Here is a 72,089-nt window from a genome sequence, read left to right as displayed (position 1 = left end):
GTTTCATTAACAGTAGTTATGGTTTCTTCTGAAAGTAGTTATGACTTTGTTTCATTGACAGTAGCTATGACTTTGTTTCATTGACAGTGGTTATGATTTTGTTTCATTAACAGTAGTTATGGTTTCTTCTGACAGTAGTTATGACTTTGTTTCATTGACAGTAGCTATGACTTTGTTTCATTGACAGTAGTTATGACTTTGTTTCATTGAAAGTAGCTATGTCTTTGTTTCATTGACAGTAGTTATGACTTTGTTTCATTGACAGTAGCTATGACTTTGTTTCATTGACAGTAGCTATGACTTTGTTTCATTGACAGTAGTTATGGTTTCTTCTGACAGTAGTTATGACTTTGTTTCGTTGACAGTAGTTATGGTTTGTTCTGACAATAGTTATGACTTTGTTTCGTTGACAGTAGTTATGGTTTGTTCTGACAGTAGTTATGACTTTGTTTCATTGACAGTAGTTATGGTTTCTTCTGACAGTAGTTATGACTTTGTTTCATTGATAGTAGTTATGACTTTGTTTCATTGACAGTAGTTATGACTTTGTTTCATTGACAGTAGTTATGGTTTCTTCTGACAGTAGTTATGACTTTGTTTCATTGACAGTAGTTATGGTTTTCCTCTGACAGTAGTTATGACTTTGTTTCATTGACAGTAGTTATGGTTTCTTCTGACAGTAGTTATGACTGTTTCATTGACAGTAGTTATGGTTTCTTCTGACAGTAGTTATGACTTTGTTTCATTGACAGTAGTTGTGACTTTGTTTCATTGACAGTAGCTATGACTTTGTTTCATTGACAGTAGTTATGACTTTGTTTCATTGAAAGTAGCTATGTCTTTGTTTCATTGACAGTAGTTATGACTTTGTTTCATTGACAGTAGCTATGACTTTGTTTCATTGACAGTAGTTATGGTTTCTTCTGACAGTGATTATGATTTTCTTTCATTGACAGTAGTTATAGTTTCTTCTGACAGTAGTTATGACTTTGTTTCGTTGACAGTAGTTATGGTTTGTTCTGACAGTAGTTATGACTTTGTTTCATTGACAGTAGTTATGGTTTCTTCTGACAGTAGTTATGACTTTGTTTCATTGATAGTAGTTATGACTTTGTTTCATTGACAGTAGTTATGACTTTGTTTCATTGACAGTAGTTATGGTTTCTTCTGACAGTAGTTATGACTTTGTTTCATTGACAGTAGTTATGGTTTCTTCTGACAGTAGTTATGATTTTGTTTCATTGACAGTAGTTATGGTTTCTTCTGACAGTAGTTATGACTGTTTCATTGACAGTAGTTATGGTTTCTTCTGACAGTAGTTATGACTTTGTTTCATTGACAGTAGTTATGGGGGTTTTTCTGACAGTAGTTATGACTTTGTTTCATTGACAGTGGTTATGATTTTGTTTCATTGACAGTAGTTATGGTTTCTTCTGACAGTAGTTATGACTTTGTTTCATTGACAGTAGCTATGACTTTGTTTCATTGACAGTAGTTATGACTTTGTTTCATTGAAAGTAGCTATGTCTTTGTTTCATTGACAGTAGTTATGACTTTGTTTCATTGACAGTAGCTATGACTTTGTTTCATTGACAGTAGTTATGGTTTCTTCTGACAGTGGTTATGATTTTGTTTCATTAACAGTAGTTATAGTTTCTTCTGACAGTAGTTATGACTTTGTTTCGTTGACAGTAGTTATGGTTTGTTCTGACAGTAGTTATGACTTTGTTTCATTGACAGTAGTTATGGTTTCTTCTGACAGTAGTTATGACTTTGTTTCATTGATAGTAGTTATGACTTTGTTTCATTGACAGTAGTTATGACTTTGTTTCATTGACAGTAGTTATGGTTTTCCTCTGACAGTAGTTATGACTTTGTTTCATTGACAGTAGTTATGGTTTCTTCTGACAGTAGTTATGACTGTTTCATTGACAGTAGTTATGGTTTCTTCTGACAGTAGTTATGAGTTTGTTTCATTGACAGTAGTTGTGACTTTGTTTCATTGACAGTAGCTATGACTTTGTTTCATTGACAGTAGTTATGACTTTGTTTCATTGACAGTAGTTATGGTTTCTTCTGACAGTAGTTATGACTTTGTTTCATTGATAGTAGTTATGACTTTGTTTCGTTGACAGTAGTTATGGTTTGTTCTGACAGTAGTTATGACTTTGTTTCATTGACAGTAGTTATGGTTTCTTCTGACAGTAGTTATGACTTTGTTTCATTGACAGTAGTTATGACTTTGTTTCATTGACAGTAGTTATGGTTTCTTCTGACAGTAGTTATGACTTTGTTCCATTGACAGTAGTTATGACTTTGTTAAATTGACAGTAGTTATGGTTTCTTCTGACAGTAGTTATGACTTTGTTTCGTTGACAGTAGTTATGGTTTGTTCTGACAGTAGTTATGACTTTGTTTCATTGACAGTAGTTATGGTTTCTTCTGACAGTAGTTATGACTTTCTTTCATTGATAGTAGTTATGACTTTGTTTCATTGACAGTAGTTATGACTTTGTTTCATTGACAGTAGTTATGGTTTCTTCTGACAGTAGTTATGACTTTGTTTCATTGACAGTAGTTATGGTTTCTTCTGACAGTAGTTATGACTGTTTCATTGACAGTAGTTATAGTTTCTTCTGACAGTAGTTATGACTTTGTTTCATTGACAGTAGCTATGACTTTGTTTCATTGACAGTAGTTATGACTTTGTTTCATTGAAAGTAGCTATGTCTTTGTTTCATTGACAGTAGTTATGACTTTGTTTCATTGACAGTAGCTATGACTTTGTTTCATTGACAGTAGTTATGGTTTCTTCTGACAGTGGTTATGATTTTGTTTCATTGACAGTAGTTATAGTTTCTTCTGACAGTAGTTATGACTTTGTTTCGTTGACAGTAGTTATGGTTTGTTCTGACAGTAGTTATGACTTTGTTTCATTGACAGTAGTTATGACTTTGTTTCATTGACAGTAGTTATGACTTTGTTTCATTGACAGTAGTTATGGTTTCTTCTGACAGTAGTTATGACTTTGTTTCATTCACAGTAGTTATGGTTTCTTCTGACAGTAGTTATGACTTTGTTTCATTGGCAGTAGTTATGGTTTCTTCTGACAGTAGTTATGACTTTGTTTCATTGACAGTAGTTATGGTTTCTTCTGACAGTAGTTATGACTTTGTTTCGTTGACAGTAGTTATGGTTTCTTCTGACAGTGGTTATGATTTTGTTTCATTGACAGTAGTTATAGTTTCTTCTGACAGTAGTTATGACTTTGTTTCGTTGACAGTAGTTATGGTTTGTTCTGACAGTAGTTATGACTTTGTTTCGTTGACAGTAGTTATGGTTTGTTCTGACAGTAGTTATGACTTTGTTTCATTGACAGTAGTTATGGTTTCTTCTGACAGTAGTTATGACTTTGTTTCATTGACAGTAGTTATGACTTTGTTTCATTGACAGTAGTTATGACTTTGTTTCATTGACAGTAGTTATGGTTTCTTCTGACAGTAGTTATGACTTTGTTTCATTGACAGTAGTTATGGTTTCTTCTGACAGTAGTTATGACTGTTTCATTGACAGTAGTTATGGTTTCTTCTGACAGTAGTTATGACTTTGTTTCATTGACAGTAGTTATGGGTTTTATTCTGACAGTAGTTATGACTTTGTTTCATTGACAGTCGTTATGATTTTGTTTCATTGACAGTAGTTATGGTTTCTTCTGACAGTAGTTATGACTTTGTTTCATTGACAGTAGTTATGGTTTCTTCTGACAGTAGTTATGACTTTGTTTCATTGACAGTAGCTATGACTTTGTTTCATTGACAGTAGTTATGACTTTATTTCATTGAAAGTAGCTATGTCTTTGTTTCATTGACAGTAGTTATGACTTTGTTTCATTGACAGTAGCTATGACTTTGTTTCATTGACAGTAGTTATGGGTTTTTTTCTGACAGTAGTTATGACTTTGTTTCATTGACAGTGGTTATGATTTTGTTTCATTGACAGTAGTTATGGTTTCTTCTGACAGTAGTTATGACTTTGTTTCATTGACAGTAGTTATGGTTTCTTCTGACAGTAGTTATGACTTTGTTTCATTGACAGTAGTTATGACTTTGTTTCTGACAGTAGTTATGACTTTGTTTCATTGACAGTAGTTATGGTTTCTTCTGACAGTACTTTGTTTCATTGACAGTAGCTATGACTTTGTTTCATTGACAGTAGTTATGACTTTGTTTCATTGACAGTAGTTATGTCTTTGTTTCATTGACAGTAGTTATGACTTTGTTTCATTGACAGTAGCTATGACTTTGTTTCATTGACAGTAGTTATAGTTTCTTCTGACAGTAGTTATGACTTTGTTTCATTGACAGTAGTTATGGTTTCTCTGACAGTAGTTATGACTTTGTTTCATTGACAGTAGTTATGGTTTCTTCTGACAGTAGTTATGACTTTGTTTCATTGACAGTAGTTATGGTTTCTTCTGACAGTAGTTATGACTTTGTTTCATTGACAGTAGTTATGGTTTCTTCTGACAGTGGTTATGATTTTGTTTCATTGACAGTAGTTATAGTTTCTTCTGACAGTAGTTATGACTTTGTTTCATTGACAGTAGTTATGGTTTGTTCTGACAGTAGTTATGACTTTGTTTCATTGACAGTAGTTATGAGTGACAGTAGTTATGACTTTGTTTCATTGACAGTAGTTATGGTTTCTTCTGACAGTAGTTATGACTTTGTTTCATTGACAGTAGTTATGGTTTCTTCTGACAGTAGTTATGACTTTGTTTCATTGACAGTAGTTATGGTTTCTTCTGACAGTAGTTATGACTTTGTTTCATTGACAGTAGTTATGGTTTCTTCTGACAGTAGTTATGACTTTGTTTCATTGACAGTAGTTATGGTTTCTTCTGACAGTAGTTATGACTTTGTTTCATTGACAGTAGTTATGGTTTGTTTCTGACAGTAGTTATGGTTTCTTCTGACAGTAGTTATGACTTTGTTTCATTGACAGTAGTATGACTTTGTTTCATTGACAGTAGTTATGACTTTGTTTCATTGACAGTAGTTATGGTTTGTTTCTGACAGTAGTTATGGTTTGTTTCATTGACAGTAGTTATGACTTTGTTTCATTGACAGTAGTTATGACTTTGTTTCTGACAGTAGTTATGACTTTGTTTCATTGACAGTAGTTATGTCTTTGTTTCATTGACAGTAGTTATGACTTTGTTTCATTGACAGTAGCTATGACTTTGTTTCATTGATAGTAGTTATGACTTTGTTTCGTTGACAGTAGTTATGGTTTGTTCTGACAGTAGTTATGACTTTGTTTCATTGACAGTAGTTATGGTTTCTTCTGACAGTAGTTATGACTTTGTTTCAATGACAGTAGTTATGACTTTGTTTCATTGACAGTAGTTATGGTTTCTTCTGACAGTAGTTATGACTTTGTTCCATTGACAGTAGTTATGACTTTGTTAAATTGACAGTAGTTATGGTTTCTTCTGACAGTAGTTATGACTTTGTTTCATTGACAGTAGTTATGGTTTCTTCTGACAGTAGTTATGACTTTGTTTCATTGACAGTAGTTATGGTTTCTTCTGACAGTAGTTATGACTTTGTTTCATTGACAGTAGTTATGACTTTGTTTCATTGACAGTAGTTATGACTTTGTTTCATTGACAGTAGTTATGGTTTCTTCTGACAGTAGTTATGACTTTGTTTCATTGACAGTAGTTATGGTTTCTTCTGACAGTAGTTATGACTGTTTCATTGACAGTAGTTATGGTTTCTTCTGACAGTAGTTATGACTTTGTTTCATTGACAGTAGCTATGACTTTGTTTCATTGACAGTAGTTATGACTTTGTTTCATTGAAAGTAGCTATGTCTTTGTTTCATTGACAGTAGTTATGACTTTGTTTCATTGACAGTAGCTATGACTTTGTTTCATTGACAGTAGTTTGGTTTCTTCTGACAGTGGTTATGATTTTGTTTCATTGACAGTAGTTATAGTTTCTTCTGACAGTAGTTATGACTTTGTTTCATTGACAGTAGTTATGACTTTGTTCTGACAGTAGTTATGACTTTGTTTCATTGACAGTAGTTATGACAGTAGTTAGTTTGTTTCATTGACAGTAGTTTATGACTTTGTTTCATTGACAGTAGTTATGAGTTTGTTTCGTTGACAGTAGTTATGGTTTGTTCTGACAGTAGTTATGACTTTGTTTCATTGACAGTAGTTATGGTTTCTTCTGACAGTAGTTATGACTTTGTTTCATTGACAGTAGTTATGACTTTGTTTCATTGACAGTAGTTATGGTTTCTTCTGACAGTAGTTATGACTTTGTTTCATTGACAGTAGTTATGACTTTGTTAAATTGACAGTAGTTATGGTTTCTTCTGACAGTAGTTATGACTTTGTTTCGTTGACAGTAGTTATGGTTTGTTCTGACAGTAGTTATGACTTTGTTTCATTGGCAGTAGTTATGGTTTCTTCTGACAGTAGTTATGACTTTGTTTCATTGACAGTAGTTATGACTTTGTTTCATTGACAGTAGTTATGACTTTGTTTCATTGACAGTAGTTATGGTTTCTTCTGACAGTAGTTATGACTTTGTTTCATTGACAGTAGTTATGGTTTCTTCTGACAGTAGTTATGACTTTGTTTCATTGACAGTAGTTATAGTTTCTTCTGACAGTAGTTATGACTTTGTTTCATTGACAGTAGCTATGACTTTGTTTCATTGACAGTAGTTATGACTTTGTTTCATTGAAAGTAGCTATGTCTTTGTTTCATTGACAGTAGTTATGACTTTGTTTCATTGACAGTAGTTATGACTTTGTTTCATTGACAGTAGTTATGGTTTCTTCTGACAGTGGTTATGATTTTGTTTCATTGACAGTAGTTATAGTTTCTTCTGACAGTAGTTATGACTTTGTTTCGTTGACAGTAGTTATGGTTTGTTCTGACAGTAGTTATGACTTTGTTTCATTGACAGTAGTTATGGTTTGTTCTGACAGTAGTTATGACTTTGTTTCATTGACAGTAGTTATGACTTTGTTTCATTGACAGTAGTTATGACTTTGTTTCATTGACAGTAGTTATGGTTTCTTCTGACAGTAGTTATGACTTTGTTTCATTGACAGTAGTTATGTTTCTTTTAGTTTCTGTTTCATTGACAGTAGTTATGGTTTCTTCTGACAGTAGTTATGACTTTGTTTCATTGACAGTAGTTATGGTTTCTTCTGACAGTAGTTATGACTTTGTTTCATTGACAGTAGTTATGGTTTCTTCTGACAGTAGTTATGACTTTGTTTCGTTGACAGTAGTTATGGTTTGTTCTGACAGTAGTTATGACTTTGTTTCATTGACAGTAGTTATGGTTTCTTCTGACAGTAGTTATGACTTTGTTTCATTGACAGTAGTTATGACTTTGTTTCATTGACAGTAGTTATGACTTTGTTTCATTGACAGTAGTTATGGTTTCTTCTGACAGTAGTTATGACTTTGTTTCATTGACAGTAGTTATGGTTTCTTCTGACAGTAGTTATGACTTTGTTTCATTGACAGTAGTTATGGTTTCTTCTGACAGTAGTTATGACTTTGTTTCATTGACAGTAGTTATGACTTTGTTTCATTGACAGTAGTTATGACTTTGTTTCATTGACAGTAGTTATGGTTTCTTCTGACAGTAGTTATGACTTTGTTTCATTGACAGTAGTTATGGTTTCTTCTGACAGTAGTTATGACTTTGTTTCATTGACAGTAGTTATGACTTTGTTTCTGACAGTAGTTATGACTTTGTTTCATTGACAGTAGTTATGACTTTGTTTCATTGACAGTAGTTATGACTTTGTTTCATTGACAGTAGTTATGACTTTGTTTCATTGACAGTAGTAGTTATGATGACTTTGTTTCATTGACAGTAGTTATGACTTTGTTTCATTGACAGTAGTTATGGTTTCTTCTGACAGTAGTTATGACTTTGTTTCATTGACAGTAGTTATGGTTTCTTCTGACAGTAGTTATGACTTTGTTTCATTGACAGTAGTGACAGTAGTTATGACTTTGTTGACAGTAGTTATGGTTTCTTCTGACAGTAGTTATGACTTTGTTTCATTGACAGTAGTTATCATTGACAGTAGTTATGACTTTGTTTCATTGACAGTAGTTATGACTTTGTTTCATTGACAGTAGTTATGGTTTGTTTCTGACAGTAGTTATGACTTTGTTTCATTGACAGTAGTTATGGTTTCTTCTGACAGTAGTTATGACTTTGTTTCATTGACAGTAGTTATGGTTTCTTCTGACAGTAGTTATGACTTTGTTTCATTGACAGTAGTTATGGTTTCTTCTGACAGTAGTTATGACTTTGTTTCATTGACAGTAGTTATAGTTTCTTCTGACAGTAGTTATGACTTTGTTTCATTGACAGTAGTTATGGTTTCTTCTGACAGTAGTTATGACTTTGTTTCATTGACAGTAGTTATGGTTTGTTTCTGACAGTAGTTATGACTTTGTTTCATTGACAGTAGTTATGACTTTGTTTCTGACAGTAGTTATGACTTTGTTTCATTGACAGTAGTTATGACTTTGTTTCATTGACAGTAGTTATGACTTTGTTTCATTGACAGTAGTTATGGTTTCTTCTGACAGTAGTTATGACTTTGTTTCATTGACAGTAGTTATGGTTTCTTCTGACAGTAGTTATGACTTTGTTTCATTGACAGTAGTTATGGTTTCTTCTGACAGTAGTTATGACTTTGTTTCATTGACAGTAGTTATGGGTTTTTTCTGACAGTAGTTATGACTTTGTTTCATTGACAGTGGTTATGATTTTGTTTCATTGACAGTAGTTATGGTTTCTTCTGACAGTAGTTATGACTTTGTTTCATTGACAGTAGTTATGACTTTGTTTCATTGACAGTAGTTATGACTTTGTTTCATTGACAGTAGTTATGTCTTTGTTTCATTGACAGTAGTTATGACTTTGTTTCATTGACAGTAGCTATGACTTTGTTTCATTGACAGTAGTTATGACTTTGTTTCATTGAAAGTAGCTATGTCTTTGTTTCATTGACAGTAGTTATGACTTTGTTTCATTGACAGTAGCTATGACTTTGTTTCATTGATAGTAGTTATGACTTTGTTTCGTTGACAGTAGTTATGGTTTGTTCTGACAGTAGTTATGACTTTGTTTCATTGACAGTAGTTATGGTTTCTTCTGACAGTAGTTATGACTTTGTTTCATTGACAGTAGTTATGACTTTGTTTCATTGACAGTAGTTAGTGACAGTAGTTATGACTTTGTTCCATTGACAGTAGTTATGACTTTGTTTAAATTGACAGTAGTTATGGTTTCTTCTGACAGTAGTTATATCTTTGTTTCGTTGACAGTAGTTATGGTTTGTTCTGACAGTAGTTATGACTTTGTTTCATTGACAGTAGTTATGGTTTCTTCTGACAGTAGTTATGACTTTGTTTCATTGACAGTAGTTATGACTTTGTTTCATTGACAGTAGTTATGACTTTGTTTCATTGACAGTAGTTATGGTTTCTTCTGACAGTAGTTATGACTTTGTTTCATTGACAGTAGTTATGGTTTCTTCTGACAGTAGTTATGACTGTTTCATTGACAGTAGTTATAGTTTCTTCTGACAGTAGTTATGACTTTGTTTCATTGACAGTAGCTATGACTTTGTTTCATTGACAGTAGTTATGACTTTGTTTCATTGAAAGTAGCTATGTCTTTGTTTCATTGACAGTAGTTATGACTTTGTTTCATTGACAGTAGCTATGACTTTGTTTCATTGACAGTAGTTATGGTTTCTTCTGACAGTGGTTATGATTTTGTTTCATTGACAGTAGTTATAGTTTCTTCTGACAGTAGTTATGACTTTGTTTCGTTGACAGTAGTTATGGTTTGTTCTGACAGTAGTTATGACTTTGTTTCGTTGACAGTAGTTATGGTTTGTTCTGACAGTAGTTATGACTTTGTTTCATTGACAGTAGTTATGACTTTGTTTCATTCACAGTAGTTATGACTTTGTTTCATTGACAGTAGTTATGGTTTCTTCTGACAGTAGTTATGACTTTGTTTCATTGACAGTAGTTATGACTTTGTTTCGTTGACAGTAGTTATGGTTTGTTCTGACAGTAGTTATGACTTTGTTTCATTGACAGTAGTTATGGTTTCTTCTGACAGTAGTTATGACTTTGTTTCATTGACAGTAGTTATGACTTTGTTTCATTGACAGTAGTTATGGTTTCTTCTGACAGTAGTTATGACTTTGTTTCATTGACAGTAGTTATGGTTTCTTCTGACAGTAGTTATGACTTTGTTCCATTGACAGTAGTTATGACTTTGTTAAATTGACAGTAGTTATGGTTTCTTCTGACAGTAGTTATGACTTTGTTTCGTTGACAGTAGTTATGGTTTGTTCTGACAGTAGTTATGACTTTGTTTCATTGACAGTAGTTATGGTTTCTTCTGACAGTAGTTATGACTTTGTTTCATTGATAGTAGTTATGACTTTGTTTCATTGACAGTAGTTATGACTTTGTTTCATTGACAGTAGTTATGGTTTCTTCTGACAGTAGTTATGACTTTGTTTCATTGACAGTAGTTATGGTTTCTTCTGACAGTAGTTATGACTGTTTCATTGACAGTAGTTATAGTTTCTTCTGACAGTAGTTATGACTTTGTTTCATTGACAGTAGCTATGACTTTGTTTCATTGACAGTAGTTATGACTTTGTTTCATTGAAAGTAGCTATGTCTTTGTTTCATTGACAGTAGTTATGACTTTGTTTCATTGACAGTAGCTATGACTTTGTTTCATTGACAGTAGTTATGGTTTCTTCTGACAGTGGTTATGATTTTGTTTCATTGACAGTAGTTATAGTTTCTTCTGACAGTAGTTATGACTTTGTTTCGTTGACAGTAGTTATGGTTTGTTCTGACAGTAGTTATGACTTTGTTTCGTTGACAGTAGTTATGGTTTGTTCTGACAGTAGTTATGACTTTGTTTCATTGACAGTAGTTATGACTTTGTTTCATTGACAGTAGTTATGACTTTGTTTCATTCACAGTAGTTATGGTTTCTTCTGACAGTAGTTATGACTTTGTTTCATTGGCAGTAGTTATGGTTTCTTCTGACAGTAGTTATGACTGTTTCATTGACAGTAGTTATGGTTTCTTCTGACAGTAGTTATGACTTTGTTTCGTTGACAGTAGTTATGGTTTCTTCTGACAGTGGTTATGATTTTGTTTCATTGACAGTAGTTATAGTTTCTTCTGACAGTAGTTATGACTTTGTTTCGTTGACAGTAGTTATGGTTTGTTCTGACAGTAGTTATGACTTTGTTTCGTTGACAGTAGTTATGGTTTGTTCTGACAGTAGTTATGACTTTGTTTCATTGACAGTAGTTATGGTTTCTTCTGACAGTAGTTATGACTTTGTTTCATTGATAGTAGTTATGACTTTGTTTCATTGACAGTAGTTATGACTTTGTTTCATTGACAGTAGTTATGGTTTCTTCTGACAGTAGTTATGACTTTGTTTCCTTGACAGTAGTTATGGTTTCTTCTGACAGTAGTTATGACTGTTTCATTGACAGTAGTTATGGTTTCTTCTGACAGTAGTTATGACTTTGTTTCATTGACAGTAGTTATGGGTTTTTTCTGACAGTAGTTATGACTTTGTTTCATTGACAGTGGTTATGATTTTGTTTCATTGACAATAGTTATGGTTTCTTCTGACAGTAGTTATGTCTTTGTTTCATTGACAGTAGTTATGGTTTCTTCTGACAGTAGTTATGACTTTGTTTCATTGACAGTAGCTATGACTTTGTTTCATTGACAGTAGTTATGACTTTGTTTCATTGAAAGTAGCTATGTCTTTGTTTCATTGACAGTAGTTATGACTTTGTTTCATTGACAGTAGCTATGACTTTGTTTCATTGACAGTAGTTATGGGTTTTTTTCTGACAGTAGTTAGGACTTTGTTTCATTGACAGTGGTTATGATTTTGTTTCATTGACAGTAGTTATGGTTTCTTCTGACAGTAGTTATGACTTTGTTTCATTGACAGTAGTTATGGTTTCTTCTGACAGTAGTTATGACTTTGTTTCATTGACAGTAGCTATGACTTTGTTTCATTGACAGTGGTTATGATTTTGTTTCATTAACAGTAGTTATGGTTTCTTCTGACAGTAGTTATGACTTTGTTTCATTGACAGTAGCTATGACTTTGTTTCATTGACAGTAGTTATGACTTTGTTTCATTGAAAGTAGCTATGTCTTTGTTTCATTGACAGTAGTTATGACTTTGTTTCATTGACAGTAGCTATGACTTTGTTTCATTGACAGTAGTTATGACTTTGTTTCATTGACAGTAGTTATAGTTTCTTCTGACAGTAGTTATGACTTTGTTTCGTTGACAGTAGTTATAGTTTCTTCTGACAGTAGTTATGACTTTGTTTCGTTGACAGTAGTTATGATTTGTTCTGACAGTAGTTATGACTTTGTTTCATTGACAGTAGTTATGACTTTGTTTCATTGACAGTAGTTATGACTTTGTTTCATTGACAGTAGTTATGGTTTCTTCTGACAGTAGCTATGACTTTGTTTCATTGATAGTAGTTATGACTTTGTTTCGTTGACAGTAGTTATGGTTTCTTCTGACAGTAGTTATGACTTTGTTTCGTTGACAGTAGTTATGGTTTGTTCTGACAATAGTTATGACTTTGTTTCGTTGACAGTAGTTATGGTTTGTTCTGACAGTAGTTATGAATTTGTTTCATTGACAGTAGTTATGGTTTTCCTCTGACAGTAGTTATGACTTTGTTTCATTGACAGTAGTTATGGTTTCTTCTGACAGTAGTTATGACTGTTTCATTGACAGTAGTTATGGTTTCTTCTGACAGTAGTTATGAGTTTGTTTCATTGACAGTAGTTGTGACTTTGTTTCATTGACAGTAGCTATGACTTTGTTTCATTGACAGTAGTTATGACTTTGTTTCATTGAAAGTAGCTATGTCTTTGTTTCATTGACAGTAGTTATGACTTTGTTTCATTGACAGTAGCTATGACTTTGTTTCATTGACAGTAGTTATGGTTTCTTCTGACAGTGATTATGATTTTGTTTCATTGACAGTAGTTATAGTTTCTTCTGACAGTAGTTATGACTTTGTTTCGTTGACAGTAGTTATGGTTTGTTCTGACAGTAGTTATGACTTTGGTTCGTTGACAGTAGTTATGGTTTGTTCTGACAGTAGTTATGACTTTGTTTCATTGACAGTAGTTATGGTTTCTTCTGACAGTAGTTATGACTTTGTTTCATTGATAGTAGTTATGACTTTGTTTCATTGACAGTAGTTATGACTTTGTTTCATTGACAGTAGTTATGGTTTCTTCTGACAGTAGTTATGACTTTGTTTCATTGACAGTAGTTATGGTTTCTTCTGACAGTAGTTATGATTTTGTTTCATTGACAGTAGTTATGGTTTCTTCTGACAGTAGTTATGACTGTTTCATTGACAGTAGTTATGGTTTCTTCTGACAGTAGTTATGACTTTGTTTCATTGACAGTAGTTATGGGGTTTTTTCTGACAGTAGTTATGACTTTGTTTCATTGACAGTGGTTATGATTTTGTTTCATTGACAGTAGTTATGGTTTCTTCTGACAGTAGTTATGACTTTGTTTCATTGACAGTAGCTATGACTTTGTTTCATTGACAGTGGTTATGATTTTGTTTCATTAACAGTAGTTATGGTTTCTTCTGACAGTAGGTATGACTTTGTTTCATTGACAGTAGCTATGACTTTGTTTCATTGACAGTAGTTATGACTTTGTTTCATTGAAAGTAGCTATGTCTTTGTTTCATTGACAGTAGTTATGACTTTGTTTCATTGACAGTAGCTATGACTTTGTTTCATTGACAGTAGTTATGGTTTCTTCTGACAGTGGTTATGATTTTGTTTCATTGACAGTAGTTATAGTTTCTTCTGACAGTAGTTATGACTTTGTTTCGTTGACAGTAGTTATGGTTTGTTCTGACAGTAGTTATGACTTTGTTTCATTGACAGTAGTTATGGTTTCTTCTGACAGTAGTTATGACTTTGTTTCATTGATAGTAGTTATGACTTTGTTTCATTGACAGTAGTTATGACTTTGTTTCATTGACAGTAGTTGTGGTTTCTTCTGACAGTAGCTATGACTTTGTTTCATTGACAGTAGTTGTGGTTTCTTGTGACAGTAGTTATGACTTTGTTTCATTGACAGTAGTTGTGGTTTCTTCTGACAGTAGGTATGACTTTGTTTCATTGAGAGTAGCTATGGTTTCTTCTGACAGTAGTTATAACTTTGTTTCATTGACAGTAGTTATGACTTTGTTTCATTGACAGTAGTTATGACTTTGTTTCATTGACAGTAGCTATGACTTTGTTTCATTGACAGTAGTCGTGGTTTCTTCTGACAGTAGCTATGACTTTGTTTCATTGACAGTTGTCACGGGGATCCTATAATACCCGTAACTGAATGAAACACGATTATCCAAATATATCTCCTAACTGTATATCTATTAGATCTCTCTGTAACAGGCAGTTATACCCGCTGGCTCGTCTAGGTATGATCAGAGATAAGATCTTATATAAAGTATATATTATTATAGAACGTTTAGTTCACTAGAAAACACAACAAAAACACAATACACTTTGGAATCTGTATTAACCTACGCAGACCAATGTACTGCCGCAGTAGTTAATTAACAACAACAAATAATAACAACCCAGAACTGATAACTTAATTAGTTAATCTCTAGGTGTCTAGTTTACACAATATGCTAATCACTTCACCGTGACACAACACCCACACGTGTGATAATTGAGAAACGCTTCCAGGAGAACTTAATTAATAAAGGAATTACAACTCTATTCCTAACTTGTTAATTTTTAATTAACCCTTACTACTCGTTCAGTAACGTGTGATAATTGAGAAACGCTTCCAGGAGAACTTAATTAATAAAGGAATTACAACTCTATTCCTAACTGGTTAATTTTTAATTAACCCTTAACTACTCATTCAGTAACCTTGTAACACAGAATTAATACTGGTATCTATCTCAATAAAGACAATAACCTACAGTTTACCTAGGTCCTCTAGGATGACTGGTTAAGCTTTTTATGATTATTTAGGACAGTGAGCCTACAGATTACTGCGTCAGATGACCGGCAGCACCGTCTAAATAATATTGGTATAATACAGTATTAAAATATTTAAAGTCACATCAATCACATCAAGGTTATACACAGAGCAGAAAATATATAATTACCAGTCCAGACGGACTAACGTTCCCCCTGGACGCCTTCCAATATGTTTCTCTCTGATATCTCTAAAATCCTAGCTATTTATTCAAAACTCTCAGAGACAGCGAATATCGCCTGGGGCACAACGCGGTACCTCACCTATCATCTGATATTTCCACCTCTCCCAGAGTCGGTATATTTTCTTAGATGACCAGACATTCTGTCGCCAGTCGCCAAATCACGGTTGTAAAAACCGCACTCGCGGAGGTATTACGTAACTACTGGCCACCTGGGCTAAGCGCATTTGGAACTGCACACGGCCCTCTAAAACAATTAATATCGCCACAGGCGAAAAGAAATTAAGAGCATGTACCGTCACAACAGTAGTTATGGTTTCTTCTGACAGTAATTATGATTTTGTTTCATTGACAGTAGTTGTGGTTTCTTCTGACAGTAGCTATGACTTTGTTTCATTGACAGTAGTTGTGGTTTCTTCTGACAGTAGTTATGACTTTGTATCATTGAGAGTAGTTATGACTTTGTTTCATTGACAGTAGTTATGATTTTGTTTCATTGACAGTAGTTGTGGTTTCTTCTGACAGTAGCTATGACTTTGTTTTATTGACAGTAGTTATGACTTTGTTTCATTGACAGTAGTTATGGTTTCTTCTGACAGTAGTTATGACTTTGTTTCATTGACAGTAGTTATGGTTTCTTCTGACAGTAGTTATGACTTTGTTTCATTGACAGTGGGTATGGTTTCTTCTGACAGTAGTTATGACTTTGTTTCGTCTGACTAGTGTTGGGAATCAGTTGCAATTTCATCATCGATCATTAGTTGTAATCGGTTAGCACTAATCGATTGACTTTGGATTATACAATCGGTTAGAATGTGTAGGAACTTGGAGACGATCGAACAAAGTTTTACTTTTAAATGTTCTTACATATTCCAAACAAACATCTTTTACATGAGATGTGAATTTTGTTGCAGGTTTGTAGAATATTTTGAAGAACAATATAGCAAAAACATAAATGTAGAGTTCAAATAGCATAATGAATTAATTTCTTCAATATAGGTCGATATCCATAAGCAACTGAACAGCTACATTTAAGCATTCTACAGTGATACTTCGTTTAAATAGTTTGTTATGCAACTGAAACAAAATGCAAGGGAAAACATAGGAAATCGCTTAAAAACCGCACACCCTAGTTCCATCCAGCGAAAATAAATTGTAATTTGGTTAATCTACAAACCTGTAACACACTTAGATCACGTTTTTATCAAATGGAGTAAAAAAGCAGGTTTTATATCAATAAATACCATGGGAATCCCCATGTCCCAATTGCTTGAAATAATTTTGAAAGTTTGTATTCTGATGTCACCGGTAGATGTCGCTCGAAGCACAACAATGCCTACGTCACGACAAAGTTCACAGACTTGGGGTGCGTTCTTTTCACCTCTCCTGGACATGTTCCAGCTGTTCTGTCCTGGTTGTATCCCCTCTCCAGATATCATAGGACTTAGCAAAAGTATTGGTTTTAAGGGTTTGTAACGTTTTGTATTGAGATACTTACTTGTCTGAACTTTATTGTTACTGAAAATGTTCACGAACTGCGAAGAAAAATCTCAAAAATGAACAACAACAAATCGGATGTTGATTGCGCGAACCATACACGAGAAAACAAACCGAACCAAAATGATAACGGTCACGTGGTATACCAACGTCTGTGACATTGAAATGGAAATATCCCGTCTAAAAATAGATTAGACCTTGTCTGCTCAACGGTTTTTTCTCAAACGTGCGTCCGTTTTTCAGAAATACGAAAAATAAATTTTGTGGTTTTACAAACACCAGGATTACCAGGATTACCAAAAAACACTTCAGGTGAATGGAAATGTATATTCTAAATAATAAACGGTAAGTAAAGTGCAATTTTATTTGTGAAAAAATGGGTTTAATAGCGAAAAACAACGCCGTAATGGTTAACAACTAGCCGTAACTAGGGTGTGTCCCTTTAAAGTAAAAACTATACTTCAGACATATAATATGCTGGGATTTGGGTTTGTTGTCACATGTCAGTAAAATCATAATACACTTTTATTTTACTTTATGTTAATGACTGCTTGAACCTTTACAAATGTAACACGAACGACAAGTGTGAAAATACATAAATGTCAAGGAACACACGGATTTACTAGTACATAGCCTCAAAAGGTTAAAAATTAAGAAACGTACCTAATAATACTTCGACAGATCCTAAAATCGACGGTCGCCCAACGGACTATCTTTGTAAAATTCTTAGTCGCCCTTAGCCAATAGCGATTGCTAATTTATCAACCCTGTAATAGCCCACAAATACTGGATTTGATGAATACAAATTCTGACGAGAAAGGAAATATTTACTGCGGTTATCATTTTCCACGACAATCGATTATCACATCGATCATCACATCGCTAGAACCCTAACCGATCAATCTTTGATTATCACATCGATTATCACATCGATCATCACATCGCTAGAGCCCTAACCGATCAATCTTTGATTATCACATCGATCATCACATCGCTAGAACCCTAACCGATCAATCTTTGATTATCACATCGATTATCACATCGATCATCACATCGCTAGAACCCTAACCGATCAATCTTTGATTATCACATCGATTATCACATCGATCATCACATCGCTAGAACCCTAACCGATCAATCTTCGATTATCACATCGATTATCACATCGATCATCACATCGCTAGAGCCCTAACCGATCAATCTTTGATTATCACATCGATTATCACATCGATCATCACATCGCTAGAGCCCTAACCGATCAATCTTTGATTATCACATCGATCATCACATCGCTAGAACCCTAACCGATCAATCTTTGATTATCACATCGATTATCACATCGATCATCACATCGCTAGAACCCTAACCGATCAATCTTTGATTATCACATCGATTATCACATCGATCATCACATCGCTAGAACCCTAACCGATCAATCTTCGATTATCACATCGATTATCACATCGATCATCACATCGCTAGAGCCCTAACCGATCAATCTTTGATTATCACATCGATCATCACATCGATCATCACATCGCTAGAACCCTAACCGATCAATCTTTGATTATCACATCGATTATCACATCGATCATCACATCGCTAGAGCCCTAACCGATCAATCTTTGATTATCACATCGATCATCACATCGATCATCACATCGCTAGAACCCTAACCGATCAATCTTCGATTATCACATCGATTATCACATCGATCATCACATCGCTAGAGCCCTAACCGACCAATCTTTGATTATCACATCGATCATCACATCGATCATCACATCGCTAGAGCCCTAACCGATCAATCTTCGATTATAATCGATTATCGGAACACCACTTCTTCTGACAGTAGTTATGATTTTGTTTCTCCTGACAGTAGTTAAGAGTTCTTTCTGACAGTAGTTATGGTTTAATTGTTCACTGACAGACGTTGTTTAGTTTTTCAGACAGTAGTTATAGTTTGTTCCTACTGGCAGTGGGTACACTACTGCTGTTACTGACAACGCTTATGGTTCCCTTTTACTGCCAACAATGATTCCTTGTTTTGCTGTTGTTGGTGAACAGAGTTTGTGTTAATGCTTTTATATAGAAATTAATGTATAAGACAAGACATTGTGCTGTTATTAATTGTTCACAGTCCTCGTTGTTCTGTGTCGCCGATAATCGATCACCTACGCCCATCACTGCCATTAAGAGACTCGTCTAGTTTCCTGGATGCTCGAAACTCTAGTGGTATATGAGCATGTAAAAAATATTCGTACTCGCACTCTAGTTTCCTGGGACCCGACTCCATCATTAGTCTCAAACTGCAGACCTAAACATAGCCAACAAATACGTGTTTAGAATCACACATAGTATCAAGGTATCATAAATGACTTTTGGAAAAAAATATTAAGGCGTTTGTGTCAGTGTGGAGATTAAAAATGAGTAAAATAAATTTTGCTGTAAGTTTGTTGCTGTTTTGTTCCCTTTCTTTTTTTTCTTTCTTTTTTTTAAAAAGAATAACGAGTTTAACATTACATGGATAGATTAACTTTTTGTTTAGTTTTCGTAGCCTCACTATTTAACTGATAGTGGTGATTTTGATGATGACGATTATGAGAATATGACGAGGATGATAATGATAATGACGACAACGATGGTGGTGGTGATGGTGATGGTGATGGTGATGATGATGATGATGGTGATGGTGGTGGTGATGGTAATGGTGATGGCAATGGTGATGGTGATGGTGGTAATGGTGGTGATCGTGATGGTGGTAATGATGGTGATGATGGTGATGATGATGGTAGTGATAATGGTGGTGATGGTGGTGACGATGGTGATAATGATGATGGTGATGGTGGTGATGATGATGATGGTGGTGGTGGTGGTGATGATGATGGTGGTGATGATGGTGATGGTGGTCGTGATGATTGTGATTATGGTAGTAATGGTGGTGGTGGTGGTACTAGTGGTGATGGTGGTGATGATGGTGATGGTGGTGATGAGGTGATGGTCGTCGTGATAATGGTGATTATGGTAGTGATGGTGGTGGTGGTGGTACTAGTGGTGATGGTGGTGATGATGGTGATGATGGTGGTGATGATGGTGATAGTGGTGGTGAGGTGATGGTCGTCATGATGATGGTGATTATGGTAGTGATGGTGTAGGTGGTGGTACTGGTGGTGATGGTGGTAATGATGATGATGATGAAGATGATGGCGGTGGTGGTGGTGGTGGTGGTGGTGGTGGTGGTGGTGATGGTAGTGGTGGTGGTAATGATGATGATGATGACGCCGATGATGATGATGATGGTGGTGGTGGTGGCGGTGGTGGTGATGGTGGTGGTGGTTATGATGGTGGTGATGATGGTAGTGATGGTGGTGGTGGTGGTGGTGGTGGTGGTGGGGGATTCGGTTTCTTCCTAGTCCCATCCTGGGCACCCCGATTGGTACACCAAAGGCATTAATGGGAAACTGCACAACAAATATAATTTGCTGGCGGGTTTTTTTTGTATTTATTTGTTTGTTTGTTTGTAGGAGTAGCTTATCTAATGGCAATGAGTATCACGTGTCTCACGTTTCCTGTATCTCTGTCTCTCTCACTCACTCTCTGTATTTTTCACTGTGTTTCTGTCTCTCTCTGTCACTGTCTCTGTCTGTCTCTCTGTCTCTGTCTCTGTCTGTCTCTCTGTCTCTGTCTCTGTCTCTGTCTCTCTCTCTCTCTCTCTCTCTCTCTCTCTCTCTCTCTCTCTCGTTCTCTCTCTCTCTCTCTCTCTCTCTCTCTCTCTCTCTCTCTCTCTCTCTCTCTCTCTCTCTCTCTCTCTCTCTCTCTCTCTCTCTCGCTCTCTCTCGCTCTCTCTCTCTCCCTCGCTGTCTCTGTCTCTCACCCTCTCTCTCTTTCTCTCAATCTGTTCTTTGACGGCAGAGAGGCAGATGGCTGGAACACCTCTGTGCGCGAGTCCTGCGTCCACAGAACGCTCCTGTTCTAATGAGATATTTATTGATGCCCTTAGCTGCCTTCACACCTTCGTAAGTCGCCAGGAGACGAGCTCTCCCAGCGTACACGTCGGTCTAATGGGTTCACGTCAAATATTAAAACTCGCTGGTGTGAAAACACCGAGTGCAGGGAGGAGACGATATTGTCTGCAGAGTCCGAGGGTCATCCAATATGACATTAAAGATCTCTCTAATTCACTGTACACCATCCGCCAGCAGTCTGTTAAAGAGTGCTTTGTGGCTTCTCAATGGATGTTTTTTTAATTTCCATTAATTCTCGTCTGTTAAAAGGTTGAAGCAGACGATTTGCGTATTTTCAAAGAGAACAAAAATTTGTTTAACAATACATCAGAATCTTGTTTAATAGGCGTGTCAGTCATGAAAAACCCCATCATAATTATGGCACGTGGTTCTAAAGTATGACAGAAGAAACCTGCTCGTAGCTATTTCTTTCAATTAGAAGAACAATATGTAGTATATACAGTTCTCTGCGGACAGAATACTACACACTTTCATATATCACATATTTAAAATCCAGTGTTTTCTAAAGCAATGGAATACCGGTGTAGCATTTAATTTGCACTCCCCGAGAATATGCACCCCCCAGTCATTATTATACGTATAATTTGCACTCTCCCAGTTATTATTATACGTATAATACGCACTCCCCTTGAATTATTTGCACTCCCCTAGTTATTATTATACATATAATGTGCACTCACCACTACTATGTTTGAATATTTCAATGAATACAATCCACATTCAATATTAGTCCCCTATCGGTCCAACCGGAAGGGTTATTTATAGGATTCCCACATAAAGTTTTGTGGATAGGTTTTTTCCTCAATACCATAAAATATTGAACTGAAATTTGTCATATACTGTTAAAGATCCAGTTTGACTTTCATGACGATTTACACAATTTTGACCGAATTAGGGGATACGGAAATTTGTTTTCCGAACTCTCCCCCCCCCCCCCCCCCAATGCCTCATACTGAGCTGAAATTTTGCATATAGCTTTATAGTGTACCATTAAATATCAAGTTTGACTTTCTTGACGATTTACTTTACATGTAGCTTTATCATATACTACTACATATCAAGTGTGACTTTCATAACTATTTACTAATATTTATAGAGTTATTGCCCTCGAACTTAGAAGATGCGAAAATGTGTTTTTCTGTCTGTTTTTTTTGTTTGTTTTGTTTTTTGCAATTCCTCAACATATTTAGTTGATATCTTGTGTATAGCTTTACAGATCATGAAGTTTTACCTATTTTTCACAAAGATATAGCCCTTGAATTTTGGCGAAACAAAAATTTGTTTTCCAAACTTTGTTTTTGCAATGCTTCAATATATTGAGCTGTGTTGTTGTGTATAGCTTTATGATGTAATATTACATATCAAGTTTGACTTTTATGGCAATTTGCCCATTTGGTTTTATAGAGTTATAGCCCTTGAACTTAGGAGATATGAAAATATGTTTTTCGGACTTTTTTCAGTGCCTGAAGATACAGTGTACTGAGATTAAATTTTGTTTACAGCTTTGTCATGTACTGTCACATATCAAGTTTAACTTCCATGTCAATTTACACATTTTAAACAGAACTTAGAAAATACAAAAAATTGTTGGGCCCTGTAAAGGACATGTATTGCTTTAGCATTATTCCCAGAATGCTTGTTATACATATACACACATTTCTTTTATTATACACACAACCTACACTCTGCACTCATCAATATAAATGTATTCTGCATTCCACAAATATGACTATATATGTGATTTACACTGCACGTTCATTACTATACATATAAAACGGAAAGTGTTGTCTAAATTATATGTATATATAATGAATGGGGAGTGTAGATTATACGTATAATAATGAATGTGGAGTGCATATTACATATAATAATGAATCGGGAGTGAACATTATATGAATAATAATGAACAGGAAGTGCAGATTATGTGTATATCAATACATGTTAGGTGTAGATTATAAGTACATGTATAATAGTAAATGGGGAGTGTATATTTTATGTATACTAATGTATGGGTAGTATAGAATATTTGTCTAATATTGAACGTAGAGTTGATTATGTGAATAATAGTGAATGGGGACTGCAGCTTATATGTATATTTAAAAGAACAACGTGTCATTTGGCAGGATTGTCAATTGATAATAATGAATGGGGAGTGTACATGTATATTGTATGTATAATAATGAATGGGGAGTGCATATTATATATATTTAAAAACACAAAGTTTCATTTCATAGGATTGTCAATTGATAGCAATCATTGGGGAGTAATATTATATGTATAATAATGAATGGGGTGTACATATTACATGTATAGTAATGGATGGGGAATGCAGATTATACATATACTAATTAATGGGCAGTGTAGATTATATGTCTAATAGTGAAAGGGGAGTATAGATTATACATATACTAATTAATGGGCAGTGTAGATTATGTCTAATAATGAAAGGGGAGTATAGATTATACGTATAATAATGAATGGAGAGAGTATATTATACATAGTATAATGAATGGGGAATGTAGATTATATATATAATACTGAATGGGGAGTGTACATTATACGTATAATAATAAATGGGTTGTGCAGATTATATGTATAATAATGCATATGGAGTGCATATTACATATTATAATGAATGGGGAGTGTAGATTATATGAATAATAATGACGGAGAGTAAAGATTATGTCTATAACAACGAATGTAAGGTGTAGATTATAAGTATAATAGTGAATGGGTAGTGCACATTATATGTATAATAATGTATGGGTTTTATAGAATATATGTCTAATAATGAACGTAGAGTAGATTATGTGTATATTATACGTATAATTATGAATGGGGAGTGTAGATTATATGTATAATATTGAATGGGGAGTGTGGATTATACGTATAATAATGAACGGGTAGTGCCCATTATAATAATTTATAGTAATTTATGGGTGTTATAGAATATAAATCCAATAATTAATGTAGAGCTTTGCAATGCTATCTCCACATAATTCCTGTCATATTAATGGGAAGTAAGGGAAGTAAGGGATGGGTGAAGAGATTCTATGACCCAGGAATGTTTTGCTCTCCTTGGATCCGCCCCTGATTCACATAGCCATCTAGATTCGCCACTGATATTTATATCAACGTTTACAAAATGCACTGGCCATACAAACATAAAAAAACGCAAAAAATATAATTATGTGAATGCTTAAAACATTATAATCTACGTGTAATATAAACTGGGGGAGTGCATATTATTCAGAGGGAGTGCATATTATACATATAATATAGACTGGGAGAGTGCATATTACATGTATAATACGCACTGGGGAGTGCTTATTCTACGTATAATCTTGACTGGGGAGTGCAAATCCAGGGGAGTGCAAATTATATGCGACACCGGCCCACTGCATTCGAAAGGAAATAACAGACAGACAGACAGAAACAGAGAGACAGACAAATCGACAGAGAGATTGGAGTATCTTTGTAATATCGCAGGCTACTGCTAATAATATAGTAGAAATTGATTTTTATATGCATTTACCCCATAGACAGGACAGTACATATCATGACTTTTGCAGTAGCATTCGTAAGACACTGGTTGGGACGAGAGAGAAACTGCATCCATCGATCTATCGCATCTCAGACGATCGCTTTATCACTAAGTTACATCTCGTCAGGTCGGGGCAGGTCAGGTCATAGGTTTTAATAGGCACATTCAGAACACGCTGTAGTAGCATACGATTGTCATGGACTTTCGCCGGCTCCTTCGTCCAGGACAGGAAAAGGTTTAGGGTGGGTGGAAGAGGGGGTCGCCCACGCTGGCATGTGCAAGGGAGCACAAGCAGCCCGACCAGGGTCGGTAGCGGGCGAGGGTTGCTTTTAGTGATCTTGAATTTGCAAATGTCCCGTAGAATTAAAGCCAAACTGGAAATGAAGCTAATTGGTTGCTTTGACTTAGTTGATGGAAAGGTAGCTCGTTGCTGGAACTTGTTTTCGGAATCCCTCTGAGTGCAAGTGCGTATTAGGGAGCCAGTTTTCTTTTGCCTGGCTCCCCGTGCCCCTTCTTGGCTATCTTTATTGGCTGTCTAAGTCACGTGATTCTTCACCTGTCTACATAGTAAAAGAAAGAAAACACCATATGCCTGTCAAAAATATCCACTGATGATGATCACAGTTAGAATTTTCTCATGTGCATATTTCATCAACTTACATATACCAGTGTATGTATTAACCAATTATAATAGCCGTTTAAAGCAGTGGGATATACCCCGCCCCTCCCCCAGAATGAAAACCATCTAGAAATAGTGGAAACTTCTCGAGTCTAAGTAAAGATTCGAATGTCCTTTTTGATCGTGAAATCTGCGAATGTCTGAGATAATGTGCCTGAAGCCGCTGCGGACCCCTGCAAACATTTAATATGATTCTCTTTGAAGTGGATTCCTTGTCAGGCCAGCTTAAATTGAAAACATAGTTGTGTTAGCTTTTTTACCTCTGTCATTAGCAAACCTCCATTACGTAAGCCAACGAGTGTACTGGCGTCCTGATAGCAGCATGCAGGTTTGATAAATACAAAGTCTTGATAACTTTTGATATTTAAACATTTCACATTTCATATTTTATTGGCATTTTAACTCACTTATGAATGTGGAATATCTAACTAGACTACAAGGTCTCGGTAAATCTTTTTTCTAAAATATCTTTTTATCTTGGTATTTAAAGATTTCAGATTTTATTAACATTTCATGTCAATTATAAATATAATATATTTAATGAGACTAAAAAATCTAGACACACAGATTTAAAGACGTCGTGTTATTCTCATATTAAAGGTACATTATCTCACCTTCATGTAAAATAATTTAATGCCTTTAGTTATTTTGAATGTGAATATCACTAACACAAAACCCTTATAGCCCGCCTAGGTCGAGTCTTTAAACTGTATTTACGTGCCTATATCCTTTCAAGGTTCAGACACGTTAGGTCGAGTCTTTAAACTGTATTTACGTGCCTATATCCTTTCAAGGTTCACACACGTTAGGTCGAGTCTTTAAACTGCATTTACGTGCCTATATCCTTTCAAGGTTCACACACGTTAGGTCGAGTCTTTAAACTGCATTTACGTGCCTATATCCTTTCAAGGTTCACACACGTTAGGTCGAGTCTTTAAACTGCATTTACGTGCCTATATCCTTTCAAGGTTCACACACGTTAGATCGAGTCTTTAAACTGCATTTACGTGCCTATATCCTTTCAAGGTTCACACACGTTAGGTCGAGTCTTTAAACTGCATTTACGTGCCTATATCCTTTCAAGGTTCACACACGTTAGGTCGAGTCTTTAAACTGTATTTACGTGCCTATATCCTTTCAAGGTTCACACACGTTAGGTCGAGTCTTTAAACTGTATTTACGTGCCTATATCCTTTCAAGGTTCACACACGTTAGGTCGAGTCTTTAAACTGCATTTACGTGCCTATATCCTTTCAAGGTTCACACACGTTAGGTCGAGTCAAATTCTTTTATACTCCGGCTGTAATTTTCAACAGTTTATTGTCACCCGAAGAAATACTAAAACAAAACACATATTATAAACAGAAATCGTTCTCAATCAAGTATACATATTATAATTATTTTAACAATAAAATACATTATTTTAACAATAAAATACATTATTTTAACTATAAAATATGTCAATTGTCTTAAATGTACCTTCCAAAATGTCAATGTATTATTTTTTTTAAGGATGACTCCCAGACGTTCAGCTCAACTAGACCAAAGATCAGCTTTTATACGAGTTCGACTGGATTGTTGTTGGTTAATGTGTTATGTATTTAGTACACTCGTTTATAATAGGGTTTTTTCTTGTTTTAATTGATATCTCTTTCAGACAATGATGTCTTTTAATCGATACAAATATTAGAGTTATAAAATATTGGTTCTGTCAAAAATTCATGAAAAGTTGATGGCAATTTCATTTCAACTTATTTTCGTGCTTATATGCAGTTAAGGTTCAAACACGCTGCCCTGGGCACACACCTCAGCTATCTGGGCTGTCTGACAGTGGGTTAGTTGTTAATGAGAGACAAGAGGGTGTAGTGGTCTTACTCCTACCCACTGAGTCGTTAAAACTCGCTCTGGGTGGGACCGGTACCGGGCTGCGAATCCAGTACCTACCAGCCGTGTATGTCCGATGGCTTATTTGTTTTCAGTGTCAGTGATTTCTTTCGCGTCCGCGTGTTTCACGTTCATTAATAAACTCTCCCGGGAGAGACGTGCTTGAACCTTAATTGGATATAGGCACGTTAATATGTTATACAATCCAATTCAATCTAATAAACTGTCCCTCCCCTCACCCTTACTTTTTCGGATTAATATTAAAAAAATGTCTAAATTATCCACCAATTAAATACCTCCTGTCCAGAGTCAGACCCCTGACCATAGAGATCAGACTCGAGATAAGCGTGTTCGAAATCCGTGTGGTATATGGGCAATGGGCAACTCTATTAACGTGCCCCTATCCACTAGGGTTCAGGCACGCCCGCCCCGGATCTAGCCTCTGACATCGCCAGCGACCACTTCCGGGGCGGGTGTGGTATATGAGCACGTTAAACTAGTTACCAAGTACCAAATAAGCTGTTAGCAATCGTTACAGCCAGGCGTTAATTTGTTATAGTTAATTGATTACATAGTCACCAAGTCGGCTAGAGCGTACACAAAAATCCATTTACCCCGAGTGATGCTTCTACAACTTACATAGTCTTCTACTGCTAGCGCATGATACATCTGGCTGTCACCTACATGTTCGTGCTTAGAAGGTTCATTTCTACACACCCTATATGATCATGGTCATCCTGATATTCATCAAATATCATGGCAGTGATTTGGTTCACAGGTTTGATGTGCACAAGATAAGACTGCCTTGTTGTAAATACGTTTTGGAAAGAGATCCCATTGACTGGACACAATGTGTAACACGAACGAAAGACGTTTGGAAATTTTATTTGTTAAGTGTTGGACACATTGTGTAGGTAATTATATATTCAGAAAAAAATATCAAATGAAAGGAAGTAAAACAAACTTCAATATTTTAAGTATAAACCAAGTTTGAGATAAATCCATACAATGTCAGGGAGGCAGGGTTTAGGCCGGATGGTAGAGCGCTTTCCTGCAGTGCAAGGGTGGTAAGTCGACTCTTCTCGACGGATCCACTACATTGTTTCCCACTACCAATCAATTTTCCATGACTGGTATATCAAACGCCGTTTGTAGGCAATTGTAGCAGGTTTCCTCTGAAGGCGTCTTCTCAGAATTAACAAATGTTTGACATCCAAAATCTGACGATCAATAAATCAATGTGGTCTAGTTATGTCGTTAAACAAAACAAATAACCCAACTAACCATACAATTTTTTAAAGTCTTTTAATAGTTCAACAATCTCTTATAAAACCGTAGGAGTGTCTTGTGTACTTTTATTGCTGTATCATTGTATTATTATTGTTGAAATCTGTTTTTAAATTGTGCTTAAGGTAAGACGTAAAACATTTTTGGTCTCTCTGTGTTTGTCGACAACGTTGTTACAAGACCAAGTACCTTTAATCGAATTATCATATGAAAAATACACATTGACTGGAGAGTCTCGATAATCCTTAAATGGAGTTGATTTTTAACCGAAGTACAGCAGTAAAGTGAGGAATGTTTTTGATTGGAAGATAGAAAATTGTTTTAATCAGAATCACGGTGGGGGTAATTAACGTAAACGAGATCTTATCTGTTTGCGTGATTTATAGAGCCGATAGTTGCAAAAGGAAGTCTTTGATGTGAGGATGCCATTTACCGAGTACTCGAGACGGCTGGAGGACTCGTACAAGTGGAACCTCGTTAAGTTAAGTGACTGTTTATAGATTCCAAAGATACTTAGCAAGAAATATGGATGGAGTTAAAGTTTTTGTTTTAACGACAAGACTAGAACACATTGATTAATTAATCATCAGCTATTGGATGTCAAACATTTCGTAATTATGATACATAGGGTTCCGTTAAAGGTTGTTTTGTTGAACGACACCAATATGGGCTATTTCGCCTTCCAGTAAGTGCACCACGACTGGTATATCAAAGACCGTGGTATGTGCTATCCTGTCTGTGGGATCAGTTGCTACTAATGAAAAAGGTAGCGGTTTTTCTAAGACTATGTCAGAATTACCAAATGTTTGACTTCCAATAGCCGATGATTAATAAATCAATGTGCTCTAGTGGTGTCGTTAAACGAAACAATGATTAATTTTTGATTAGAGAGAGAGAGAGAGAGAGAGAGAGAGAGAGAGAGAGAGAGAGAGAGAGAGAGAGAGAGAGAGAAACATGTAGACAGTTAAATATTTTGTTTAACGACACCTCCAGAGCACATACTGGGATTCAAACATTTGATAATTCTGATATATAGTTTTAGAGGAAACTCGTTAGCTTTTCCATTAACAGCAAGGGATCTTTTATAAGCAGGATCGCCCCTTCTAAATCCACCCCTGCTACGCTGTATTGGCGGAGGAATATACCAGTCGTGCGGCACTGGCTAGGACGGAGAGAAAACACAAATGGTCCGCCTAAGAGGCGGGAGGAAAATACACGCACTAAGAAATGTATGTGAGCAAAACCAAGTTCTCCGGTTGACAGAATTTCATTAACAAATTCACAAGTTGGTAGACGGTGTGCTTCAGAACGGCGGGTCCGCGTTGTAGGCGGTCCTTCCGAGCTGGAAAACAAATCACTCCGCTTTAATGGAGCCAGTCCGACATTCTATATTTCCCGTTTCTCACAAAAGGTTGAATTTATTGCGCCTTTTGTCGTTGTTTAGTGATACCGCGTACATCATCAGCGTGATATTTTCTAAACGGCACCACTTGGTTAAGTACGACTCTTCGTCGTAAAACGGCAATCGAAAATAAAATGCATCTCATGCTTTTTCACGTGCTGTAAATATTTTGAAAGGTTTTCCTTAACGCGTCTGGTCAGATGACGGGAGTAAGTACCGATGTTCTTTGAAGTTTCTCCTTTTCGTTTTTCTTATCTATTTTACGGTTGGGACAGCCTTCAGTACGCGACGAGCTAGTGGGGTGTAGTGCAGTTGGTAGAGCGCTCGTCCGAGATGCGAGGACTTGCAGGATCGATCGGCCTCGATACGCTCGATCAAGAGATCTTTGATGGGCACTTTCGCACAGTTAGGACTCAGGGCAGCACATTCCACTGTCTTTGATATACCAGTCATGGGTCACTGGTTGTGACGGGACAAAACCCAGTCAAAAAATGGGTCCACCAAGGAGGTTCGATCCTCTGATCCAAGCACTTCGATATTTGTGCGAAGAACATGCGAACGAAGCGACCCTTCGCGCAATTTTCAGAGGCTGTTGTAAAGACTGCCTCATTGTTTTATTTTGTCGGAATTAGAACTGATTTGACTTTTAGGTTATGCTATTGTGAAAGGGGCAGGCAACTCTTCCATAATTAGGGTGGGGAAAGGGTTGATTCCTGCATCTAAAGTTGAAGGGGCGGGACGTAGCCCAGTGGTATAGCGTTCGCTTGATGCGCAGTCGGTCTGGGATTGATCCTCGTCGGTGGGCCCATTGGGCTATTTCTCGCTCCAGCCAGTGCACCATGACTGGTATATCAAAGGCTGTGATATGTGTTATCCTGTCTGTGAGATGGTGCATATAAGAGATCCCTTGCTGTTAATCGAAAAGAGTAGCCCACGAAGTGGCGACAGCGGGTTTCCTCCCTCAATATCTGTGTGGTCCTTAACCATATGTCCGACGCCATATAACCGTAAATAAAATGTGTTGAGCGCGTCGTTAAATAAAACATTTCCTAAAGCTGAATGCCATGTCATGCAGCGTGATACTAACGAGAGTTGTTTCTCTTTTCAGACCTCTCCAAGTAAAGAGTGATAATATTTCAAACTCTAGGTGGAGAACTTATTATTATTATAATTTAATTTATTTCTTTTTAAATGTTTAATTATTATTTTATTTTTAGTAGAATAACGTCACTGCATCTATCCTCTTCCAAGGCAGAAATAGTTTAATTATTTCATAGTCTAATGTTTGTATGATTGGCTATCTAAAAACAATAGTTGTGAAATACACAAGAGTAACGCAAAACCAGCATTTTTGTTTTCAATTGTCTCGGCGTTTTTCGTCATTTCTTGGCGCGCACCTATCTAGACCTCATTTCCAGGTTGTCTGTTACATGAAAGTGACTTGTCATGTTTCCAGCGCGAGGTCACAGGTGGAAGCTCAATGAAACCTACCTGTAAGTTTCACCTGAGAGCGGCGCCTTTGATGTGACAGTGCGACAGACACGAGCCGTGACAGACAACGTTGTCGTCTTGACGGGGACAACGCAAAGACGTCGTGATGAATGGAAAATAGTTTTACTCTTTCGCCCGGGTAATGTCAATGGACAAGTGGAGGTCAGAGGTCGTCGACTTGGTCATGTGACCGGCCATTTATTTCAATGAATGAATGTGTTTGTGTTTCAGGAATGTCAGTATGAATATGATTATCCTCAGTTGGCTGCCATTATGAAGATGTTTCCGACTTTCAGTCCTTTTAATGATTAAAACTGTATATGAAATATGTCTTTATTTTCGTTTGTTTAGAATATCGGTGTCTGCATATGCAGTGCGTCGAATCGTCTTAATGTTTGTAGTAGCTCAAACGTCATTTTATTTACATATATATATATATATATATATATATATATATATATATATATATATATATATATATATATATATATATATATATATATATATATATATATATTGGTGACACGTATCAAATTATTTAGTCGCAAAATTTAGTTTGGGCTGCTATAGACAAAATCAAAACAAAAAACATCGACAGATCTCTTCTCTTAAACAAGGAGATTGTAAATCTTTGTCTTATATATAATACGTAATTTAAGTGGTTTAAGGGTTTTCTTAGTCACAAACATGTTTTAATGGCAGCACACCCAGGTCGATCCCTTTACAAATAATTGGCTGTTTCGTATTACCGTATGTGTGCACGTATTATTAGCTTCGTCATGCTGAATTTTATTTCAATTTTACCTATCTGTGATATTTGTATTGTTTTGCACAGTTCTTTATAATGTGTTTTAATTTAACTGTTGATTTTCTTTTTATACTGATGTTGTTAATCACGTTTTTGCATTTACCGTAGTTTGACACACAATAGCCGATGTATTTTTCGTGTTGGGTGTCGTTAAACATTCTTTTATTCAGTCAGTCAGTCAGTCAGTCATTCATTCATTCGTTCGTTGTATTATTAGCATATCTTCAGGTAAAACATTTTAATTGTTCATAGATGGTAATATTACAAAAGCGTGCAGAGAGTGATTTGTTTTGTTTAACGACATCTCTTGTGCTCATTGATGAATTAATCACCACTTATTGAATGTTAGACAGTTTGTCTTCAGAGCAAATACGAGCAAACATTCGGTCGATAAAAAACCACATTGAATATACATGTACTGATATCGATACTCTAAAGAAAATGTATTTACGGTTTAAAGGTCGTTGCATGCATTTAGAAACATGTCACAATAGAAAAAAATTCACAACAATTTCTTTAATCTAGCGGCAAGTTGTTTAAAAGGTGTTGACTAGGGTATATTTTTATTGTTTAGCTATTTAGATAGACCAGCGTCATTAACTTTCTTGCCGTCTGTTACCATTTATATACCATTTAGCTGTATCTACGTGACACGACAAAACACAATTACAGTTTACTTACCTGTGATAGTTGTATTGTTACGTACCTCTTTATACCCGTTATGTTGTAAAGTTTGATTCATAAATTTATTTATATACCAACATTTGTTTGAAACATTTGTTTTTATTTTATTAATGTTCATACATACTAGTATAGGCCTACACAACCACACATATAAATATAAATACACAAATGTTCATATAAATCTGTACATGTGTAATATCAAATTATAATCGAATTTATTTATGTGTCACGGTAAACATGGAAACATTTGGCCTAAAGACCATATTTAAAAAAAATATATTAATTTAAAAAAAACATGAAGAATCGTGAGAAAAAAAAGAAAAAAAACCCCTAAAAAATAAAATTTCTCCCAACCAATGTTTTGATCTTTCCTTGTTTAAAATATAAATAAATCATACAAAAATAAATAACACAAAAGTAAAATAGTAAGAACACGAAGATATGGTAGAAAATTATGTTGTACCATAAAGTGATAATGTTCTCTTCACAAATGTTTCATCTGAAGACTTTTAGCAATAGCGTCAAATTATCAATGAATATGTAACACACATATTGTTTTAAACGATTGTATTTTAATATTGCAAACATATTTTGTAAAATATTTTACGACTTTATTTTTTAATCGTTCATTCCAAATGTTCATTCTGCAAATATAATACGTATTTGATATTTCCTTTACTTTGTAATACATAACGTTTACTTTTCTGTGTTCTCAATTGCTTCTTTTCTTTGCCTTTTCCTTATTAGAAATTGCTTATGTTTTTTCTTGTTAATTGCTTTAGTTCTTCTTTTAAAATTATATTTTTAAAGAAATTATTTTCTCTTTTTTGCAGAATTTTTTTTTCTAAATTAGGCTTTGTTTCTCTTGGTTTTAGATATGGAGAAGAGTGTCTATAAGTTGAAACTTTATTCTCTACACCCAGACGACAGAACATATTTACAGTCAATATTTACAATAAACATGACAAGAGTTCGTCATAAAATATATAATAATAAAAAAAGAGAGTTTATTTTAGTGTCACATGATGTACATAAATCATAGAATATAAATACATGTAAAACAATACAACATCCGGCCAAACTATCTACGAGACATTCCAGACATTTAAAATTATAAAATAGGTAAAAGCACATTGTGCTAATTTCGAAGTAAAATATAATTTATTAAGTGTTTATTATAAATAAACAGACATGATTCAAAAGATCTATACACACTTATGACACTACTTTAGAAGAAGACATACAGTGAAGAGATTTGACCAAAGATAGTTATAAGATTTTAAAAATTAATATTTCATATAGTATTTATTAATATTGAGATGTGTGTCTACGGTTTACTGAATTTGTAATTTAAGAAATTAATTTACTAATTTTCTTGAATGAATATATTTTATCTTATAATTGAAAACTTCTTTCAATTTTAGTGTGCTATGCTTTATATAATAATATGGCTATATAAGCCCTTTTACGTGTATTCATAAAATGATTTATTTAAATAAATAGTGATATTCATCTCCAAAATCATTTCCTTTGGCACAAACAGAACCATGGATTTTATTACTACAGTTTATTTACTTAGGTTTTTTCCTGTGATGTTGATAATATGGCTGTCAATAAGGCAGTGTTTATGATTTCTCTTTACGGTGACCTTTGAGGTTGGAGACGAACGTGAAATTGATTTATTGTTTGATCGAGACGGTGTGCCGACAGGTGAGGTTAATTTTAAGTTAAGCGAAGACGGGGGCGCCTAATAAACTCGCTAGTTCTGCGTTAACAGTGTGGTGTTAGATTTCAAAGGATTAACGTTGGAGTTAATATAGAGCTCAATCCAAATTAGTACTAATATTTAAATTAGAATTTTAAAACAAAAGTTATGTAGGTTTGACAAAAAAGGTGATGACAGTAGATTCATCAATAGCATAATAATTCAATTCAATGCAGTTTAATTAAGTTCAATTCAAATAAATTTAATTCAATCAAATTTAGTTCAATTCAATTCATTTCAGTTCAATTCAATTAAATTTATTTTAATTGACTAGTAATTTAATTTAATTAAAAAACATTATATTTTAAATTTTAATTTGGTTATTTGTTTATTTATTTATTTATTTATTTATTTATTTATATGTTTATTTATTTATTTATTTATTAATATATTTATGTATTTTTGTATTTACCTGTTTTTGTTTTTTGTTTGTTTTGTGTTGTTTTGTTTCAGGGGAATGATTTCTTTATTGTTTATTTGTTTCTTTTTCATTTGTTCACCTAAAACTATACTGTACGAATTCAGAAATAAGATGTTGTTATTTAAATCGTATGATCACTTTTAGTTACAAACATTATTATACTATCGGTTTACGGGTTAACATCGGCTATTGTGTTTCAAACAAAGGTAACTCCACCAGGTTATTAAACGGTAATGTAATTGAGTTTTTAAAATAAACCTGAATGCAAAACTTAAATTTTATCTGTTTTAAATAATTGATTTTGTATTGTATTCTAAGTTAATTTCAAATATGCAATTCTTTCATCAGAGATAATTATTTAATATTATTTATACAGAGCAGTTAGATCTTAAAAGCAGAAACTGTAAATTTTATCTATGAGAAAGATAAATGTGACAAATAATTAAATCGTATATCAGTATTGACTGAAACAACTGATACTTGCAACTTTAGAGAAAATATTATTGATAAGACATTCACCGATTTAATAAGATTTTTCTACGACGTCCTGCATCGTGACACTATGGTCATCTGGCTTAATTAATAAAATCACGATACTTAAAGCCGACATGCCTGGGACGGAGGTGTAAGATAAAAAAAAGCCAGTGATTCCATCACTCTACAAATTTCCTCAACAAGATCAACTACCTTCATGTTTATTTTACCAGTTTTGTTTACATCTCGTTCCAGCAAGAAAAAATATTTTGTCAAAAATTTACGTTTGGCTTATGTATAAAAGAAAAGCAAAACTGTTTTGAAAAAAAATCAAAGATGTTTTATTTTTATGTGCAATATGTAAACAAAAAAGTAAATATATAAATAAAACAGCAATACTCAGCCTTAGTGAAGGATGTCATCTGAAATTATATTTTCTTTATTAGTTTTTTTCTACTAAATGTTATATTGTTTTGCTACGCCAAACACGATTTTTTTTTCTTTTTAAAAAGGTATGAGATGAGATATAAATTATATTTGACAAAAAACATGAAATTTTCTATTTATTGTATAACTTTTTGCAATTTACCTTTATTTTGAAAATGCCAGCAGCAAAATAGTTCCGGCTTTCTTACAGTGAAGATAACACTTTCTACAATGATGATAACACATTTTAGAGTGAAATAGTAAAAATTTTACTCTAAAATGTGTTATCGTCACTGAGAGACAAATAGCACTTTTATTTCACTGATATTTTAAGCTATTTCACTAAATGCTATATAATATATATATATATATATATATATATATATATATGCTATATAATATAGTATTTACAGCATTGTCAATCGACTTTAAGACATATAACAAAATATAGGAAATACTTGATACAAGATTAAATTTATCATTTGAATCATGAAATATACGGATCAATACGGCGTACTAGATCTTATTTAATAGTAACAGGTCTTTTCATTTATCACATCTTTAAATACAGTTAATATAATAATTATAAGTAAGCCAGTCGAATCTAAGAAATCTGGGTTTCCGACTGACAACGAACTTAAAGTACGGAAAGGACCGAGTGTATCGTCCATGTAGGGTGAATCGTAATACGTATTGTGTAGTCTTTGAACCATACTATATCAGTATAGCGATAATAGCGCGCATCCCTCATTGTTTAGCCCGGGTTGGAACCTATCTATTTCGCATCATTGCGTATGAATCGTTCTGTCAGACGTCTCTCTGTGCATTCAGCTAATCGTGTACATCTTTGAAATGTCATGGTAAAATACCCGGCCACAGGCTCGTGTCCAGAGAAGGGGGCGGGATTCGATATTGTCGATAGATATCTCTGTCTGTCTCTGTTTTTGTTTCTGTCTTTTTGTCTGTCTATCTCTTGTTCCCCATCTCTCTCTCTCTCTCTCTCTCTCTCTCTCTCTCTCTCTCTCTCTCTCTCTCTCTCTGTATGTGTGTCTCTGTCTCTGTCTCTCACTATCTGTCTCCCTGTCTCTGTCTGTCTCTCTCTCTCCTCTCTCTCTCTCTCTCTCTCTCTCTCTCTCTCTCTCTCTCTCTCTCTCTCTCTCTCTCTCTCTCTCTCTCTCTCTCTCTCTCTCACAAGGTAAGTAGGTAGACAAAGTGATACATACAGTTATGGATATAAAACCCAGAATTCTCAGCTAGCTATTCGTAAAATGATGACAGGGGAGTTTCGGCAAAGCCTACCCCTATTTTTGATTCGCGCTTGGATTGCCTCGGCAGGTGATATAAGACTTGTTTTGCAATACGACTACTCGACCACGCAAATTGATAATTAGGATGTTAACGTACGCCAGCGAGGCTTTCACGCCCAGCTAGTTCTGTTTGACAGAGTTTGATAATTGAATATCATCTTTAATCCCCGCGACCCGGGACGGCGCGCTGCCCAATACCCCGCCGTCTAAGTTTACCCGTCGTTTCGTGACAAATACAAATATCAACGAGCAAAAAAACCACGTCTCAGCATTTAATTATCTGTGCCTCCAGATGAAAGAAAACCCAACCACGCTGGTAGGTTTTAAAAAGAATAAATTAATAACGTCTAACCTTTACCATGAGATTGGACGTGTGGGTAGGGTACTTTTTTCTTTCCTCAAAGGACTTTTGATACATGTGTTGTCAACTTTGTGGCTTGACGATTATTAAAATTAAATAGATCATTAAGCTTTTCAAGTTAAAATATCATTAGTAGTTATTCGGGGCATACACGATTGTCGATGGAGTAGCACGCCTGATTGAATTTTAGAATGTCATAAAATATCATTATTTAGTCAGTGTCGTGTAATTTGGATGTCGCGCAGTATATCGGGTTTCTTTTGTCAGTGAGTGTACAGGCCGGTGTCAGTTCATTCACGGGAAACTCACTGCCAACCCGACAATGTGTTTAGTGACTGTGTTTACTGACTGTATTTATTGATTGTGCCATATGTCATATTTGTTCCATCCGCGTAGTGTCGCTTCAATCCAGTGGGTGGATAGAGAACTGAGGGGAGGGGCGTAATGGGGTGGGGTGAATGTAGTTAGTGGCTCTGTGCATTTTGCTATATATGTTTTCTCTATCGTAACTGTTTTAATGGTGAACCATCCCCGCTCTTTCTCTCCTAAAATTTTGCTTTGTTGTTTTCTGTTTGTTTGTGGGGTTGTTTTTTTTATATACTAATATTGGCACTTCGTACATGTGACAGAGTTCCCAGTAAATATGACATAGCTGTTCGTGTTATTATTATTTTTAAAACTATATTTACTGTTGGTGTTTTGTAAATAAGACATATGTAATTTCCCGTAAATACGACATAGACTTCTGTGTTATTTATATAAAAAGCACTTATGTTTACTAACAATATCTTACAAACATGACAGATTCTTCTGTTATTTGAAAAAAATCTTTACTATTACTATTACTATCTCGTAAATATAGATTTCTTTGTATGTACTATAGATTTCATTGTTACTTTTAAACATATTCGAATTCAAGAATAAAATCGTTAAATATCTTATAGAAATATGTCATAAACAAACTGTAGTATCAGCTCAAAATGTTCACAAAGCTGTACAGTTTAGAAATATTTTTTATGACATAGCGTAATAGCTAATGTTCAATATAATTACGATTGACATACAATTTTCGTATTTCAGTTCTGACTGAGGTATCGCTTCCAGTTGTGATTCCTAACATGTGTTTAACACATGCACGTTGTTCTGTATAGAGACACTAAACACAGATAGTTACACACGAGAGAAAGGCGTTGTCGTTACAGCTGGAGTCTCACAATTATAACATCATTACTAATGTAAAATACAAACACAAATATAGTTTTATTAAATCACAATCTCACATCACCATATTATAACCTCATTTACTAAGTCAAAATACAAACACAAATATAGTTTTATTAAACGCACAATCTCACATCACCATATTATAACCTCATTTACTACTTCAAAATACAAACACAAATGTAGTTTTAATAAACTCACAAGTTCCTCTCATCGTATTATATCATTATTTACTAATGCAAACTACAAACAAAACTACCGATTTAATACATTCACAATATCGTCTCACCATATTGTAATATTATTTACTAATGCAAATAAAAAACACAACTATAGATTCAATACATTTACTATATCGTATCACCATATTATAACATTATTTACTAATGCAAAATACAAACACAACTACAGATTCAATACATTCACAATATCGTATCACCATATTATTACATTATTTACTAATTCAAAATAGAAATACAACTGCAAATTTCACAATATCGTGTCACAATATTATAACATCGTTTACTAATACAAAATACAAACACAACTACAGATTTAATACATTACTAATGCAAATAAAAACACAAAAATAGATTCAAGACATTCACAATATCGTATCACCATATTATAACATTATTTACTAATGCAAAATACAAATAAAACTACAATTTTAATAAACTGAAAATCTCACTTCATGTCATAAGATCATTTAGTACAACAAAATACAAACACAACTACAGTTTGAATATACTCACAATTACAACATTATTTACTAATGCAAAACAGAAATACAACTGCAGATTTCACAATATCGTCTCACGATATTATAACATCATTTAATACTGCAAAATTAACGTAATTAAAAGGACATTCCCGCCTCTGTTTCCATTGTAATATGATTCCGGCTAATATGTAACTAAATTAGTAATACAATTACATAAATATTAATGATCGGACGCTAAGCGATCTCGTGGGTTATCATTCCCAAGATACTTAGCAAGAAATATAGATTCAGCTAATTTTCTTTTGTTTTAACGACACAACTGGAATACATTTATTAATTAATGTTCGGCTGTTCCATGTCAAATATTTGATAATTCTGACACATAGGCTTCAGTTAAAAGGCCGTGGTATGTGCTATCCTCTCTGTGGGACGGTGCATGTAAAAATTCCTTACTACTAATAGAAAAAAAGTAGCGGGTTTCCTCTCTAAGACTATATTATATCAAAATGACCAAAATAATTATAGGAAATATTTTTTATGTATCAGAGTAGGGATGTTAAGTAGCATAATTGTTAACAGTAAGTTTATTGATCACAAAGAGATTTCTTGAAAACGCTCAATTTAGAATATCAATATCTATATATCCAAAGTGCCTAGCAGCTGAAAATGGATTTTTATCTCCCAGTACATCCGTACGTATTAAAAAATGGATAGGCAGTTCAATTATGTTTCAGCGTCTAGAAACATTAGGACGACGGGAATCACAAACAAACTGGTATTTTAAAGACGAAACATGTTAGTAATGTGTAATTGTGGTCGTTAAAAAGATCTCCCAGTCGGAAACGTTTCATATAATAACACTGTATATCGAACAAACTGATATTTCAAAGACGAAACATGTTGGTAATGTGTAATTGTGATCGTTAAACAGATCTCCCAGTCGGAAACGTTTCATATAATAACACTGTCTATCGAACAAACTGATATTTCAAGACGAAACATGTTAGTAATGTGTAATTGTGATCGTTAAAAATGTCTCACAGTCGGAAACGTTTCATATAATCGCTACACAGCCACAAATGTTGCTTTAAGATGGGGTTTTAAAAAAAGATATGAAATCATCATGTAATGTGCACACCTTTCGCACTTACGTATGGAGTGTGGGTTTATTTTTGCCTATCTGATACGGCGGGTGTTGGGTAAGACGGCAAAGTGTTATGGCCTATCAAGTGACTCGCAGGGCCTCTTAGCCACGTATCGCTTTGAAACAGGAACGATCACAAAAGATTCTTGTTTGCTTCATCGCATATTAATGCGTCTTTATCATTGTACGAATCTGTATGTATAACTCATGTGGTTAATCCCACGTCAAGCTGGTGTACCCACACCCTTTTTACAGGGCACTGTCACACCGCCGGACTCACAGACCGTGCGATGCGCGGACGAGATGGAAGCGTTGATCGATGACAAGATTAAGTATTATGGTTTGATTTTCTTAGGGGGCCATTCCAGAACAGCTTAACATTGTTTTCAATAAACAACAACTGACTATGTGTGCACGTTGAGTTTTAAAATGTATTATGTAGATCGAGTACATTTAGAAGCATTTCAAATATTCCACAGCATAGTTGTCAAAGTAGGTTGGCACGAAAGTCAAATATGAATTCTTGGTGGTTGTTTTTCTTCGCTGTTTTTCTTTCTACTCACTCATCCCCCCACCCCCCCACCCCTCACTCACCCCCCTCACCCCCCTCTCTCTCTCTCTCTCTCTCTCTCTCTCTCTCTCTCTCTCTCTCTCTCTCTCTCTCTCTCTCTCTCTCTCTCTCGCTCTTATCAGCATATAAAATATTTCAATCATTTATGTAGATGCAAGCAAACCATTCGACATAAAACAAAATGTAGTTATCCCACCCCCAGTGTACTCATATGGCGAACATCGATTTTTATAAGAAGGCTTTATTATTTTCTCCCACGACCTCTGGTAAAAACTGGTAACATTTATAAAAACAAGGAAATAGATCAATGAACTCCTTCAAGTGTAATACACATAGGAAAAATATCGACAGATTATTTTTCAGATTACTTAATAACTGTTGTTTGAAGAGAAAAAGTTTAAAATTAGTTTTTCTTGATAAAAAAAAAAATTAATCATCAGCCATTGGATGTCAATCATTTGGTATTCTAGGGTTATAGTCTTCAGAGGAAACCCGCTACATTTTTCAATTAATAGCAATGGATTTATTTATATGCACTTTCCCACAGACAGGACATGATGTACCACGGTATTTGATATACCAGTCGTGGGCAGTGGTTGGGATTGGGAAATAACAGTAAGTTGGCGAAAGAGTTTCCATCATGTTGTCGAAACGTCTCAGGCCAGCGCTTTAACGACTTTAACTCTAAAAACATGCAATTGCCCAATATATATTTTATACTAAGGTTAGTGTCTTCAATATGTTTGAGAAATAGTTTTTGTGTGTGTTTAACGATACCACTAGAGCACATTGATTATTTAATTATCGTCTATTGGATTTCCAGCATTTAGTAATTTGAACATAGTCTTAGACAGAAAACACGCAACATTTTTTAATTAGAAGCAAGGGATCTCTTATATGCACCATCCCACAGACAGAATAGCACATACGTTTGATATACGTTGTGCACTAATGGGCCCATCGACGGGGATCGATCCTAGACTGACCGTGCGTCAGGCGAGTGCTTTACCACTAAGCTACGTCCCACCCTTTTAACATACTTAAAGACACAGCTCAAGGAGGCAAAGGCTAATCGCCGAGGTAGACGGAATTAAAAAAAGAGGAATTTTAAAAATAAAAGAAAATCCTAATAAATTATAAAAAATAGAGAATAAATTACTGGCTGACTGAACGTGTACCTGGGTGAAGTTAACAAGATAGCACTGACTGGTCTTTGAAGGCTGGCGTTTTTAAGACTCAGTGCTATATCGCATAGCTAGCGTAATCCGCGGGGATTTACAACAAAAAGTGTCAACCACAGTCCTCCATACCAGACTAGATGGATATCTGGAGCGGCCGTGGAGTGTGTTTTACGGCCTATCGAGTACCCAGTATTAACATCGTGAGGAATTAGATATATTCTTCATAGGTGTTATATGCACTATATTTTGGAGGTGTATGAAGAAAAAAGCCATGACTTTATCTGACTGTTATCACGAGGTATAAATCAAAGTGGTAATCTCGGTTCTGGATGGTTGTGACATCAATACGTTTACCCTTCCCGCGAGTAGAGCCCGAGAGTCCATTTAATGTAACGCCATAACTGTCTGGGTTAAAGAATTTCATTGCTTATAGAACTAACGTTGAATTTTTTTTTTTATCTTTGCTTAAAATAGCTAATTTCAACGTGTTATCATTAACATAATTGTCAAGACGTGACTGAGGTTGTTCAAGCTGAAATTACGTCGTTGTAGAAAGTTGTTCCTTCATATTAATTAGTATCAATGTGTGACGTAACGATTTTAAAGATGGTATCATATGGACGATTGTCTAATTGGAAACAATAACGATTGCGGTTATGTTGGGGGTCGAACCTCCAGTGGAGATTTCTAACCATATACTAAAATATGTTTGTGGCAGCACGAAAATTACTTTAACAGAATATGGGGAAATATGATTCAGGGGCGTGTGCAGAGTGAAGGCTTCGGGGGTCGAAACCCCTTGCTCAAGCAGACTTTCTTTTTTCTCAATGTATTTTCCGGTGGAACATGACTTGACTGCACCCCCAGCCCAGCCCCACATACACATAAACTTCGGTCGCCACGGTCTAGATCCACTCCTGCTACAATTCGCCTTTGATTCCACCAAGGGCCATCGATCCTAGAAGCCACCATATATCAGGCGAGTGTACTACCTCTAAGCTAAGTCTCTAATTGTCTTTTTGTTTGTTTGCGAGGTGGGACGTAGCACAGTGGTAAAGCGCTCGGTTGGTGCCCCGTCAGTGGACCAGTGCAACACACGACTGTATATCAAAGGCCGTGGTATGTGCTATCTTGTCTGTGGGATAGCGCATATAAAAGATCCCTTGCTACTAAAGGAAAAATGTAGCGGGTTTCCTCTCTAAGACTGTAAGACATGTCTAATTACCAAATGTTTGACATCCAATAGCCGATGATTAATAAATCATTGTGCTCTAGTGGTGTCGTTAAACAAAACATTTTTTTTAATTGTTTGCTGACGTCGATTTACGTCAAGATGGTTCAAACATGACTAAGAAAAATAGTTTATGTTTGGTGTAAAGGCGATACTTGCACCTTTACATTAAAAAATAATAAAACATTATATGACAAGTAGAAAAGAGTTTAAGATTAATTATTCCAGACACTCGACTCCTAGCGAATAATTTAATTAAGTCATTCTTTTCTGTCCCAGTCTCTTTTGAAGTTACAAGTAAGCAAGCTCTGGGCGCTCTTCAAAGGAAGGTAGCAAAATAAAACACGGCCATTTTTGTTTTTGTGTGATTAAGATTCATGCCATGCGGCGGGTTATGACACGCGGCAAACAAGCCTTAATAAACGCTGTCACAACCAATATACTTCATCACTCACTTTTCCTGAAAACAGAATCGTCTGCTCGCCCAGTTACGTCCCTTTGCGCACACATGGGCATCTCGCAGCATGGTTGGAAATACGCTTTACGTGGTTAGTTTCACGGAATTTGTGAGGAAGATTATTGAGTTTATCCTAGACTATTCGAAATAAGCCAAGAGCTATTGTTTGTTTTATTACCGTATGTATATGATATATGTTGTATTTATTAAAATGTTTGCTCTCTATTGTTTTCATTGACAAAATGGAAAAGAAAGTGTGGAATGAGATCCTTTCTTATTAACATTTTAAAGACTAAATCTCGGATTATATTAAACTTACAAGGATTTAAAATAGGTCATCCAATTTTGTTTTCTTTTAATTGCATGCCATTTTCCTTTGATTGTTACGTGTAATTTGTTACGGACTAGTTTAGTTTTCGCCATATCGATGCACCAGTCCTGATCTGTTAAGTTGTACATGGTATTAAAAATATTACCAAGATTTTTATGTTGCATTAATGAAATTAGTGATATCTGATGACAGTAAACCAATGATTTTAATACAATAGAGATGATAAGAAAAAACCCCGTTTCTAATAGATTTTAGTGAAGCCATTAAAACATGTACTTGATTATCATTACTTGTTTGAACATGTTGGTTGGGAGGGCTGATTTTATTTGTATTTTTTTATTTTCCTACATAACAACAGATAACCGGGTTAATTATAGCAACACAATGTATGCTTCTGGAGGGTTGTGTTGTTTTATGTTGTTTTTAGATTAATTTCTTAACTAGAGGGGATGATTTGACCTTTCTAAATTCTGGTCTTTTGGTCTTTTTTTGTTGTTGTTGCTGTTGTTGTCTTTCTTATGTGCGTGTGAGATTTCAGTTTCATGTATCATGTGTTGGTTTTATTTTAAAATAATGTGGAATTAAGTTAAGTCTAGACAGAGGGCATTTTGTAAGTGTCGTCCTTATAATAGCACTATGTAGTGAAAGTCTGGAATATTTGCTAAATTTTCAAGTCTTGACTTTTAAAATGTAAGTACGAGCCAAGATTTACAATTATGTAGATAGAGTATGCGTCTCATGAGTCGGCAACAATTAAAAGTCTATGAGGTTTTTTGTTTTGTTCAATAATATGTCAAAATTCAACAAGTTTTTAAAATGACATTTGTGTGGTTTTTGTGTGTGTTTGGAGGGATTTTAAGTGGGGTTTGTGTGTGTGTGTGTGTGTGTGTGTGTGTGTGTGTGTGTGTGTGTTAATTTTTGTTTGTTTAGTTTAGTTTAGTTTAGCTTAGTTTAGTTTTGATCTTGATTTTGATTTTGATTTTGATTTCTGTTTTTGTTCTTTGTTTTGTTTTGACTTTTTTTTTTGTATGTGTGTTGTTGTTGTTTTGTTTTTTTTAATTTGCAGAACTGTATTTGTATTAACACAAAATCTCTCTCTCTCTCTCTCTCTCTCTCTCTCTCTCTCTCTCTCTCTCTCTCTCTCCCTCTCCCTCTCTCTCTCTCTCTGGTTATTTATGTCCAAACCAGTGCTCTACGGCTGGTATGTGAAAGGCCACGATATGTGCTGTCCTGTCTTTGAGAAAGTACATGTAAACTATATCTTGCTGGTCTTTCAGTGGCAGTAGCCGGTGTGGACACAGCGGATTTCACCGTTCTCTCTTCAGACCCAGTGTCGAAATAACCATGTATGGGCGGAATCGAGCTCGGTCGATAGGGCGCTCGCCTGAGGTGCTTTAGTCGTAGGATCGAACCCTCTCGGTGGACCATTTCTCTAACTTGTGTTTTCCCGACTCAACCAGTGCCCCACGACTGGCATATCAAGGGCCGTAGTATCTACTGTGGAACGCGCATAAAAAGATCCCTTGTTGCTAATGGAACAACGTAGCGGGTTTCCTCAGGAGACTAAATGTCAGAAGTACCAAATATTTAACTTCTAATAACTGATGCTTACTAGCAATAAATGAATGTGTTCTTAAACAAAACAAACTTTTATTTTATAATGTACTGAGTTGTCATTAAACAAACATTCCTTTCTTCCCCTGTGTGGTTGGAAGACACCTGGACGACGAGTATCTAACGCCTTGGACGCCAACAGCAGAGAACATGGTGTTCATTTAACATTGTGTCCAGGTACACAGGTGTACGATGATGGACTTGTCAGGTGCTCGTTTGATGTGCCGCTAACCCGTCACGGGAAACGTCCGTTACATCTGACGTTTCAGACTTCGTCACCTGTTCGTTTCCTCCTAGGAAGACGGAGCACCGATGATTGTTTGTCACCAGGTTTTGTGCAGTTGTGAACATGAATGACACACCAAGGAAAAACAGTTGAGACTCCGGATTTGAATTTTCATTTTGAGTCCAGTGCAATAACATAGATTAAATCAGGCGCAGATCTAGGGGTTGGTGCTGGGGGTGAGCAGCATACCCAGCCCAGATGGTCGGGTCTGGCTTACTCGATAGAGCGCTCGCCCCAGATGCTCTAATTTGATCGTAGGCGGACGATTCCCGCCCCGTACAGTACCCCACGACTGGTATATCAAAGGCCGTGGTGTATGCTTCCCTGTCTGTGGGGACAGTGCATTTAAAAGATCCCTTGCTGTTGATGAAGAAAATCAGACTTCACGTGCTCCTTTGCACTCGCCAGTGTGTGCGATACCGCCTTCTCCCTCCTCCAACCCGCTCCTGTCTTGGAGTAACGAGCTGGCAATGATCCGAACCTGTGTCCAAGACCAGCGTGCGTTATAACAGCTTGTTCTGAATATGCATATTAAAACAGTTGATATTGATAATGACAATGGAAAAATGCGACGGAATTTCTCTAAGACTATGTCATAATTACCCAAAAACATGTTTGACATCCAGTATTTGATGATAAATAAATCAATGTGCTCAAGTGGTGTCGTTAAACAAAATAACTAACTTTATGCATAACAGGTGATTTTCAACATATCGATATGCCCAGCTCTGACTGTCCATCCTTGCTGCACGTCAGTGGAGTTTATGCTATGTAACGGTTTAGTGTGTGTTTCACATATAACTATCGTATGGAGTTCAGGGTGAACCAAAAATAGAATCTTTTCAACCAAGGTTAAAATAACTAATATATAAAATATTTAATAGTAACTAACGCACAGACAGTTGATTTGTTTACTTTGTATGTCAAGTGATTAACGTTTTGAGGCGGGTTTTTTCTTCCGCTGTCTAGATCAACTGTCTTAGCAACAACATGTTAGACATGCAACAGCCTTAGTCATAAGCGTACGAGACATGGGGGGGGGGGGGGGGGGGGACTACCCCCTAGTGCTGGAGCAAATGCTCTAATTAGGGCAAAATGAGCTGGCCTGAAACCTTTTCACCATGTATATCAATCGTTCTTTCCACAATATTAGTTGTAATCCATGTAAAAAGCAGGACAATTTAGCTATTTTGCAGTAATACTAATATGAATAAATGCTCTTATTCAGATTCGGGCTTTTTCGTTTAATTCGGGACCCCCCCCCCCCCCCCCCCCCCCCCCCCCCCCCCCCCCCCCCCCCCAAAAAAAAAAGAAAAAAGAAAAAGAAAACAAATGGAGCCTTAGTTTAGCTTCTGTTGCGCTTGTTTTCATTCCTTTTTTTCTTATTTACATTTGTGACTCCTCTATTTTGTGTCAAAACAACTTGGCCTCGTGTAGACCTATTACCCATGATAACAATGTGTCTATGAATTATGATGAACACAGGATCAATCTTCTACTGGTTTCGGTTTGACAACAGTCAAACAAGGCCGATCTTGGGTCAGTGTGTTTATTGTGGCCTCTTAGCCTTTGTTTGATTGGGAGGATTTTTTCTCTTTCCTTTCCAGATCATTTTCACGTTGATATATTGCTCTAGAAATGCAGCTTGTCAATTTTAAATAAATAATTGAGACAAATCGCACACGATTAATGTCCATCATGGCATGGAATCAAGAGGTCAAGGTCAAATAAGGTCCACTTCTGATTGGTTTTGATTGCTTAGTGACAAGACTGTCCTTAACAACGGGTTAACTCGACTGTCACCTGCTTAAATCATATATTTAAACGTACTCAAACAATGGCTTGTACATCTCGTCGAAATTGACTTTTTTTGTTTTCGTTTTTTTTAGTTTGGTTTTTGTTTACTATTGTGTCCTTGTATTTGGGATGTGGGGAGGGTAGTTTGATTGTGTTTTGTGTGCTATATTTTTTGTTTGTTCTAAGGTGTTTGGGGTGGGTTGCTTTTTATAAAAAAAAAGTCAGGTTTGACAAAAAAATAATAATTGGGGTGGTGGTGGTGGTTGTACTAGTTGGGTTTTTTGTTTATTTTTTTGTTAGTTTGTATGTTATTTAATTGCTGTGGTTATGTCTCGGCCGCGGACGTGTTGGCCTGGACGTTTCGGCCCGAGGGTAGGTCCAAGTAGAATGTTTCGGCCTCTTTTTTTAATGTATGTTGCACAATACTTTATTCCCGTAAATTTGACATATTGTTTGTTTGGTAGGTATTAACATGCTTATATTCCGATGGTTCTAACACGCTTACTGTGGGCAAATTATTACTGTCATCATTATTATTACTATTGTTGCTGTTATTATACCAGGACAAAATCAGTGGTAAACCTATAATTGAATACAAAGAAAACAGTCATAACATCACAGATTCTGTCCAAGGAAAAACGCAAACAAGTTACGAGATCATGTTTCATGTGCTTAATCAGCGTGGTTGTGATCCATCACTTGTGATTATTGACTATTATTATTACTATTATTTTATTTTATTTTATTTCATTATTATTATTATTGTGTGTGTGTGTGTGTGTGTGTGTGTGTGTGTGTGTGTGTGTGTGTGTGTGTGAGAGGCCAAAACATCCACCCTGTCAATGTATGTTGGCCGAAACGTCCGCGGCAGAAACGTCCGTCCACCGTGTGTGTGTGTGTGTGTGGCGTATGTGTACGTGTGTGTGTCTGTGTGGTGTATGTGTTGTGTGTGTATGTGTTCTGTGTGTGTATGTGTATGCGGGTATGTGGTGTATGCGGGTATGTGGTGTGTGTGTGTGTGTGTGTGTCTGTGTGTGCGTGTGTGTGTGTACCCTGTGATATGTCCCATCGTTTCACACTAAAAGCTAATGCTATTTTCACTTTACTAACGAACTGTTGCACCGTCCCTAAACGTCTGTACTGTTTAACATAATATATTCACTTTACTAACGAACTGTTGCACCGTCCCTGCACGTCTGTACTGTTTAACATAATATATTCAAATCTCTTCTCGTCTGGCGCATCACGAGCAGCTCAAAAACACTTTGAGCATTTTGAGACGATACCTCCTGGTGCGCGGAAATGTAGTACTTATGATCATAGCCGGACAATTTCCTCCATAATCTCTTTCTGTCTCCCCAAGCATCATAAATTATTTCCAAAAGAAAACTCCTATCTGCATCACAGATCTCGATATCATAAGCAGTCTTCTGCACCCAAATCACTATCCAACCAATGGGCGTCTGGCGTGACGTCACGTGACGACTGTCGGAATATCCTGGCTATCACCCGATCGGATATATAACGGCGGAGTCGCTGTGTGTACTTTCAATTAGATAAACTTCAAAGAGAGCAGGAACATTAATTTTTGACACGTTGAGTTTTAAAAAACATATCGCAGCAGGCCGAACACGAAGCTGGCTCGCTCGTACGTCTTCGTGATGGTCGTAAACGCGGCTTTTTAATGAGTTCATTTCAACTGCTTGCCCAGCCGAACCATTGGTTTGTTTTCCCATCGACGCCGCTTCAACGGTATCGGCTTTCGTATCATCAAACTAACTGTTGTGTAATTTGGAGCTTGTGCAAAGTTATACGAAACGTTAGCGCGCTCGTGATCGGTCGTGACGCTTTCTGGCAGACAAACTCGTTCTCCAGACCGCCGCGAGATGGCAGGTCGAAGCGAGAAAATAGTTCCGGCAGTGAAGCATCGCCAGTTTCCGTGTTGAGCGCGACCCCGACTCGTTAGGAAGCTCTTTAGTTCGTGATTAATAGTTGCACGTTAAACAGGCATAGCCTTCATGGATAGGAGAGGAACACAGAGAAGAAGAATAGACCTGAGGACTAGTAAGAGGGAACGTTTCGTTCAGAATCGCATCGTGATTCGCTGTGGAAAAAAGTTCAAGTTTGTTTTGTTTCACGACACCACTAGAGCACGTTGATTTATTAATCATCGGTTATTAGATGTCAAACATTTGGTAATTTGATATATAGTCTTAGAAAGGAAACCCGCCACATTTTACCATTGGTAGCAAAGGATCTTTTATATGCACTATTACACAGACAGGACAGCACATACCACGGTATTTGATATACCAGTCGTGGTGTACTGGCTAGAGCGAGAAATAGCCCACTGACGGTGATCGATCCATGATCGATCGCGCATCGAGCGAGCGCTTTACCACTGGGCTACGTTCCGCCCTGATTTGCAGTGAAAGTTTCAGAGATCGCTACACAATTGTGAAACTATCAATAGTGCAGTTTTCAAATATCAAATTGATTACCGACTGTCGTTAATCAAAACTTTAAAAATAAAATATTTTCTGTAAAACCCCCCAACCCATATAGGCTATGTCCAGAATCTTGCTTTTCCACCAAAGAAAGAAAGAAAGAAACAAACAAAAACTACCATTTTAAAGTCTTCAAAACAAAGAAAACAAAACAATTTCTTCTATTCAATGAATGAATGAATGGATGGATGGATGAATGGATGAATGGATGAATATTTGATTGATTGATATTAAATTAATAACTTTTAAAATTAATTTAAAAAAACCAAAACATAAATAAAAAGCTATAGATGAAAATGGAGATACCCAGTCCCAGTCATTAGTCCAAACTCACACAGAACATCAAGTTAAGCGCTGTCTGATTACATTCTGCTAATGACATATTAATAGGATAATATTTCGTGCACATTTATACGGAATGAAGGTTTTATTTTGTTTTCATTTAAATCGTTTATGATCAGGATCTTGAAATCTGAAATTGATTTGTGTAAGAAATAAATAAATGTTAATATTTAAGGTGTGTGATGTTTCTGACACATGACGCAAGTATAACTGAAAAGAAAAATAATAATTTTAAAATAATTAAATGTTTATAAAATGAATCCAAATGGTGTTCCCGTCATGAGTTTTTTCTCAACGTTTACAAAAACAAGTACTTTTCTGCACTCCATGACTAATTATTTTTAAAAACACTTCAACTTATATACAACATATGAATGATATGCCATGATATCAAATATCATATATAATAATCGCTTTGCTTGCTAATTCAGTGGGTACTGTTCATAAGTGATTAAAATTCTAATAATGGGCCTTTAAAATCATGGCAAGCAAGAAAGGTGCCGCAACTCTAAACATATTTGATAATTTGTAATTTAATTTAAAATTTTTCAATACATCTTTCATTTAAATTATGCATTTTAATTATGAAACACCAAATATACCATTATAACAAAAGCAATGTATTTTAATACGTTTTAATGTTATAATCAATGAAAATTAAGTTGTATCAATAGGTAATGGTGCAAGAGTTCAAACAAGGGACATAACCGACATTGTATCACTTGGCAGTAAATTTCGTATTTTGTAATTATTAAAAAAAAAAACCTCTGGTTTGTAATTATTTTATTTTTTATTTCAAACGAACGAAGATAAAAATTCACATTTAATAATACTTATCTGTACCACGAGCAAGCGTTTTATTGCTATTAAAATCTACTTGAAATTATATATGTAACCAGGTGTTAAATTATTAATTATCAAAGATTTCAATTAAATATTAATTATTATATATTAAGTATTTTTAAAAACTAATTTGTAGGAGTCGATCTTTAAATATAAAATAGTTAAAGAAAGGTGTGTTGTCTATTTCATCTTTTGTGTTAGCAGTGGTCATTGTTTATTGTGTTGGGTTTGTTAGTAGTTGTTGATTCACGTGCGATGATGACAGTTCACGCAAGACTGATGACTCGACACCGAGACATGCACTGCATGCTTTTGGACTACGCCCTTTATAACTAGATTGTTCCTAATTGTCATATTACGATCAGCTTTCATCGGAAGCAGACAGTCATAAGTATTTTAATTAATTATTCTGCAGAGAATAAGAAGTGGTTGGATATTTAATATACTTTATACATTGCTGCAAGTGACTAATCAAACAGACATTGTGGATGTCTGTTTTTTTCAATACAATAAAACTTGGAACCACAGAAAGTGTTGTCATTACTTCAGCCCCGGATTACATATATTATTTAATATTTTTGTCTTTCTACAACAAGTATATTGCACTGCTCACTAATTACGATTTCCCCACAATGTATTACAATTTATTTCCATATTTAAGATGGTCATAATAAGCTGTAATATCCACACGTGTAGTGACACATAAATCGTCTAAAACATTTCTCATGTACTAACACCGGATGTCCACAGCGCCACCTGTCGGCGTTTGCATTGCTACTGACAGTGCACTGCTTCCATGTTGTCTTTATTAAAGGTACATTCTCAGGTCCAGGTGGCATGTGTTGTTATTCTTACATGCATTTATAACTCAAAATCATTTTACCGAGAAGATTGATGATAACGTGTTAACCTACTCACCAGTAATAAGCTTAGAGACAATATACAACTTTAAAAGTGTGTAACGGAAGCTGTAATATTCATGACTATTACAAATCTTCCATTAGCATATCTAGTATCGTATCTCTGCTCAAGACAGAACCAAAAGAAAAGATGACTGATTCGTAAGGGTATGCAGCCATGGTGCTTTAAGGTTCCCACTCCGTCTGTATGAGGACTGTCACTTTTATAACGAACCCCAGTACAGTCTTCACAGAATGCTTCTATAAATTTCGTACACGTCAGAATGCGGATACGGATGCTTAAAATATTCATTCAAGCAAGGAACTGTAAGTATGTGAAATACATATTGTATATTATACTCTTCAAAAAAAGTAGGGGAACGCTAATAAGAATTTACAATTGCCACAATTGTAAGGTATATTAGCTGTCGGGAATGGTTATATGATAATAGTGAATTAATTGGGCAAACATTACAACCGGTAGTTCAGTATTACAGTAGGTTTTATGACCACCAAAGATCTTCAAGGACGATTGGGGTCAGAAGTGAAATTTGAAAGTTGACGGGTTTTTTTTTATCAGTAGTGGGTGATACCGCCACGATGTGTCAGATATTCATTCAGTCGACGAGACATACTGCGTATGAGTCTCCCAGTGGCCATTTGAGGGAGTCTGTTCCACTCCTTTTGCAGCGCCTGACCATGTTCCGCTAACGTAGTCGGCGGTCTTTGACGTTGACGCACACGTCTCCTTATCATGTCCCAGACGTGTTCAATGGGGGAAAGGTCTGGGCTCTATTGCATTCGATAGATGTTGTGCTGCTGGAGGTGAGCAAAACGTCGACGACAAAGGGTGTCAGTATGTTGTCCAGGTAGTACTGTCCAGTGACCCTTCCTTGCTCAATATGGACGGGGGTTCTGTCAGTCATAGTGATACCACCCCACACCAAATCCGATCCATCGCCAAATCTGTCATGAAATCGCACTGTGACGTTGACGTGCCGTTCATTTCGTCGTCGCCAGACCAGACCACGCCTGTCAAAGAAGTCCAAAGTAAATAGGGACTCGTCTGAAAACATAACACGTGACCAGCGACGAATACCCCAGTTCTGACGCTCCCTACACCATTCACGTCTGTGGGCATTGTGACGATTTGTCAAGGTAGGCACAACACGGGGCCGTCGATCATGAAGATGGGCTGCATGAAGACGATTTCTAATCATTTGACCCGTAACTCGACACCAGTAGCCTGATGAAGGTTTGCAACAATTTGATTTGCCGTTTGAGCTCGATTTCTTAGAGCCTGGTTATGGATGAATCGATCCTGTATTCCTGTCGTTGCCCTGAACGGGGTCGATCGTCAACATTTTGGGTTTGTTGGTACCTCTTCCATAGTCTGCTAATCACTGACTTCGAAACATTGAAGGTGTTGGCCACTTCACGCTGACTTCTGCCCGTTTGCTGCATGCCAATAGCCCGTAGACGCTCATCGCGTTGCATACGCCGCATCGCAAATTCAAACAATAAAAATTACTAAAAACAAAACCATAACAACTGTATGATCAACAGAATGAAAAAGATTGACAGAAATAATGTTTCACAGTGATTAATCGACCTTCCTGGAAATTGTCAAAATCGACAATGACACCCCACGCACGTGTACGGGGCAACTGCGTGATGCACGTGCAAACTATGGAATGTGTTTCGGTGTGTTGATAAACAGACCTGAACGTTCTTTACTAGTATGTCCGTATGTTCGGTCTAATAGTTGATATTAACATTAATATTTCAGGTTCACCTACTTTTTTTTGAAGAGTATATATATATAAAGACGTCACTTTAGTCAATTCCTCATAGAAAATATTCAAATTCAAACTGTGACGTCACGCGTTAACCTTTAATTGGATTTTGCAATATACATTTTAAAAATGTAAATGTAAATTATTTTGATGTAATATTTTGTAATTTAAGGTATAATCTTTACATTTTGCAAAAAAAATAAAGAAAAAAAAATATATATATACTGTACTTTTAACTTCGCCATATAGAAACATTAAATGCTGGAGCAGAAAGAATTATGTTCCATACAATTAGAACGAAAATCTATATTGCAGGACTGGGTAAACTAAAAGCGTCCCATTAGCTCGGTGTTGGAGAAAACATGATTTTTTAAACAGTGTATTCTGTGTTTGTGGTTATGGTATCCATAACCAGCCCGTTGTGCACGGTTACACTAATGACGCATTCGGTGGCTGTGCTCAGATGGAAGTCTCCCCGGGGGTCCCGTCAGTTTTGACAGCTAAGGATATTTCACTTGGTAAATGTCGCGATACAACAGCTTGCAAAATGGTGTGATCGTTATGCGCATTTTGCAGTACCTTATGACTTGAAAAAAATTCACAGATGCGATTCGCACGTGTTGCATGTCTAAGACAACTTAGACTTGCTTTACGTCTGTGGGAGGGCGGAACGTGGCCCAATGGTAAAACGCTCGCCTGAAGCGCGATCGGTCTATGGTCGATTCCCGTCGGTGGACCCATTGGGTTATTATTTGTTCCAACCAGTCCACCTGACTGATATATCAAAGACCATGGTATGTGATATCATGTCTGTTGGATGGTGCATATAAAAGATCCTTTACGACTAATGGAACAATATAGCGGGTTTCCTCTCTGAGACTATATGTCAGAATTACCCAATGGTTGACTTCCAATAGCAGATTATTAATAAAATCAATGTGCTCTAGTGGTGTCGTTAAACAAAACATTTTTAAAGGGATATTCCTGAGTTTGCTACAATGTAAGATGTTTCCGACTAATAAAATATTTCTACGATTAAACTTACATATTAAATATATTTTCTTGTTTAGAATATCAGTATCTGTATATTTAATGTGCTTCTGGTTGTCTTAATATGTGTAAAAAGCCCAAACTGGATTTTGTCTTTGTATGTACAAAAAATATATATTTTAGGAAATAAAATGAAATTTAACTTAGTACAAATATTAGAACGATCAGAAACACGTTTAATATACAGCCACTAATATTTTATGCAGAAAAATATGTTTGATATAGTTAAAAAGTCTCTATTAGTCGATAACATCTTGAAAATAGCAGTAAACTCAGGAATGTCCTTTTAACATATCAACGGCTAGTGTTAAGCTTAGTCTTAAGATTTGGTTTGCAGATCCGTTGGAAATGGGAGGGGGAGCTTTTGACGACAAAAGTTACAGTTTTGGTCCTACTGAATAAATAACAATAATAACCTTTAGAAAAAAAGAAGGAAAATATTGCTGTTTTGTTATCCGATGATAGGAAACAACGCATGAAGCCATCTAAGAATTAAAATTTCGCTTGTGTCAACGTCCACTACTATATCTTGTTACCACCTCCTTCTAATTCGGATGTCTGTTCTACTGGCCTGGTTGGAATTAGGGTTAGGAATAGGGTTAAAACAATTAATTGTTGTAGTAACTCAAACTGGATTTGTCATTAGAATAATGTCGAATGTATGAAAAGATAATAGCAGGATGTCAAGTTCAGTTTGAGTTATAGTACTGCAAGGGCGACTAGAAACACAGTAAGTAAATAAACATAGAAATTTTAAGCTAGAAAATAAAAGAAATGAGTAATTTTAATTGTTAAAAAGGTTCAATTAGCTGTAAACGTGATACAACGGCTGGATTATCAATAAAGTCCCTCTAACGAGAACATAACGAACAGGTATAGATAATGTCATATTATGCTTCATTATTAGAGGTGACGAGCATGAGGTAGGTGTGTCATATGAGGTGCAGTAGAAAAGAACAAATTAGTACAAAACAAAGCTCAAAAGGAAGCGCCTAAAAGTCGTGATAGGACCAAGAATCAGTTGAAACATGAACACTATTTTATTCCAGAAAACTGAGGCACAGTGTAACAAGCATACATGTGGAAGTACTACAAACTGTCATAATAATATGAAGTAAATTAAAGGTGCTACCTCACAGTTGCATAACGGCGGCTACCAGCCAAACGTATCCATTAACTTTTGTTTTGAAATATAAACTATATACCTATAAAAGTTACAACCAAATAATTTAATACTAGTATAATATTATTAACAATATATTTAAAAAATCTTTCGTTGACGACCAACGAATTGCGTGCGTTTAGTAGATGTGAACACTTCACAACTTTATGGCACGTGGATGTTGTCGCTGACGGCCTTATTCAATCAATTTGCCTAATTTTGTAGATTCACCGAATTCATTACAACATTGTGTGATGTAAGTCTGGAATGTTGTTGTACTGAACTTGACTCTGTTTACATAACGAATAGCACATTACAAGTTTGATATTCCCAAGTTCTTTATGCAAAGATTATGTTTGGGGTCGATTAATTTGTAGTTATTTATTACAAAGATATAAATGTAAATAAAAAATAAATTAAAAAAAGGCACTTGCAACTATAATATAGCACCTTTAACTTGAAACCTAAAAGTTGCTCATCGATAGGACCACTCAACTTTAAACGTCAATTTTCCTCAGCTCAACAGTGGCACTAAAGTACTGTATTTAAATTAAACAGGGTCGGCCGGATTCTGATAGGGGTGTCCGCTTTCTCCTTTCATAGTGTCTACTAATAAACAACACGTATATTTAACATTTAACAAGAGCAAGTATGAATGCACCGATTCGCATGGCATAAGAATGTGACGAGTCAGCTCACAAATCGTCAAACTAAAATCTGGTTTCAGATTTAGAAACTGTTACTAATGCTTGACACAGTACCTGGCGAACGTTTACTGTCAAAGTTGACAGTTTCAGCAGTAACTACGCTCTAGTCGTACCTTCATATATTCTTTCCACTAAAATATTAAGCAAGGGTTTGTTTTTTCATAAATCATCTTCCCAACTGTCTTTTATCTTATTTGAGCAATATCAATAACATATCGCCAAAACACTCCAACAGGTCAGTACCCTAAATTAAACAAGAAAAGACATCTATCTCATTGTAATTGCAAATTTAAAATATGTCATGTTAATTATAAAATGGCTTCTTTTTATTTATTTATTTATTTATTTATTGGAGGTGTGGAGACTCTCGGGCTAATCATTTTAAGAAATTATTATAAATTTGTAAGTTTTCTTTTGTATTGCGCCATTTTTTATTATTATTTATTATTATTATATATATATATATATATATATATATATATATATATATATATATATATATATATATATATATATATATATTAAAGATGACGACGAGGCTGATATCAGGCAGATGGTGATATTCGTCAACAGTGAAAAGGCACGAGTTCGTAAAAACAGTGCATAAAGTAGATCCTCAAAAACGTTAGCAATAATATGATAAATTTGGTGAGATAATCTGTAGCCATATTCGATCTCAAATTAGACAAATAAATATTACGCCTCATTTTGGTAATTTATCTACTTGATTTTCGAATTGGCATTTAGCGATTTAATAATGGAATACATTCCATCAGTAAATAGCGGATAATAAACGAGTTACCAGTTGGTGCATCAATAATAATATGTCTATAAACCCATCTAAAACTACATGTATGTTAATTGGTACACAGCAAAAATTGAGCCAAACTGGTCAGTTGCAACTAAATATCAATAATAACCCTATATCACCTGCTGATTGTCAAAAACATTTATGACTCTGTGTTGATTAAAATCTTAGCTGGAACACACAAGTTGATCACATTTGTTCACAAGTTTCATCTAAACTGGCTCTTTTTAGACGAATTAGCAAATTTCTCAGCCCAGAATCAAACTCTCTATTCTATAATGCATACATTCTTCCCATATTTGGTTATGGGTCAGTAACATGGGGTCGCTGCAATAAAACATACGTTGACAGATTAATAAAGCTACAAAAAAGAGCGGCTAGGCTAATCCTTGATAAACCACTGCTAACTCCTTCAGCAGATCTCTTTAATGAATCACAGTGGCTGCCTTTTGATTATAGGTGCACATGCCATACGGGTACATTAGTATATAAGGCGTTGAACAATCTGACACCTGCATATATAAGTGATTATTTCATACCATCATCAGGCTTAAATAAATATAACCTGAGATCAGCAACACATAATAATCTTGTATTGCCAAGACCCAACACTGAATTGTATAAACACTCCTTCAGTTATTCCGGTGCTGAAACATGGAATACAATCCCAGATTCTATTTTAAAAAGTGTATCCTTACCTTCATTTAAAAAACAATATAAAAAATTCATAACAACACTGGCTCTTGAAAAATGTTTAGTAAAATCTTTATTCAGGGGTCTGTACGTTTAAATTCTATTTATTTATGATTATACCAAGATGTGATAACATTTTGTATTAAGTATATATGCACCATGGGTATTCACCTCATAGTTTCGATGCATTTAATGAGGGATAATTATGTTGTGTTTTGTTATTACATTGTTTATTTCATTATATGTAGAGTAATATTTTAATGCTTAATAGACGGAAGGCCACAAGGGAGATTGGTACACTACTATTTGTGTAACCATCTTTAATAAAGATTATTATTATTATTATCATCATCATCAAATTCATGTCCTGAGTGAAATAATTTTCAATTATCGATTTTGTATTTTCCATTTAGTTACCAGATATTATCAAATTTATACTCCAATTGAAATAATGTTCAATTGTCAAATGGAAAATTATTTTATAAAGGACATAGTATAGTTGAAGTTGAATTGGGGTTTTAGTATGTTGGAAAGCTATTCTTTTGTTGTTTGAAAATTCCTCCACGCCGAGTCAGAGAACCAGTACACTAAGATGTAAAATATTTTGTTCCCAGCTCTGCGAAAGTCATCAGGCGTATTATGAACTCTATGCTACAGCAACTCTAAACTGGGAGTTATTAATTCTGTTTATACCCCGATCTGAAAGAGGCGAAACACATAAACAATACAACACAATGACTTTTTAAACATGGCTGCTCGTTTTCAAATAACCATGCATCCATAAATTTTTACTTTAAAACACGTATGCAAAACAAAGCTAATGATGATTGGTCTAGCAGGTGTGCTACTCGTCCCACGTATTAAGACGCCGTCTGGAAAGCCACTTACCGGGAACATTTCGGAAGCGCTGGAACTTGTTAAAACTTACAGAATTCGACTTAATCGGACCAGAGACAGGTCGTAAATTATGATAATTAATCAAACGGTGTTAGGTTTTGACTCGAGTTCTGTAAGAACGTTTGGAGATGTAAATTTCAGCTTGCTAACGAGCAGACGAGACTGGGTGCAGTGCACGTTCTGTTGTATGTACGTCTTTCAGGATGTTTTCCTAACGACCGCGCTGGGATGTAAACACAGATATTTTCAAAACATCGACAGAAAAGGAAAATGATGAAATATTGAGATAAAACTGACCTATTTATTTATTATTTGTATGCGTCTCCTCATCAACATAATGTATGATAAATATATTTGCTTGAATCACAAATTCAGATGGTAAGAGAGATCTGTCAGCCCATAACAAGCCAATCAGCCGAGATTTTAATTGTTTTTAGGGTGGTTTTTCTTCTTATTTTTTTAAAATGTTTTCTTTTCTTCTTCTTTTTAATGTTTTCTTTTCTTCTTTTATGAATGTTTTGTTGGGGGGTGGGAATGGTGTTTTTTGTTTTAATATGTGTACGTTGTATCACAAAACGAGACTTGCAAAAACCGAGACTACCATCAAAATGGCTGTCACTCATGTTGAGACTACGTTCTTTACAACTGCATTAATTTAATGCTTTGATCTCAGCACCACGGAAACACCTCCGTGGACATACACGCGGCCCTGGCTGTGTCCATCTACTGATCACCTCGAGCCAGGTTCACCATCTCACCGTGAGAACCAGCCCACACCTGTTCGCGCCCGTCTCCCGCCCTGATAGGTTTAACAAACCTCGTCGTGTACACAGTAGTACCGACCTGACGTGCACGTGGTCAGACGTCATCACGAATCACCACGGGTCAAGTTGACTAAGTGTTCCCATGACTTTGGCGGGGAAGGGTATTGTCTGTTTGCCAAACCCTCATTTGTGGCTGAACCTATCATTTCGATAGTCACAGTTGTTATTTGTGGTTTTTGCATCTTTGCAAGGCTTTGATTGAGGATCTGAGGCGTGCAAACGTGGCCCAAGATGACTGTATACGGGACAGAAGGTGGACGCAGGGAGTGGGGGAGAGGGTCAAAGTGGTACTGAAAATACATTTCACTAAAATTGGTCAATGAGATTTGGAGCTATTCAATGTTATGGTAATTAGTTATGAAAGCGATTTTTAAAACTTTACACTAAGATTAGTATTAGTTTTGAACGGGTTAAATGCCAGTTCATCAGTTCCCGTTCATGTAGACAAATATTTATAAACATGCACGCACACACACACACACACACACACACACACACGCAAACACAAACATATACATACATGCATACATACATACATACATACATACATACATACATACATACATACATACATACATCAATACATACATACATGCATGCATGCATGCATGCATGCATACATGCATACATACATACATACACTATATAGATATTCAAACATCAATACATACATACATGCATTCATTCATCCATTCATTCATTCATTCATTCATCCATTCATATATACACTCATTATGGAGGACGAAACTTCTGAATTATGTATATTTAGGTTAAGTGAATCTGATATGTAACGTATTATATATATATATATATATATATATATATATATATATATATATATATATATATATATAACTTCTTTAAAATAATACATCATAACTTGGTGAAGGTTTGTTGGGTGATAAATTTCAGACTAACAAGTGTGTCTGTTTAACATCCTAATTTCTTACCGCCTTCAACCGGAATGACATGTTGTCTCTCGACCCACGAACCGCCTGTTTCCGGTTTTACCCGGCATCAAAGGACACCGGCACCAACTCTGCCACCGTGCTTGTTACGCCGTCATGATAAATGTTCTTCCGCGACTGGGAATACTGTTTTTATTGCTGGTAAAATGATCTCTGGGCATCTAATTAAGGCTTCCTCTGACAATAGATTAATATGAATGAACTTGGTGTCTCATTGCCACACCGTTCACGTTTAGTGACCGTCATAAAATTGCTCTTAAATTATTTAAATGCAATTGCATCAGTTTTGGCGGTATTGCTCCGCGGTGATAAAAAGTTCGTAGTTTTAGCGCCCAGGTTTTCTAGTATTGTCTTAACGGCCCGTTTTGTTTTCAACAGGACGCTGAAGTATATTTAGTTACTTGCCAATTTATCATCCGGTAATTGAAATCTGTATTCCGATTGTCCTCATACCGCTGGTTTTATGGGTATTCCGTGGAGAGGAGGTTTTTAAAGGCAGGGTTTGAAATAATTGCATTATTTATCAAATCGGCCATATTCGGGTATTTGTATTCATAAATAGTCCGACGCACTTTATTTTTGACAGCCCGTCAAAATTGCTCAAATCACGTTAAAACATTTTCGGCCGAGCATTAAAATTTTACTTTTGGACCTACGTTTTATTCCAGACATGGTTAGAATGTGTCAGCTATCCCTTTTTGGCTTTAGGTCTTTGACCTAATTTCTAAATTTTTTATTCCATATTCCGCCCACCTCAAACTCACCCCTCTCCCCTCCTGTCCCGGACATAGTCACTGGCGAGCTCTGGGCTAAGCCCGTGATGGACATGCTTAAAACCTTCGTGGTATAGGAGCATGTAAAACCAGTTCACATTCACATCCATAGATATCCACTTATTCATAGGCGTACGGGCTCGCTGGGTTTTGCCCGAATTAAACGAAAATTTCCGAATCTGGATAACAACATTTATTCATATTGCCACTACCGTCAAACAGCTATATAGGGTTGCAAACGAATTAAAGTACTAATCAAAATTATACCCAGGTGATTTTTCAATCTTATATATTAGATAGAAATATGAGATGTATTTACAATTTTACTGCAAAACATATGTAATATAGTCTGTTGCATAGTATATATGTTTTGCAGTAAAATTGTAAATAAATCTCATATTTCTATCTATAACAGGTCATTTATTGTCATTTTAGGTACCGGTTGTTTGAATACCATAACAGGTCATGATAATACTTACACATTTTTATGGTTTTTATTCCAGGGATTTTCATAACTAATATATAAGATTGAAAAATCACCTGGGTATAATTTTGATTAGTACTTTAGTAAGCATTTTTATATGAATTACAACTAATTTTACTGGTAGAATGATGGAACTACATGGTACAAAGGTCTGAGATTAGCACATTTTGCCCGAATATCTCTAACATTTGTGCCCGAATTTGAGGATTTGCTCCAGCACTGGGGGGAGGGGGGAGTTGACCACTCACCCACCCACCCCGCTTCGGTCTCGTACGGTTATGCACTTATTAGTCCTCTACCGAGTCAACCGGAGGGGACTACAGGTTTCGTCATGTCCTGTCTATATGTCTGTCCGTCCGTCTGTCCTACATATAGTTTTTTTCCGGATGGGTTTTTCCACAATGTGTATAACTTTATCATGTACTGTTACAGATCCAGTTTAGCCCTTAACTTAGGACATATAAAAATAGGTTTCTGGACATTTTTTTTTAGCAAAGCCTCAAGCTATTAAGATGAAATTTTGTATATAGCTTTATCATGTTACAAATCAAGTTTAACTGTCATAGCGATTTACCCATTTTCACAGAGTTATGGATCTTAAACCTAGGAGACGCATAATTTTGTTGGGCCCGGCAGGGGACATGTATTACTTTAGCAGTACTCGCAGTATGTGTCTTTATTTCAGTTTTACAGGGTATCAGTGACTGGTGGCAGCTCCATATTGGTAAAGAAAGTGAAAACAATCAAAATTGGTTTTATCACCGCACACCTATAAACACTGATAAACATACGCACGCGCGCGCGTACAGACACATACACACACACACACACACACACACAGAGAGAGAGAGAGAGAGAGAGAGAGAGAGAGAGAGAGAGAGAGAGAGAGAGAGAGAGAGAGAGAGAGAGAGAGAGAGAGACAGAGAGACAGACAGACAGAGGACATACACGCAACGGCAAAGACGTACGCATACACATTAATATTACGTCAAAATACTGTCTACTGACACCATCTACACTTCACAAAGTCACACCACTGAACAAATATCTTTTTCTATAAAATATACGACTGTTACATTAGTAATGCAATTAGTGAAACATCTAATGCAATAATTATTTTTATAATAGTTTTATTTTATATTAAAAAATCATGGCAACACAAGTATAATTTTACAGTAATAAAAACATTGTATGATACCTTTGTAACATTTTCTTTAGGAATGCTTATATACGTAATTAAAATGATACTCGTACCACACAAGTTCATATAGAATAATAAACAAATGTTTTGTTGTTGTTTTTGGTGTGTGGTGTGTGTGTGTGTGTGTGTGTGTGTGTGTGTGTGTGTGTGTGTGTGTTAGATTTGACTTACAAAACAAGTCAACGTCCCGGTTATCAGTGGTATATTCAGGAGGGCGAGCTGTCACCCACTAGACTGGTTTTTGCACCTAATGTTGGATACATGTAATGTGATAGAAGACGATGGTACCAGTCAAATTGTTAGCCTCTTTAATACGTCACTGGTGTCTTTCGTTCTCAAATACTTTGGGAAGTTCTCACAAATGATAACAAACGAAAACTAGTGTGGTATTTTATTTATCACCCACTTTCAAAGAATGTAACATTTGTCAAATCCGTAAATTGAGTATTGTAAATATGTACTGAGGTGCACTGCAGGTTAACCAACAGTCGCTGTATTGTGAAATAGGTCATTATACGTCGACATACTAAATTAAAAACGCATTGCATGCTCTTCGTTTATGAAAATAAACATATATACTGAATTCGTTATCATTTCTTTTTCGTTAATTCTCACAATCATCGGTTTTCGATCAACTGAATTTCATTTGTAGTAAAAGTTGTGAAATGTTAATGACGTCATAATTTTACACGAATGAAAAACTGTCCCGTTAGGTTAGTAAGTCACTATACGTTCAACCAATCAAAAATCCAACTTGTAACACGCTTGCGGGTGTGTGTACAATATTTTGACGATAGACCCAGATGTATTCACGTGGAGCGTTATATTTACACACCCAGTGTGAATTTATTTTCACTTGTCGCGAGATTTAGCTAGTTCCACAAACATCACAATACATGTGACTTTATTGTTGTATTTCTTACCACAGCTCGCTTTATTGCCCCTTTATTGCGAGATTTAGCTAGTTCCACAAACATCACAATACATGTGACTTTACTGTTGTATTTCTTACCACAGCTCGCTTTACTGCCCCTTTATTGCGAGATTTAGCTAGTTCCACCAACATCACAATACATGTGACTTTATTGTTGTATTTCTTACCACAGCTCGCTTTACTGCCCCTTTATTGCGAGATTTAGCTAGTTCCACCAACATCACAATACATGTGACTTTATTGTTGTATTTCTTACCACAGCTCGCTTTACTGCCCCTTTATTGCGAGATTTAGCTAGTTCCACAAACATCACAATACATGTGACTTTATTGTTGTATTTCTTACCACAGCTCGCTTTATTGCCCCTTTATTGCGAGATTTAGCTAGTTCCACCAACATCACAATACATGTGACTTTACTGTTGTATTTCTTACCACAGCTCGCTTTATTGCCCCTTTCTTTAAATGTTATCAGACCCGTAAGAAGAATAGTTGAAGCGGGGGGCGGCGGTGCTATTTGAAAAAACTAAAAGTAATCTAGTTTGATGATATTTAAAGATTTCCGGGTGCTTATTATGATGTGCCTGATATAACGCAGTTTTCTGTCACATTGATCGAAATCGCCTATTGCAAAACAATGTTTGACTATTTCAAATACGTACATAAAGCTTACAAATCGGAAAAATAAGCTCAGTAAAAATACTGGAAAATATGTAATTGGTCGACGTGTTGCGGATAACAATGTACAATCCGTAATCGGACGAGGTGTTCTGACTGACATACATTCCGTAATCGGCCGATATGGTCCAAATAATATTGGATAATCTGTAATCGGCCGACGTTTTACGAATGTTTCGTCAAATCATTACACGTGACGTCGGGAAGGTTACCGGTTACAGCTGGCCAATCACATGACTGATTTGAGTCATAGTGTCAATAAGAATGTTTTCTCGCAGCAAACTAACAGTTCTGTAGAGTTACATTACCTACACAACAACTAATGCGAATATAGAAATAAGCTAATATTAAAGATACGTGAACTGTCTAAATATCTGTACAAAACAAACACAGTACAAACTATATTTATGCAAACAAAGGGAAACATGCAGTTTTACTCTCACGAGTTCTTATGAATCTTGTAGAGTATCAAAATAATATTCGTAAGGCTACAGTATTCTAATAATGGGTTTTATAAACATGTATTTCTTTTGCGTTTTGTTTCTTTTGTATCTTTTTTTGTTTTGTTTATACATATATTTCTTTCTTTTACAGCGTAGACGCCAGCATACATATTGCTGTAATCGTTTTTGAATGAAAACGTCACTTGTCGTTTTCCGCATCGTTTGTTCTGGAGTTGATATACGTATAGTCAGCAGTACAGTTTATTTGTAATAAAGTTAAATCGATGATGTCAGTGGTCGTCAAATTTAAGAACGCACAACAGTTGTCCCTTTCGAATAAGCAAATAGTTTAAAGACATGCATTATAAACTCATCGCCTGTTTCGTTTGTTGACAGTTCCAACCGACAGGCCGGATATGTGTGAACCATATAATACATTTGTGATATCCAAGTGATATATTTTGCTGATACCATATTTGAGCATTGCGGTTTATGCATCATCTCTTGACACAGTACAAAGACAGTTCTAGACTAAGACACGTATATTCCCAGATTACATTTGAGGGTATCATCAATCATTGAGTCTATTTTCTCGCACCTCAAAGGTATACGCCTGGATGTTCAATGTTTATGCAATACACGAGTGTGCGTGTAAAAGTCAGTCTGTTATCGCTCCGTGAAATACTAATACGTGTACAAGAGTCACTGCCTGTCCGTGATTCTGTGTTTTTACAAAGTCTTCATTCTTTGAGGGTTTTTTTTTTCACTCAATGCACTCTTCAGAGAATTAAGTCTTGATTTGGTTTTCGCACAGTGCATTTGAGAGAGTGGAAGTAATGTTTCTTTGTTTTTAAACAATGTACTTGGGAGGGTTAAAGTCTTAATTTTTTTTTTTCACCCAGTATACGTGATAGGGTTAAAGTCTTGATTCTTTTGGGGTTTTTTTGTACAAAATGTAGTTGAGAGGGTTAGTCTTGATTCTTTGTATTTCACATAATATATGTGATAGGGTTAAAGTCTTGATTCTTTGTTTTTCACAAAATGCACTTGGGAGAGTTAAAGTCTTGATTATTTGTTTTTCACAAAATGCACTTGGGAGAGTTAAAGTCTTCATTCTTTGTTTTTCACAAAATGCACTTGAGAGGATTAAAATCGGGATTTTCTTTTTTTCACACAATGTACTTGAGATGGTTAAAGTCTTGATTCTATGTTTTCACACAATGCAAGAATTAAAATCGGGATTTTCTTTTTTTCACACAATGTACTTGAGATGGTTAAAGTCTTGATTCTATGTTTTCACACAATAAAACTATGTGAGAGGGTTAAAGTCTTGATTCTTTATTGTTCACACAATACACTTGAGAGGGTTAAAGTCTTCATTCGTCATCTTCGCACAATATACTTGATAGGGTTAAAGTCTCGTTTCTTTGTTTTTAAAGGAGAACATTCGATTGGCCACATTCACACAATACATTTTAGCGGGTTGAAACCCGGGAGTGCGTTCCCGAACAGTCCGGCGTGTTGCCTGATGAATCCCCTGATCTCAGACTCGGAACACTGCTGGCCGGAGTAGTTGAAGTAATAATCAGTCACACAGATCACACCGGCCAGGAAGTGTCTGGAAGAAAACACACCATTCGATAATATTGGAAAAGCATATTTTGACAATCTGTAAGGAGAAATAGTATTGGATAATTTCTGAGAAACTTTTGACAGACGCTCTCAATCAAGGAATATTATTGGATATCATCCGAGAAGCTTATGGCTGACGTTCTGAATTAGAGAATATTATTGGATACTATCTGAGAAGCTTATAACAAACACTTAGAACAGACCCTCTGGAAGAGGGATTATTATTGGATGATGTTTTAGAAGTTTAGGACAGATGCTCTGAAACAAGGAGTATTATTGGATAATATCTAAGAAAAATATAACAAATACTTTGAAAGAGAAAATGCTATGGATAAAATTTGAAATGTTTAGAACAGACCCTCTGAAAAACGAAATATTATTGGATAATATCTGAGGTCCTTACAACAGACACCCTGAATAAAACAAGCGCGTGTGCAGGAAATTGTATGAGGGTGTCTTTTATGATGGGTCGGGGTCATTCTCCCTTGGAAAATACATTATAAAATAGCATTCGCTTTGAGCAGGTGGATTCGACCCGTACCCCAACCCTCGGCATACGCGCCTGTATTTGTCTCATTTCCTATGATTAATAACTAACAATGAGCTCCTGGTTAATTAGATTGTACTGTAAGTCAAAACACGAGATCACATATAGTTAAACGTGGTAAAAGGGACTTTCATTTTAAACTGCGAACTAAGTCAAACTTCTAAACTTCAACTCATTGGAAGTTTTGTTTTTCTCGTTCCAACCAGTGCACCACAACTGGTCAAAAGCCGTGGTATGTGCTTTTCAGTCTTTGGGAAAGTGCATATGAAAGATCCCTTGCTGCTAATGGAAAAATGTAGCGGGATTCCTCTGATGACTAAGTGTCAGAATTACCAAATGGTTGACATCCAATAGCCGATGATTTTTTAATTAATGTGCTCTAGTGGTGTCGTTAAACAAAACAAACTTTAACTCTTTTGTCAGACAGAAACGTAATGTTTGTTAACTGTCACCTTAGGTTTTTTGCACTTTTTTAACTTTGCCTATTTTGGTGTCTAACGTATCATAATTTTAACATTTTGTTAATAAGAGAGAGAAGAAAGAGAAACCTGAATCCATCAAGGGAGACCAGTCCTACAATCAATCGCACCTCAGCCGCGCACTATACCACTGAGCTGCACTCCACCCCATTAGACAGACAGAACACATAGCATAAGAAGCACTGGCTGGAACGGCAACTATTCTCGTGTGTCCACTGGGGAGGATCGACCCTGTAACCTAACGCACATCAGCATGTGAATTTCATTTAAGGAAACGAATACGGACAACAACTTACTGGCATTTCTCTATAGTGTCGCTTGTCTCTGGGATCTGGCTGAAGTAGTCGAGACACTGGGGGATAAATTCTGTCATGATATTAATATCCAAACACGGGTTGTACACCTCTGCGCTGGCTGCAAGTCAAAATAGTCTCATTATATCAGTAGTTGTATATTAAATGTGTTTCTGTTTGTACTTCATCAAACGTTATTTTATTTCCTAATTTGTACGGATTTTTCTGTATGCACGAATTATTGACTGACCAAATCCAGTGTGGGTTACTTACAAACAGTAGGACGATCAAAAACACATTTAATACAGACACTGATATTCAAACAGGAATCTGTTTTTAATATGTAATTTTAGTCGTTACACAATTGTATTAAACAGAAACATCTTACAATGGTGGTAATGGACAGTCTCTTTAAAACCGAAAGGCGGGTAGCTATTTTACAGTTTATGTTACAAAGTATTTTTTTAAAAACCCCACACACACAAAAACAACCTAACCCCACAACGCTACAGACTTTTATGACAACGTGTAGATTGAGAGCAAGCTGTTGTAGTACACGCCTGTCATGGGCGCAGGTGTCGACTTGCATCAGCTCCTACGTCCAGAACAGGAATGACATAAGTTAATGATACGCATGTTTGTATTTTACTTCAGTAACTGATAGAAGAACAGTGTGAGGCCAGATGGTAACTTAGCAGGGGCGTTTAATGATGGTTTAGTCTGTATAGGCTTTTTGCGAAGGGAAAGGATGCCATTGATTATTTGTGCCAATACTATTATTCATTGCAATAAGTAAATAAATAAATACACTTTCGTATATAGTTCTTATGCAGTAATAACTTTGAGGTTAAAACCGATGGCAAACAGTACATGGTTCGCCCAAAGTGGAACTGCGATTTTCACCAAAACTAATGGTAACGTTGCTTATAAAACAGTCCATTAAATCTCTTAAATGGCATGTGATAATGTAATGCCCTGTTATCTTGCAGGTGGAATAAATGAGAGGTGCAACACTTTTTATTTGTGTACTAGCTGCGTATATTTATAAACTGCTTCTATTAGTTTTATTAGTGAACGTTTACATTATCTGCAATATGAATTGATTTGGTACAATGGAACCTAATGTAAAATTATATTATAGTCTACACTCTTGGGCTGCAGTGATTTATCTTGGAGTCATATTGGGGTAAATCCTACCTGCTGCAGACGACCACTGATCTGGAATCTTCGAAACTAGCTCCTCCGGTAAAAGAGAACTCAATGATTCACGTCTGCTTATTACGTCTGTCCCTGCAGTGGATGTTGGTTGGATCAGCAATGTGGTGCTTACATCTTCTTTCCTATTGTCTGTAGACTTCGGAGTTCTCTCCGCAGCACTGGAAGATGCTAAATGTGATTCTGAATCCAATGTTCTAACAATGTCTCGACTCTCTGTAGAAACATCAACACTGCTTGCTGTTAACTTAAGCTGTGCTGTCCCAAAAGATTTAACAGGCCAATGTGATGATGAACCAGAGGGAGAAGGTAATAAAGTCATATGTGCTGATGGAGTGCTTGTAGAAAGTGAGGAAAGTGTATTTTGATTATCTATTGACTCTGTTATGTCAGTATATAAAATACTGGAACTGCTCGGAATAATTGTTGAGTCTTCAGCAACTACTGACGCTGTGGAATAACTAAGCATTTCAGAAGTTGTTGTGGTCATGGAAAATGGTTGTGTTTGATACTGCAAGAGTGCAACAGAACTATTGTTCATATGCGAGGTGTGGCGGTCATCTTGGTACGGTGAACTGTTTATAACACTCACAGGTTGTTTGGAGCCAATATTGTATCCTGAATTTATCACTGAACTTGTTTCTGACGACTCTAATGCTGATGACGCTGTTGATAAGGCTGCTGTTGCTAAAGTCACCGTCGTAAATGATGATTTTGCTAATGGCACCGTTGTTGATGACCATAATGCTGATGAATCGGATAATTCCTTGGAGATTACGCTGGGATTTGTAATGATAAATGTTTTAGAAGCCTCACCATGTAACATTGGAGTAATCGTGAGCACAATTTCTGCTGAGGATCTCTCGTTCACTGAAACAGATGACTCAAGTCTAAACAAATCACTTGATCCTGTACTCGATTCTTGCAATAGACGAGACACTTCTGATGGTGCAATTCCGAGATCCTCATGGTAATCTGCTTTGAAGAATGATTGATTTTCCTGGGTCGTGTTCTTGTTTAGCATCTTTATGTCAGAGTCCTCGTGAACATAGTTTTCATTATGTAACTGATCATCAACCGAATCGAGAGACTTCATTTTTGATTTCATTTTATCCAAGTAGCGAGGTTTTTCAGTTGGTATCATGTTGTCGTCATTCAGACTAGACACTCGGGTTCTTTCTCTGGGGAAGAGTTTATCCACATTGCTGTACCGCTCTGTTAAATTCGTCGTATTTATTGGGTCTGCTATGGCACCCCAGCTATCATGAGATTCTTCATCGTCTGAAGGATAAAAGTCAGCATCTGTGAATGTCGTCTGCTTTGTTTGATCAGTGGCTTGAATCTCAGAGAAAATAGTGTCTGGTTTAGTCGAAGACGACAGCTCAGTTCTCATATTGTGTTCATGTATAGAGCTTTCATTTTCAACATTTGGCACTTTAAGAATATCATCCATCGATTCTTTGTTTTTCAAATCAGCGTTATTCACCATAGTTCCTGTTTTTATAGCATCGTGGCGTACTGATGTAGACGATCCCCGTGTTGAAGGTTTCACGGTCGTTACAATTTGAGGATTTAGCAATGTGGTTATTTCATGCTCGGGATACCTGTTCATTGGTGAAGTGTCTGCTTGAAGCCACTTGGAAGTTCTCTCTTTTGGATATCTTTCAGTTGTTACAACTCTAGAATTTAACAATGTAGTTATTTCATGTTCATGATATGTTTTTTCTGGTACAGTTTCAGCGTAAAGCCACATAGAAGATCCATCAGTGTGGTATTTTTCAGTTGTCACAACTTCAGGCTGAGAAGAGACGATGGTATCCAGTTTTGAATAAAGTTTAGTTGCAACGACCTCCCTTTGCAACGACGTGTACACTCTTAGTGTGCCAACACCACCATACACCGAGGACGTCTGGAGATCTGGGTGATTT

The sequence above is a fragment of the Gigantopelta aegis genome, chromosome 10 (genome assembly GCF_016097555.1).
Source record: "Gigantopelta aegis isolate Gae_Host chromosome 10, Gae_host_genome, whole genome shotgun sequence".
NCBI classification, from domain to species: Eukaryota; Metazoa; Mollusca; class Gastropoda; order Neomphalida; family Peltospiridae; genus Gigantopelta; species Gigantopelta aegis.
This window is presented reverse-complemented; position numbering follows the sequence as displayed.